This window comes from Salvelinus namaycush, chromosome 10 (assembly GCF_016432855.1).
Source record: "Salvelinus namaycush isolate Seneca chromosome 10, SaNama_1.0, whole genome shotgun sequence".
In the NCBI taxonomy this organism is placed as follows: Eukaryota; Metazoa; Chordata; class Actinopteri; order Salmoniformes; family Salmonidae; genus Salvelinus; species Salvelinus namaycush.
Genome location: NC_052316.1, coordinates 47,935,526 through 48,007,614, shown reverse-complemented (window position 1 = coordinate 48,007,614; position 72,089 = coordinate 47,935,526). Strand labels below are relative to the sequence as shown.

General features: G+C 42.9%; 2 protein-coding genes across 2 annotated transcripts; one reads left to right on the top strand and one right to left on the bottom strand.

Moving 5' to 3' along the window:
• The first annotated feature begins 31,741 nt into the window (after positions 1 to 31,741).
• Positions 31,742 to 53,337, top strand: dzip1l (DAZ interacting zinc finger protein 1-like). The gene is made up of 14 exons (XM_039001786.1): positions 31,742 to 31,967; positions 32,177 to 32,469; positions 34,429 to 34,513; positions 35,029 to 35,153; positions 38,509 to 38,670; positions 39,525 to 39,653; positions 39,925 to 39,987; positions 40,106 to 40,246; positions 40,378 to 40,408; positions 40,927 to 41,060; positions 45,381 to 45,603; positions 50,917 to 51,083; positions 51,429 to 51,623; positions 53,164 to 53,337. The coding sequence occupies exons 1-14, from the start codon at positions 31,742 to 31,744 to the stop codon at positions 53,335 to 53,337; spliced, it is 2,148 nt and encodes a 715-aa protein (XP_038857714.1).
• A 3,018-nt stretch (positions 53,338 to 56,355) lies between these two features.
• LOC120054374 (claudin-18-like) lies at positions 56,356 to 62,700 on the bottom strand. Its single transcript, XM_039001785.1, has 5 exons — positions 62,481 to 62,700; positions 57,884 to 58,048; positions 57,610 to 57,754; positions 56,725 to 56,844; positions 56,356 to 56,491 (listed from the first exon to the last, which is right to left on the bottom strand). The coding sequence occupies exons 1-5, from the start codon at positions 62,698 to 62,700 to the stop codon at positions 56,356 to 56,358; spliced, it is 786 nt and encodes a 261-aa protein (XP_038857713.1).
• Between the last annotated feature and the right edge of the window lie 9,389 nt (positions 62,701 to 72,089).

The window sequence follows — 72,089 nt, the reverse complement described above, 5'->3', positions numbered from 1 at the left end:
AGCGCTTTGCAGCTCAGTGATAGAGGAAACTGCCAGTGCATATGATGAATGTAACTCTGGAATCACAGTTACCGAGGGAGGGCCCTGAACTGGGGGGGGGGGTTCTCTATCTAGGAGAAGGGTAGTGAAGACATTATCGTTGCTAGGCTACAGGATTCTAACCAGCTGCCGTACTCTCCCACCACAGCAGAGTGGGACGTAAAAACAGTTCATCCGAAAGCTGGACATGGATTTCAGCCAGCTAACTGAGGTGCAGCTGAGAGCTGTAAAGGAATTGGTGGAAAGGTATGTGGAAGTGTTTAACACTGGTGATTTACTTAACAGCGGGCGCCTGTTCATCTGTAAGCAGTTTCACAAGCATTTGCAGGACATGTTAGAAAAGGGGAAGCAGTAACAGTGGCCAAGAAACTGGTAGAGGAATCTTTGTTGAAGCTAGGCATTCCTCGCTCTATCCATAGTGACCAGCGGTGAAAATTTTCAATCAACTCTTTTTAGAGAGATGCAATCTTTTACAAATGAACAAAACACGAACCACTCTGTACAACCCACAATCAGATGGGTTTTAGTGGAAAGAATGAACAGAACTCTGATAAATAAGCTGCCACTTTTTGTGAATGACAATTTCACAAAGAAATTGGGATGAGATACTCCCATATGTGGATGATGTCATAGAGGAGTAGTTTTGAATCTTCCACGGGGTTCCCTCTATACAGGGTGCTGTTCGGTACCGAAATGACTTTACCGGTTGATGTGGTTATGGGAACAGGCAGGAACAAAATGAAGGGAAACATTATGTTTCTCAGTGGCTGCGTTTCAAACTTATATAAGACACTCCTTCATCCTCTTACCTTCGCAATGGGGGAATCCCCGCAGCCATATTTGTCGTCGGTCCTAATGATTAGCCCAGCAAGGGAAGTTTGCAATGTAAGCCCCTCAGCCCTCGTTTTTAATGGAGTTTGTGAATGTACATTTATGTTCACTTCGGGGGCCTGAAACACCCCATAATTCAATTTGCAATGATTGTACATCTAAGAAAAGTCTCAACATCAATATGGAGTCAACATACAAGTGTAAGTAAAAACGAATGTAAATAAGTTAGAAATTGTGCTACTAATGCACAAACACATCTCATAAAAGTAATGATATTTTTGTTTGGTTATCTTTTGGAAAGAAATAAAACATTTTCCTCCTTCGGAAGTTCCAGCTAGGCAGGCTAACGCTAGTTGGCTAATTAATTTGCTAGCTATCATACAGTCGGCGTATATTAATAATTATATATTTAAAATAAGTAGATATGCAATCATAATTGACTGTAGCGCCTATAAAGCACCCACAAGCTACCGGTGGCTGAAAACACAATCATCGCTGATAAATTTCCAGGCAAGAGCGGTCCATTTAAAATGAATTCCTTCCTCCCTCGCCCTGCAAGTGTATACTCGTCAGACGTCATGATACGTCATCAGAAGTGTCCACTTAATGTGAGGGCTGAGAGGATAAGGTGTGTCTGTTAAGTGTTTGGAATGCAGCCAGTATGTGCGAAAGGTGCAAGGGTATTTTAAGCACTGTAAGGGAAGCTGTGAAGAGAAATCCCCTTAAAGCCACAGGCAAACAAAAGCAATACTTTAAATCTAAAGGGTGACACCACAGAGATATGAGGAAAATTAATGTGTGGCTTAGAGACTATCAGAGGAAAAAGGGGTTGTCACTCAAACTGATAAAATAAATTCAAGGGTCCTTTCAAAATTGCGAAAAGAAACTGTCAGAGGTGCTGTATGAAGTAGTACAGTGTAATGGACCGTCATGCCGTGGTTCACTACAACAGGCTCAAACCTTACTTTGGGGTTGTTTCAGAGCATGAGGTCACTGACACGGGACAAGAGACTGAGTTGAGTTGAGCACTGACTTATTTGTGCCTAGTCAGACATACTACCCCCCTCAAGGAAACACGCTACCCCTGAGGAAAAAAGCAACTAAAGTTGCCTAGGTTACCCTTCAGGAGAAGGGTGGGGGACATTGTGAGACTGTGGGTCCCAAGGGATGTTAATGCCTTAGAGGAACGGGAACTGGACACAGTCAGGACTGAAAGCTCAGCCGAAGACACAAAGACTCGTACCACGCAAACGGATGTGGGAAGAGCCCGTAAGTTTGCGCTGTTGGGAAGAACCCGTTTATAGTCTGCATTGTTGGGAAGGACCTGTCAGTCTGCATTGTTGGGAAGGACCTGTCAGTCTGCATTGTTGGGAAGAGCCTGTCAGTCTGCATTGTTGGGAAGGACCTGTCAGTCTGCATTGTTGGGAAGGACCCGTAAGTCTGCATTGTTGGGAAGGGCCTGTAAGTCTGCATTGTTGGGAAGGGCCTGTAAGTCTGCATTGTTGGGAAGAGCCTGTAAGTCTGCATTGTTGGGAAGAGCCTGTAAGTCTGCATTGTTGGGAAGAGCCTGTAAGTCTGCATTGTTGGGAAGAGCCTGTAAGTCTACATTGTTGGGAAGAGCCTGTAAGTCTACATTGTTGGGAAGAGCCTGTAAGTCTACATTGTTGGGAAGAGCTTGTAAGTCTGCATTGTTGGGAAGAGCCTGTAAGTCTGCATTGTTGGGAAGAGCCTGTAAGTCTGCATTGTTGGGAAGAGCCTGTAAGTCTGCATTGTTGGGAAGAGCCTGTAAGTCTGCATTGTTGGGAAGAGCCTGTAAGTCTGCATTGTTGGGAAGGGCCTGTAAGTCTGCATTGTTGGGAAGGGCCTGTAAGTCTGCATTGTTGGGAAGGGCCGTAAGTCTGCATTGTTGGGAAGGGCCTGTAAGTCTGCATTGTTGGGAAGGGCCTGTAAGTCTGCATTGTTGGGAAGGGCCTGTAAGTCTGCATTGTTGGGAAGAGCCTGTAAGTCTACATTGTTGGGAAGAGCCTGTAAGTCTACATTGTTGGGAAGAGCCTGTAAGTCTACATTGTTGGGAAGAGCTTGTAAGTCTGCATTGTTGGGAAGAGCCTGTAAGTCTGCATTGTTGGGAAGAGCCTGTAAGTCTGCATTGTTGGGAAGAGCCTGTAAGTCTGCATTGTTGGGAAGAGCCTGTAAGTCTGCATTGTTGGGAAGAGCCTGTAAGTCTGCATTGTTGGGAAGAGCCTGTAAGTCTGCATTGTTGGGAAGAGCCTGTAAGTCTGCATTGTTGGGAAGGGCCTGTAAGTCTGCATTGTTGGGAAGGGCCTGTAAGTCTGCATTGTTGGGAAGGGCCGTAAGTCTGCATTGTTGGGAAGGGCCTGTAAGTCTGCATTGTTGGGAAGGGCCTGTAAGTCTGCATTGTTGGGAAGGGCCTGTAAGTCTGCATTGTTGGGAAGAGCCTGTAAGTCTGCATTGTTGGGAAGAGCCTGTCAGTCTGCATTGTTGGGAAGAGCCTGTCAGTCTGCATTGTTGGGAAGGGCCCGTAAGTCTGCATTGTTGGGAAGGACCCGTAAGTCTGCATTGTTGGGAAGGACCCGTAAGTCTGCATTGTTGGGAAGGGCCCGTAAGTCTGCATTGTTGGGAAGGGCCCGTATGTCTGCATTGTTGGGAAGGGCCCGTATGTCTGCATTGTTGGGAAGGGCCCGTATGTCTGCATTGTTGGGAAGGGCCCGTATGTCTGCATTGTTGGGAAGGGCCTGTATGTCTGCATTGTTGGGAAGGGCCTGTATGTCTGCATTGTTGGGAAGGGCCTGTATGTCTGCATTGTTGGGAAGGGCCTGTATGTCTGCATTGTTGGGAAGGGCCTGTATGTCTGCATTGTTGGGAAGGGCCTGTATGTCTGCATTGTTGGGAAGGGCCTGTATGTCTGCATTGTTGGGAAGAGCCTGTAAGTCTGCATTGTTGGGAAGAGCCTGTAAGTCTGCATTGTTGGGAAGAGCCCGTCAGTCTGCGTTGTTGGGAAGAGCCCGTCAGTCTGCGTTGTTGGGAAGAGCCCGTCAGTCTGCGTTGTTGGGAAGGGCCCGTAAGTCTGCATTGTTGGGAAGGACCCGTAAGTCTGCATTGTTGGGAAGGACCCGTAAGTCTGCATTGTTGGGAAGGACCCGTAAGTCTGCATTGTTGGGAAGGACCCGTAAGTCTGCATTGTTGGGAAGGGCCTGTATGTCTGCATTGTTGGGAAGGGCCTGTATGTCTGCATTGTTGGGAAGGGCCTGTATGTCTGCATTGTTGGGAAGGGCCTGTATGTCTGCATTGTTGGGAAGGGCCTGTATGTCTGCATTGTTGGGAAGGGCCTGTATGTCTGCATTGTTGGGAAGGGCCTGTAAGTCTGCATTGTTGGGAAGGGCCTGTAAGTCTGCATTGTTGGGAAGGGCCTGTAAGTCTGCATTGTTGGGAAGGGCCTGTAAGTCTGCATTGTTGGGAAGAGCCTGTAAGTCTGCATTGTTGGGAAGAGCTTGTAAGTCTGCATTGTTGGGAAGGACCTGTAAGTCTGCATTGTTGGGAAGAGCCTGTCAGTCTGCATTGTTGGGAAGGACCCGTAAGTCTGCATTGTTGGGAAGGACCCGTAAGTCTGCATTGTTGGGAAGAGCCTGTAAGTCTGCATTGTTGGGAAGGACCTGTAAGTCTGCATTGTTGGGAAGGACCTGTAAGTCTGCATTGTTGGGAAGAGCCTGTCAGTCTGCATTGTTGGGAAGGACCCCTTAAGTCTGCATTGTTGGGAAGAGCCCGTTTATAGTCTGCATTGTTGGGAAGGACCCGTAAGTCTGCCTTTCATTGTTTGCCTACACCTCTTGTTTACGAAACGTGACAAATAAAATGTGAACTTTTTACTCCTCCGTGGGTGGCCTTGTGAGTCCCAATGATCCTAAGAGCTGATTCTAATGACCCTGTCGTCTCACGGAAAGGTCGAGGGGGTGGTTCTAGACTAGGGGCGGTTCTAGACTAGGGGCGGTTCTAGACTAGGGGCGGTTCTAGACTAGGGGCGGTTCTAGACTAAGGGCGATCCAAAACTAGTCCCTCCGTCTGATAACCAGAAGGAATGGGACACACCCCTAGCACATCCACCTCCTTACCCCCTGTAGATCTGCCCCTGGTGCAAATATCATCATCGTGCACCTCCCCTTGTTAAAAGGCTATTCATGTATTTTATGAGGAACACTGTCTAATACTGTAACTCTGTGTGGGACAGTATTGGGGTTGAGCGAGGGATACCTAAATGGTGGTGAGTTGCTTCATGTAGTGCAACTTGCAAGCAGCCCATTGGAGGAGGCAGTGAGGAAGAGAACAGCCCATTGGAGGAGGCAGTGAGGACGAGAACAGCCCATTGAACAGATAGTGAGAGACCGGCCCTCTCCTCAGCATTGGAGGAGGCAGTGAGGAAGAGAACAGCCCATTTGAGGAGGCAGTGAGGAAGAGAACAGCCCATTGGAGGAGGCAGTGAGGACGAGAACAGCCCATTGGAGGAGGCAGTGAGGACGAGAACAGCCCATTGGAGGAGGCAGTGAGGACCCATTGGAGGAGGCAGTGAGGACGAGAACAGTCCATTTGGAGGAGGCAGTGAGGACGAGAACAGCCCATTGGAGGAGGCAGTGAGGACCCATTGGAGGAGGCAGTGAGGACGAGAACAGTCCATTTGGAGGAGGCAGTGAGGACGAGAACAGCCCATTGGAGGAGGCAGTGAGGACGAGAACAGCCCATTTGGAGGAGGCAGTGAGGACGGGAACAGCCCATTGGAGGAGGCAGTGAGGACGGGAACAGCCCATTGGAGGAGGCAGTGAGGACGGGAACAGTCCATTGGAGGAGGCCGTGAGGAAGAGAACAGTCCATTGGAGGAGGCCGTGAGGAAGAGAACAGCCCATTGGAGGAGGCCGTGAGGAAGAGAACAGCCCATTGGAGGAGGCCGTGAGGAAGAGAACAGCCCATTGGAGGAGGCAGTGAGGAAGAGAACAGCCCATTGGAGGAGGCAGTGAGGACGAGAACAGCCCATTGGAGGAGGCAGTGAGGACGAGAACAGCCCATTGGAGGAGGCAGTGAGGACGAGAACATGCATATCACTGATAGGTTTATTCAGAAGGGAAAATGTTTCAAATATGTTCAAATTCATCTGCAAGTCCTCCCAATGCAAATATTGTTTAAAGTAAGATGTAATTAACTGAACTAAAATGGGGATTGTGAAACTATGAATTATGCTATTTCTGTTTACCCAGCAAGAATTTATTCAGAGGGAAAAAAACTATTTGGGGCCACCAGCTGTTCGTTATCCAAAAAATGTGGGTTCCCAAATGTTTGGGGCCCACGACACCATTTTGATATTTAAAAAAAATTGTGACCCCACCATGTAAAAAAAAAAAAAAAAAAAAAAAAAAAAGTGATATAATCAACAGACAATGTTAACTTTTTTAAATTGGGGCTATGACAGTCTATTACAAATCAGTATGACAGTACTTTTGACAGTATTTCAATCTGAAGGAAGTATGGTTTGAAGCAGGGACATAGACACACCAGGCCCACCCACTCAGATTTTTATACTCTTTACTTGTCAGTGTTCCAAACGGGACATTTATTTGTCTTTTTACCTAAACATGCAAACACTATCAGATACAATGAATTGCAAGCAGTGCAGTGGGTTAGTCAGATTTGAATAAATATAACAGAACAGATGACCTGGAATGACATTCACTCTCACGGGATGGGTTGCCAAAAATAACTAACTGAAAGCCCCACCCCCAATAAGCCACAAAAATGACTGCATTGAGGCATACAGTAGCAAGAAAAAGTATGTGAACCCATTGGAATTACCTGGATTTCTGCATAAATTAGTCATAAAATGTTATCTGATCTTCATCTTAGTCACAACAATAGACGAACACAGTCTGCTTAAACCTATAACACACAAATTATTGTATTTTTCTTGTCTATATTGAATACATCATTTAAACATTCACAGTGTAGGTTGGAAAAAGCATGTGAACCCCTAGGCTAATGACTTCTCCAAAAGCTAATTGGAGTCAGGAGTCAGCTAACCTGGAATCCAATCAGTGAGAAGATTGGAGATGTTGGTTAGAGCTGCCCTGCCTTATAAAAAACACTCACAACATTTGAGTTTGCTATTCACAAGAAGCGTTGCCTGATGTGAACCGTGCTTTGAACAAAAGAGATCTCAGAAGACCTAAGATCAAGAATTGTTGACTTGCATTAAGCTGGAAAGGGTTAAAGAAGTATCTCTAAAAGCCTTGATGTTCATCAGTCCACGGTAAGACAAATTGTCTATAAATGGAGAAAGTTCAGCACTGTTGCCACTTTCCCTGGGAGTGGTCGTCCTGCAAAGATGACATTCTGCACAGTGCAGAATGCTCAACAAGGTTAAGAAGAATCCGACTTCTGGAGTGGCCCAGTCAGAGTCCTGACCTCAACCCTATTTAAAATGCTGTGGCATGACCTCGAGAGCGGTTCACACCAGACATCCTAAAAATATTGTTGAACTGAAACAGTTTTGTAAAGATGAATGGTCCAAAATTCCTCCTGATCGTTGTGAAAGTCTGATCCGCAACTACAGAAAACATTTGGTTGAGTTCATTGCTGCCAAAGGAGGGTCAACCAATAATTAAATGCAAGAGTTCACATACTTTTTCCACCCTACACTGTGAATGTTTACACAGTGTGTTCAATAAAGACATGAAAACGTATAATTCTTTGTGTGTTATTAGTTTAAGCAGACTGTGTTTGTCTGTTGTTGTAACTTAGATGAAGATCAGATCTAATGTTATGACCAATTTATGCAGAAATCCAGGTCATTCCAAAGGGTTCACATACTTTTTCTTGCCGCTGTATGTAACTGTGTTTCTATGGCTAATATGCACCATGCCACTGTCTATTTCATTTGTTCATGTATCCAACACGATGGCTCATAATCCAATGTCTTATCACAGTCTAATTTCAGCAGGCCCCACCCACCAATGAATTTATGGCCATGTCATTGGTTTGAAGTGACTGAAATGCATCAGAACGGTATTAGTTCAGAAGATCATCAGGAAATACTTTTGTATCATCATCTATGTATAAAAGAACATCATCATTGATAATGTTCTTTATCCCCCCCAGTCTGATTTGGTGCCTGGTCTTGTCCACTCTGTTCTAATGAGGACTGGAGGCATCGTAGAGGAAAACAGAGTCTCGTCTTTCAGTGATTGGGTCATAATAATTTATTGTTTAACCTTTTGTCAATAGGGGGAGCAGTTAGCATTTATTTTTTCTGGGTGTCGCCAAATTAAACTGCCTCGTGCTCAATTCTTGCTCGTACAATATGCATATTATTAATTCTATTGGATAGAAAACACTCTCTAGTTTCATAAAACGTTGGAATTATGTCTGTGGGTGACCCAGAACTCTTTCTACAGCGAAATCCATGACAGATAGTGCGAAGGTCTGAGAGCGAAGCTCTGGTTTCAGATCAGTTTTTAAGGTCTGTGTGTATCCTATGGAACGACATGAACTGCACCCGCCTTCCCCTGGATGTCAGTAACCAATGAGAAGTGGAATGGGCTTTCTGCGTAGCTCTCAGAGGTTATAAAAGACCAAGGAGTGAGAGTAGCCCCCTTTTCGACGCTGGCCATTACGCAGGAAGGGACCTCCGGATGCCATTTTCAAAGGCTCGGTTATCAACGTGGAATGTATCCGTCTGTAATTTAATTCGATATAGGAGTTAGAAACATCATAACGTAGTTAATTTAAACCGTTTTATAGCAATTTATATCCGTTTAGTGCGATTTTGATGCATTTCTATGTGATGCTCTATGAAGCTTTGGGCACGTTTCGGGGTCCCGGTCGAACGTTAGCGGGCATTTCGACGGACAGAGGACATCTTTCGACCACAAGAAGATTAGACCCAAGAAAGGATACATTGCCCAAGAATCTGATGGAAAATCACCTCAAAGTAAGAAATATTTAATATGATAAATCGTTGTTCTGTCGAAATATTTTAAACGCATATTGCGCCATTTTGTTTTGTATCCCTTCGCTTGGCGAACCCTGTATTGCACAGTAAGGATAATTTTAGAAATGTAAATCAGCGATTGCATTAAGAACTAATTTGTCTTTCGATTCCTGTCAACCCTGTATTTTTTAGTCAAGTATATGATTAGCTTTCGATTAAACTAGATCACTCTGAAAGATGACGTCCGACATTTTGAGGCGTGATTTGCTACTATTTTCATTGTATAACCACGTTTTTTTATGGCTAAATATGCACATTTTCGAACAAACAATATATGTATGTTGTAATATGATGTTACAGGAGTGTCAACGGAAGAATTCTGAGAAGGTTAGTGAAAAAATTTATATATTTTGGCGATGATTACGTTATCGCTCTCTTTGGCTTGAATCGATGCTCTGGTAATGTTTGCACATGTGGTATGCTAACTTATCGATTTATTGTGTTTTCGCTGTAAAACGCTTAGAAAATCTGAAATATTGTCTGAAATCACAAGATCTGTGTCTTTCCATTGCTATGCTTTGTCTATTTTTATGAACTGTTTTATGATGAGTAAATTGGTCATACACGTTGCTCTCTGTAGTAATTCTAGTCGATTTGTGATGGTGGGTGCAATTGTAAACTGTGATTTCTACCTGAAATATGCACATTTTTCTAACAAAACCTATCCTATACCATAAATATGTTATCTGACTGTCATCTGATGAGGTTTTTTCTTGGTTAGTGGCTATCAATATCTTTATTTGGCCGAATTGATGATAGCTAGTGATGGAGTAAGAAACTGATGGAGTTAGAAAAGTGGTGTATTTTGCTAACGTGGTTAGCTAATAGATTTACATATTGTGTCTTCCCTGTAAAACATTTTAAAAAACAGAAATGATGGGTTTATTCACAAGATCTGTATCTTTCATCTGGTGTCTTGGACTTGTGATTTAATGATATTTAGATGCTACTATTTACTTGTGAAGCTATGCTAGCTATGCTAATCAGTGTGGGGGGGGTGGGGGGTGATCCCGGATCCGGGTTTCTGAGGCAGTAAAAGTTAAATGTTCGAAAGATAGAGACACATTTGTCAGAAAACTGCCTCTAACGGCTACCAGAGGTTACTGACATAACCCCAGTTCTGTGAACCAAGCACAATTTGTAAAGGTTATATTTCATAGATTCTCAGTTGTCAGAAAGCCCGCCTACTCGACCAATCAGATGAGGGAGTGTGATGACACAAACATATTCCGGTTGGTGGGAATCACCTAATTTTCAAAATGGTGAGAGTCATTGAACAAAGGCATCTTCTATAGGGGAGAGTTTTGTTAAGAGCTGCGACGCTCATATCGGCAACAAAAAAAAATTCAGAAAACAAAAGGTTAAATTGATACACACCTTTTTATCGGGTTAGTGTTCCCACACGGCCATGTTTCCATATTACAGCCGTTGTTTACAGAAGACAGAGTGGGTTACCTGTGCTAATTAGCTATCTGCGTCTCTGAAAACACCTGTCTCTAAATGGAAGACAGACACCACAAACAACGTTGTCACTGAAAAATAGTGTCGGCTGCAACTCTATTAAAACGGGTTAAAACAATGTTTTAGTATTTGTGAAATAATTTTGATGTGACATGAAAGTAGAGAGATATATGTTTCTAGAACTGTACCGCAATTGAGAATCGATTCACACAGATGGAATATTTGGTTGTTTTGGCTTCCAGAGCCAATTCGCCCTTTAAACAGAACATGTAAGGTCCTTGGACTAAGGAGTAGCCTTAACCTCCTTTAGTCCCATATTGGGCCAGCATAAAGGATTCTGTTCCAAGCACAGAGAAGTTATTCTATTTGATAGAGCAAAGTTGTTTGTTTCCCTACAAGTCTTTCACTCTAATAGTAATCATTTATGTTATTGACCCTGTAACAGATACACCGCCTTTTGGAAGGAAAACATCTCAGCTGGGAGAATAAAAGTCTCATTTCAATGGTGTTTCATTTCGAAGTTGTGAACATGAAGACGTATTAATGCCACCAGGGGAAAGACAGACAACAAAACCCAAAGAGAAATATGCTGCTGAAATTAACAAGGCGGCAGTAAATTCAAACACAGATCACTGTAATTTAAACCATTTTAATAATATTGAAGGACTAACAATGGAATGTTCCTCAATAAAATGAAAGAAGATTAGACTTTAAACTGGTGTCTCAACTCTGTGGTCACTAAAGATCCCATGGGGGGGTTATATTTGTCCTGTTTTCACTGCATATCAAACTGTATTCCTATCATGCAATACTGTGTATAAAATTACCATGTATGAAGTGTTGGGAAGGAATGGATGACATGTAATCCGTTACACGTAAGGGATTACACAAATACGGTAAATGTAATCCGTTACATTACCAGCTAAAATATTGTAATCAGATTACAGATACTTTTGAAAAATTGGATTACTTTTAAATACAGAAAGGATATTTGACAAAGAAAAATCTTTGACATTTCTCTGTTTTCTCAATGACCTTCAAATCAGCATTGAAAAAAGTGGCAAGTTTAAGTTTGTTCCACCTGAGCGAGTCTGACCACCAATCAGAGACCACTACGATGACACGCCAAATGATGACCACCAATCAGAGACCACTACGATGACACACCAAATGTGTTTGATGGATCGTGGGTAAAGAGCAGGAATAGGCTTTTGTAGGCTACAGTCCAAGCTATGTCTTCCAATGGTGCGACTGCTGTCAGCATCTAAAGATGATCCAATTTGAATAAACCCTTGGAGGTAAGGATGACAGCAGTGGTGTAGTCTATGACGATACGGATATTACTTATTATTGATATCTACATAGCGCATTGATGTGAATCACACTGCTGCTCTCTCATTTAGCTATTTCCGCCTTACGGATTGTGGTTGTTGTGGATGGCTGTTCACAGATCTAAATGTGCATTTGAACCCAATAATGGTTGAATTCAAGAAGTTTAAGATGCCTATCAATCATTGTTTTTGAAACCAGTGGACAGCCAGTGAAAAATGTGCTCTTGCAACAGCTGCATAGTGTGGATCCCAGCCTATTTAATAAAAGCGGGGCTTTCATTGCTCAATCTAATTCATGTTGATAAGTTTGTTTTAAATCCATAGGCCTAATGAACACATGTTCAAACTCACACACTTTTGATAGACTTAAAGAACTAATCTGTATTTGCTGCATCCATTTTTAGACTTTTAAATTATATCCATTGATTCTTGAAGAATATAACTTATAAATGCCTTATGAGTTTAGTTAAACTGTCACACTCCATGATAACCCAAAATATCAGCTTGTTTTTCTCCAATGTTTGTAAAACATTGTAAATGTAAACAAACACTGTATAGCCTCATAACATGGTTATAACTATAATGTTGATATCATGGATGGTCTGTCCTGTATAGCCTCATAACATGGTTATAACTATAATGTTGATATCATGGATGGTCTGTCCTGTATAGCCTCATAACATGGTTATAACTATAATGTTGATATCATGGATGGTCTGTCCTGTATAGCCTCATAACATGGTTATAACTATAATGTTGATATCATGGATGGTCTGTCCTGTATAGCCTCATAACATGGTTATAACTATAATGTTGATATCATGGATGGTGTGTCCTGTATAGCCTCATAACATGGTTAAAACAATAATGTTGATATCATGGATGGTCTGTCCTGTATAGCCTCATAACATGGTTATAACTATAATGTTGATATCATGGATGGTCTGTCCTGTATAGCCTCATAACATGGTTATAACTATAATGTTGATATCATGGATGGTCTGTCCTGTATAGCCTCATAACATGGTTATAACTATAATGTTGATATCATGGATGGTCTGTCCTGTATAGCCTCATAACATGGTTATAACTATAATGTTGATATCATGGATGGTCTGTCCTGTATAGCCTCATAACATGGTTATAACTATAATGTTGATATCATGGATGGTGTGTCCTGTATAGCCTCATAACATGGTTAAAACAATAATGTTGATATCATGGATGGTCTGTCCTGTATAGCCTCATAACATGGTTATAACTATAATGTTGATATCATGGATGGTCTGTCCTGTATAGCCTCATAACATGGTTATAACTATAATGTTGATATCATGGATGGTCTGTCCTGTATAGCCTCATAACATGGTTATAACTATAATGGTGATATCATGGATGGTCTGTCCTTGCGTCCATATCTCTGTCTATTAATCTGAGAGTGGTTTTCAACTCAAATCAAGGATCCAAATCAGTCCTCTATGACAAAATCAAAAGCTAATAAGTCCTTAGTTTTGGGGTTATGCTCAGGTAAAACAATTTGGCTAATCTATGCTTCCATATTATTATATATTTTTTTTTTTTCATTGTAATTTTTATTTGTTTTATTTTTAAACTTATTTTGTACATATTGTTGCTGCTACCGTCTCTTATGACCGAAAATAACTTCTGGACATCAGAACTGTGATTACTCACCATGCACTGGCAGAAGCTTTTTTTCCCTGTAACGAGTCCGACGAGCCCGACGTGAAGGACATACTGCTTTCCCGGGAACAGGCCCAAATCCCTGTCATTTTCATGAAGAGAAGATGGAGAAAAAGAGTGCGGAGGTCGGGCTGCCTTCTGAGAATTCGTAGACGGTCGAATAAACCCCCACTGCCTTCCATTCTACTAGCTAACGTGCAATTATTGGAAAATAAAATCCACGACCTACGAGGAAGATTAAACTACCAACCGGACATTAAAAACTGTAATATCTTATGCTTCAGGGAGTCGTGGCTGAACGACGACATTATCGACATACAACTGGCTGGTTATACACTGCACCGGCAGGATAGAACGGAGGCCTCTGGTAAGACAAGGGGTGGCGGACTATGTATATTTGTTAACAACAGGTGGTGCAAGATATCTAAGGAAGTTTTCGTAGCTGTCTACATACCACCACAGACCGATGCTGGCACTAAGACCGCACTCAATGAGCTGTATACCGCCATAAGCAAACAGGAAAACGCTCATCCAGAGGAGGTGCTCCTAGTGGCCGGGGACTTTAATGCAGGGAAACTTAAATCCATTTTAACAAATTTCTATCAGCATGTTAAATGTGCAACCAGAGGGGGAAAAACTCTGGAACACCTTTACTCCACACACAGAGAAGCACACAAAGCTCTCCCTCACCCTCCATTTGGCAAATCTGACCATAATTCTATCCTCCTCGACTCCAACACCATCATTAAGTTTGCTGACGACACAACAGTGGTAGGCCTGATCACCGACAACGATGAGACAGCCTATAGGGTAACGATCAGAGGACTGACAGTGTGGTGCCAGGACAACAATCTCTCCCTCAACGTGAGCAAGACAAAGGAGCTGATTGTGGACTGCAGGAAATGGCCGGACGAAAAGGCCCCCCATTAACATTGACAGGGTTGTAGTGGAGCGGGGTCGAGAGTTTCAAGTTCCTTGGTGTCCACAAACTATCATGGTCCAAACACACCAAAACAGTCATGAAGAGGGCATGACAAAACCTTTTCCCCCTCAGGAGACTGAAAAGATTTGGCATGGGTCCACAGATCCTCAAAAAGTTCTACAGCTGCACCATCGAGAGTGTCCTGACCTGTTGCATTACCGCTGGGTATGGCAACTACTTGGCATCTGACCGCAAGGCACTACAGAGGGTAGTGCGTACAGCCCAGTACATCACTGGGACCAAGCTTCCTGCCATCCAGGACCTTTATACTATGTGGTGTCAGAGGAAGCCCATAAAATTGTCAGAGACTCCAGTCACCCAAGTCATAGACTGTTTTCTCTGCTACCGCACGTCAAGTGGTACCGGAGCGCTAAGTCTAGGACCAAATGGCTTCCTAACAGCTTCTACCCCCCAAGCCATAAGACTGCTGAACAATTAATCAAATGGCCACCGGACTATTTACATTGACACCCTTCCCTCCCCTCCATTTGTTTGTACACTGCTGCTACTCGCTGTTTATTATCTATGCATAGTCACTTTACCCCTACCGAGATGTAGAAATTACCTCTAACCTGTACCCCGCACACGGACTCAGTACCCCCTGTATATAGCCTCCACACTGACTCAGTACCGGTACCTCCTGTATATAGCCTCCACACTGACTCAGTACCGGTACCCCCTGTATATAGCCTCCACATTGACTCTGTACCGGTACCCCCTGTATATAGCCTCCACACTGACTCAGTACCGGTACCTCCTGTATATAGCCTCCACACTGACTCAGTACCGGTACCCCCTGTATATAGCCTCCACACTGACTCAGTACCGGTACCCCCTGTATATAGCCTCCACATTGACTCTGTACCGGTACACCCTGTATATAGCCTCCACACTGACTCAGTACCGGTACCTCCTGTATATAGCCTCCACACTGACTCTGTACCGGTACCTCCTGTATATAGCCTCCACATTGACTCTGTACCGGTACCCCCTGTATATAGCCTCCACATTGACTCTGTACCGGTACACCCTGTATATAGCCTCCACATTGACTCGGTACCGGTACCCCCTGTATATAGCCTCCACACTGACTCAGTACCGGTACCTCCTGTATATAGCCTCCACATTGACTCTGTACCGGTACCCCCTGTATATAGCCTCCACATTGACTGTACCGTAACACCCTGTATATAGCCTCCACACTGACTCAGTACCGGTACCCCCTGTATATAGCCTCCACACTGACTCAGTACCGGTACCTCCTGTATATAGCCTCCACACTGACTCAGTACCGGTACCCCCTGTATATAGCCTCCACACTGACTCGGTACCGGTACCTCCTGTATATAGCCTCCACACTGACTCAGTACCGGTACCCCCTGTATATAGCCTCCACACTGACTCAGTACCGGTACCTCCTGTATATAGCCTCCACACTGACTCAGTACCGGTACCCCCCTGTATATAGCCTCCACACTGACTCAGTACCGGTACCTCCTGTATATAGCCTCCACATTGACTCGGTACCGGTACCCCCTGTATATAGCCTCCACACTGACTCAGTACCGGTACCTCCTGTATATAGCCTCCACATTGACTCTGTACCGGTACCTCCTGTATATAGCCTCCACACTGACTCAGTACCGGTACCCCCTGTATATAGCCTCCACACTGACTCAGTACCGGTACCCCCTGTATATAGCCTCCACACTGACTCAGTACCGGTACCTCCTGTATATAGCCTCCACACTGACTCAGTACCGGTACCCCCTGTATATAGCCTCCACACTGACTCAGTACCGGTACCTCCTGTATATAGCCTCCACACTGACTCAGTACCGGTACCCCCTGTATATAGCCTCCACACTGACTCAGTACCGGTACCTCCTGTATATAGCCTCCACACTGACTCAGTACCGGTACCCCCTGTATATAGCCTCCACACTGACTCAGTACCGGTACCTCCTGTATATAGCCTCCACACTGACTCAGTACCGGTACCCCCTGTATATAGCCTCCACACTGACTCAGTACCGGTACCTCCTGTATATAGCCTCCACACTGACTCAGTACCGGTACCCCCTGTATATAGCCTCCACACTGACTCAGTACCGGTACCCCCTGTATATAGCCTCCACACTGACTCAGTACCGGTACCCCCTGTATATAGCCTCCACACTGACTGAGTACCGGTACCCCTGTATATAGCCTCCACACTGACTCAGTACCGGTACCCCCTGTATATAGCCTCCACACTGACTCAGTACCGGTACCCCATGTATATAGCCTCCACATTGACTCTGTACCGGTACCTCCTGTATACAGCCTCCACATTGACTCGGTACCGGTACCCCCTGTATATAGCCTCCACATTGACTCTGTACCGGTACCCCTGTATATAGTCTCCACACTGACTCGGTACCGGTACCCCTGTATATAGCCTCCACATTGACTCTGTACCGGTACCCCTGTATATAGCCTCCACACTGACTCGGTACCGGTACCCCCTGTATATAGCCTCGTTATTGTTATGTTATTGTGTTACTTTTTATTATTTTTTACTTGAGTTTATTTGGTAAATATTTTCTTAACCAACAGTGCAGTTCAAGAAGTGTTAAAGGGCTTGTAAGTAAGCATTTCACTGTAAGGTCTACACTTGTTGTATTCGGCGCATGAGACAAATAAAGTTTGATTTGAAAATAGCTGTGCATCAATGCACCCCATCCAACCTGACAGCGCATTAGAGGATCTGCAGAGAATAATGGGAGAAACTCTACACTGACACATGCACATTTGTGGCCTGCTGGAGGTCATTTTGCAGGGCTCTGGTAGTGCTCCTCCTTGCACAAAGGCGGAGGTAGCGGTCCTGCTGCTGGGTTGTTGCCCTCCTACGGCCTCCTCCACGTCTCCTGATGTACTGACCTGTCTCCTGGTAGCGCCTCCATGCTCTGGACACTACGCTGACAGACACAGCAAACCTTCTTGCCACAGCTCGCATTGATGTGCCATCCTGGATGAGCTGCACTACCTGAGCCACTTGTGTGGGTTGTAGACTCCGTCTCATGCTACCACTAGAGTGAGAGCACCGCCAGCATTCAAAAGTGACCAAAACATCAGCCAGGAAGCATAGGAACTGAGAAGTGGTCTGTGGTCACCACCTGCAGAATCACTCCTTTATTGGGGGTGTCTTGCTAATTGCCATAATTTCCACCTTTTGTCTATTCCATTTGCACAACAGCGTGTGAAATGTATTGTCAATCAGTGTTGCTTCCTAAGTGGACAGTTTGATTTCACAGAAGTGTGATTGACTTGGAGTTACATTGTGTTGTTTAAGTGTTCCCTTTATTTTTTTGAGCAGTGTATATGTTTTAAATTGTATTTTCTCACAGTCCAGCCAGGTAGTGAGTGCATAGGCTACTCGAATGAGAACATATACTGTAAGTGTTTTTTGCAGCACATTGGATATGCTCTGTTGTGTGTCATTACTTCATGCCCTTGTACCTTACTAATTATTTGTGATTGTGTAACATAGAATTGTACCAGATGTGATTAAATGGAGTCCACAAAGATTCTTACTGTGTGGTCATTGATCGTATGTCAACATCACTAGAGTCTGCAGTGTTATTTTATTACATTCTCAACCTTTTATGTTGCTTTTTGTCAATAAGCATGTAAAGAAACAGAATATGAATCAATCACATGAAGGACAAAACACTCACTGTACAGAAAATTATTAGACTAGATGTACATCAGTTCACGTCCTGGGTAAACAATATGAACAGGATTAGACTACATCACGTCCTGGGTAAACAATATGAACAGGATTAGACTAAATCACGTCCTGGGTATACAATATGAACAGGATTAGACTACATCACGTACTGGGTAAACAATATGAACAGGATTAGACTACATCACGTCCTGGGTAAACAATATGAACAGGATTAGACTACATCAGTTACTGGGTAAACAATATGAACAGGATTAGACTACATCAATTACTGGGTAAACAATATGAACAGGATTAGACTACATCACGTCCTGGGTAAACAATATGAACAGGATTAGACTACATCACGTCCTGGGTAAACAATATGAACAGGATTAGACTACATCAGTTACTGGGTAAACAATATGAACAGGATTAGACTACATCAGTTACTGGGTAAACAATATGAACAGGATTAGACTACATCACGTCCTGGGTAAACAATATGAACAGGATTAGACTACATCAGTTACTGGGTAACAATATGAACAGGATTAGACTACATCACATACTGGGTAAACAATATGAACAGGATTAGACTACATCAGTTACTGTGTAAACAATATGAACAGGATTAGACTACATCACGTACTGGGTAAACAATATGAACAGGATCAGACTACATCACGTCCTGGGTAAACAATATGAACAGGATTAGACTACATCAGTTCACGTACTGGGTAAACAATATGAACAGGATTAGACTACATCACGTCCTGGGTAAACAATATGAACAGGATTAGACTACATCAGTTACTGGGTAAACAATATGATCAGGATTAGACTACATCACGTCCTGGGTAAACAATATGAACAGGATTAGACTACATCACGTCCTGGGTAAACAATATGAACAGGATTAGACTACATCAATTACTGGGTAAACAATATGAACAGGATTAGACTACATCACGTCCTGGGTAAACAATATGAACAGGATTAGACTACATCAGTTACTGGGTAAACAATATGAACAGGATTAGACTACATCACGTCCTGGGTAAACAATATGAACAGGATTAGACTACATCAGTTACTGGGTAAACAATATGAACAGGATTAGACTACATCACGTCCTGGGTAAACAATATGAACAGGATTAGACTACATCAGTTACTGGGTAAACAATATGAACAGGATTAGACTACATCACGTCCTGGGTAAACAATATGAACAGGATTAGACTACATCAGTTACTGGGTAAACAATATGAACAGGATTAGACTACATCAGTTACTGGGTAAACAATATGAACAGGATTAGACTACATCAGTTACTGGGCAAACAATATGAACAGGATTAGACTACATCACGTCCTGGGTAAACAATATGAACAGGATTAGACTACATCAGTTACTGGGTAAACAATATGAACAGGATTAGACTACATCACGTCCTGGGTAAACAATATAAACAGGATTAGACTACATCACGTCCTGGGTAAACAATATGAACAGGATTAGACTACATCAGTTACTGGGTAAACAATATGAACAGGATTAGACTACATCACGTCCTGGGTAAACAATATGAACAGGATTAGACTACATCACGTCCTGGGTAAACAATATGAACAGGATTAGACTACATCAGTTACTGTGTAAACAATATGAACAGGATTAGACTACATCAGTTACTGGGTAAACAATATGAACAGGATTAGACTACATCAGTTACTGGGTAAACAATATGAACAGGATTAGACTACATCAGTTCCCGTACTGGGTAAACAATATGAACAGGATTAGACTACATCAGTTACTGGGTAACAATATGAACAGGATTAGACTACATCAATTACTGGGTAAACAATATGAACAGGATTAGACTACATCAGTTACTGGGTAAACAATATGAACAGGATTAGACTACATCACGTCCTGGGTAAACAATATGAACAGGATTAGACTACATCACGTCCTGGGTAAACAATATGAACAGGATTAGACTACATCAATTACTGGGTAAACAATATGAACAGGATTAGACTACATCACGTCCTGGGTAAACAATATGAACAGGATTAGACTACATCACGTCCTGGGTAAACAATATGAACAGGATTAGACTACATCACGTCCTGGGTAAACAATATGAACAGGATTAGACTAAATCACGTACTGGGTAAACAATATGATCAGGATTAGACTACATCAATTACTGGGTAAACAATATGAACAGGATTAGACTACATCACGTCCTGGGTAAACAATATGAACAGGATTAGACTACATCACGTCCTGGGTAAACAATATGAACAGGATTAGACTACATCAGTTACTGGGTAAACAATATGAACAGGATTAGACTACATCACGTCCTGGGTAAACAATATGAACAGGATTAGACTACATCACGTCCTGGGTAAACAATATGAACAGGATTAGACTACATCACGTACTGGGTAAACAATATGAACAGGATTAGACTACATCAGTTCCCGTCCTGGGTAAACAATATGAACAGGATTAGACTACATCACGTCCTGTGTAAACAATATGAACAGGATTAGACTACATCAGTTACTGGGTAAACAATATGAACAGGATTAGACTACATCAGTTACTGGGTAAACAATATGAACAGGATTAGACTACATCAGTTCCCGTACTGGGTAAACAATATGAACAGGATTAGACTACATCAGTTACTGGGTAACAATATGAACAGGATTAGACTACATCAATTACTGGGTAAACAATATGAACAGGATTAGACTACATCAGTTACTGGGTAAACAATATGAACAGGATTAGACTACATCACGTCCTGGGTAAACAATATGAACAGGATTAGACTACATCACGTCCTGGGTAAACAATATGAACAGGATTAGACTACATCAATTACTGGGTAAACAATATGAACAGGATTAGACTACATCAGTTACTGGGTAAACAATATGAACAGGATTAGACTACATCACGTCCTGGGTAAACAATATGAACAGGATTAGACTACATCACGTCCTGGGTAAACAATATGAACAGGATTAGACTACATCACGTACTGGGTAAACAATATGATCAGGATTAGACTACATCAATTACTGGGTAAACAATATGAACAGGATTAGACTACATCACGTCCTGGGTAAACAATATGAACAGGATTAGACTACATCACGTCCTGGGTAAACAATATGAACAGGATTAGACTACATCAGTTACTGGGTAAACAATATGAACAGGATTAGACTACATCACGTCCTGGGTAAACAATATGAACAGGATTAGACTACATCACGTCCTGGGTAAACAATATGAACAGGATTAGACTACATCACGTACTGGGTAAACAATATGAACAGGATTAGACTACATCAGTTCCCGTCCTGGGTAAACAATATGAACAGGATTAGACTACATCACGTCCTGGGTAAACAATATGAACAGGATTAGACTACATCACGTACTGGGTAAACAATATGAACAGGATTAGACTACATCAGTTCCCGTACTGGGTAACAATATGAACAGGATTAGACAACATCACGTCCTGGGTAAACAATATGAACAGGATTAGACTACATCACGTACTGGGTAAACAATATGAACAGGATTAGACTACATCAGTTACTGGGTAAACAATATGAACAGGATTAGACTACATCAGTTCCCGTACTGGGTAAACAATATGAACAGGATTAGACTACATCACGTCCTGGGTAAACAATATGAACAGGATTAGACTACATCACGTCCTGGGTAAACAATATGAACAGGATTAGACTACATCAGTTCCCGTACTGGGTAAACAATATGAACAGGATTAGACTACATCACGTCCTGGGTAAACAATATGAACAGGATTAGACTACATCACGTACTGGGTAAACAATATGAACAGGATTAGACTACATCAGTTACTGGGTAAACAATATGAACAGGATTAGACTACATCACGTCCTGGGTAAACAATATGAACAGGATTAGACTACATCAGTTACTGGGTAAACAATATGAACAGGATTAGACTACATCACGTCCTGGGTAAACAATATGAACAGGATTAGACTACATCAGTTACTGGGTAAACAATATGAACAGGATTAGACTACATCACGTACTGGGTAAACAATATGAAGAGGATTAGACTACATCACGTCCTGGGTAAACAATATGAACAGGATTAGACTACATCACGTCCTGGGTAAACAATATGAACAGGATTAGACTACATCACGTCCTGGGTAAACAATATGAACAGGATTAGACTACATCACGTACTGGGTAAACAATAGGAACAGGATTAGACTACATCACGTCCTGGGTAAACAATATGATCAGGATTAGACTACATCACGTCCTGGGTAAACAATATGAACAGGATTAGACTACATCACGTCCTGGGTAAACAATATGAACAGGATTAGACTACATCAGTTACTGGGTAAACAATATGAACAGGATTAGACTACATCACGTCCTGGGTAAACAATATGATCAGGATTAGACTACATGTCACGTTCCTGACCTGTTTTCTGTTGTTTGGTATGTGTTTATTGGTCAGGGCGTGAGTTTTGGGTGGGCAGTCTATGTTTTCTGTTTCTATGTTGGTTTTGGGTTGCCTGGTATGGCTCTCAATTAGAGGCAGGTGTTTGACGTTTCCTCTGATTGAGAGTCATATTAAGGTAGGTTGTTCTCACTGTTTGTTTGTGGGTGATTGTCTTCCGTGTCTGTATGTATGTTCGTACCACACGGGACTGTAGCGTTTTGGTTTGTAGTCTATACCTGTTCGTACGTTCTTCGTGTTATTTGTAAGTTCTCTAGTTCAGGTCTGTCTTCGTTCGTTTTGTTATTTTGTAATTATTCCAAGTGTTGTTTTGTGTTCGTATTCGTCGGTTAATAAATTCATTATGTTTTCTAAACCCGCTGCATGTTGGTCTGATCTCTACTCCTCCTCTTCGGACGAAGAGGAGGAGAACAGCCGTTACACTACATCACGTCCTGGGTAAACAATATGAACAGGATTAGACTACAACACGTCCTGGGTAAACAATATGAACAGGATTAGACTACATCAGTTACTGGGTAACAATATGAACAGGATTAGACTACATCACGTCCTGGGTAACCAATATGAACAGGATTAGACTACATCAGTTACTGGGTAAACAATATGAACAGGATTAGACTACATCACGTCCTGGGTAAACAATATGATCAGGATTAGACTACATCACGTCCTGGGTAAACAATATGAACAGGATTAGACTACATGTACAATCGCCATCACACTGCACACTGCCCTATCCCATCTGGACAAGAGGGATACCTATGTAAGAATGCTGTTCATTGACTACAGCTCAGCCTTCAACACATAGTACCCTCCAAGCTCATCATTAAGCTCGGGGCCCTGGGTCTGAACCCCTCCGTGTACAATTGGATCCTGGACTTCCTGACAGGCCGCCCCCAGGTGGTGAAGGTAGGAAACAACACCTTCACTACGCGGATCCTCAACACAGGAGTCCACAAGGGTGTGTGCTCAGCCCCCTCCTGTACTCCCTGTTCACCCATGACTGCGTGGCCACGCACGCCTCCAACTCAATCATCACGTTTGCAGACAACACTACAGTGGTAGGCCTGATTACCAACAATGACGAGCAGCCTACAGGGAGGTGAAGGCCCTGGCGGATAGGTACCAGGAAAATAACCTTTCCCTCAACATCAACAAAACAAAGGAGCTGATCGTGGACTTCAGGAGACAGCAGAGGGAGCACACCCCTATCCATATCGACGGGACCGCAGTGGAGAAGGTGAAAAGCTTCAAGTTCCTCTGTGTACACATCACAGACAATCTGAAATTGTCCACCCACACAGACAGTGTGGTGAAGAAGGCGCAACAGTGGCTGAAGAAATTAGGCTTGGCCCCTAAGACCCTCACAAACTTTTACAAATGCACAATTGAGAGAATCCTGTCGGGCTGTATCACCACCTGGTACGGCAACTGCACCATTCACAACCGCAGGGCTCTCCAGAGGGTTGTGCGGTTTGCCCAACGGATCACCGGGGCACACTGCCTTCCCTCCAGGACACCTACACCACCCGGTGTTACAGGAAGGCTAAAAAGATCATCAAGGATATCAACCACCCGAGCCACTGCCTGTTCACCACGTTATCATCCAGAAGGCAAGGTCAGTCCAGGTGCATCAAAGCTGGGACCGAGAGACTGAAAAACAGCTTCTATCTCAAGGCCATCAGACTGCTAAATAACCATCACTAGCCGGCTACCACCCGGTTACTCAATCCTGCACCTTAGAGGCTGCTGCCCTATCTACATAGACATGGAATCACTGGTCACTTTAATAATGGAACACCGGCCTCTTTAATAATGGAACACCGGTCACTCTAATAATGGAACACCGGTCACTTTAATAATGGAACACCGGCCTCTTTAATAATGGAACACCGGCCTCTTTAATAATGGAACACCGGTCACTCTAATAATGGAACACTGGTCACTTTAATAATGGAACACCGGTCACTTTAATAATGGAACACTGGTCACTTTAATAATGGAACACAGGTCACTTTAATAATGGAACACCGGCCTCTTTAATAATGGAACACAAGTCACTCTAATAATGGAACACTGGTCACTTTAATAATGGAACACTGGTCACTCTAATAATGGAACACTGGTCACTTTAATAATGAACACTGGTCACTTTAATAATGGAACACTGGTCACTTTAATAATGTCACATACTGCTTTACTCATCTCATATGTATATACTGTATTCTATTATACTGTATTTTATTCAATGCCACTACGACATTACTTGTCCTAATATTTATATATTTCTTAACTCCATTCTTTTTTACTTTTAGATTTGTGTATATTAATTTGTTAATTGTTAGATACTTCTGCACTGTTATAGCTAGGGACACAAGCATTTCGTTAAACCCGCAATAACATTTGCAAAATACGTGTATGTGACCAATACAATTTGATTTGAAATTCCTTCTGCAAAACCTCACTGGTCCCGGTTTCCCAAAAGCATCTTATGGCTCAATTCATCAATAGAACCTTCGTAGAAGCATCTTAAATCTTTCACAAAACCAAAGACAGTACAGTATGAACATAGGATAAAACTGCTTCTCCAATAGAAATCCCCGGTCACGCTTGTAGGGAACGTCATGCCGACGTTGGCTTGCGAAGCCAAAGATTTATAACTAAACCAAGATAGACCACCGCCTGCCGTTTCCAATGGGAACATAGAGTCATTGTGGACAGAGCCAAACACGCGATAGAGAGATCCTATTGGCGCGTTCTATCATCATCTGCATATTTCCGTTAGGGAACGCCTAACAGCGTGCGCATGTGCAAGAACTCATGTGCAATAACTCAATTCACCTTTGCAGTCCTACACAACGTGATTTTTTTTGTTGGCAAGGGTAAAGTCTACACAACTTAGTTCACTCTGTTCATAGCAGAGTGTAGTTTTGGGAACAGAAAATTGTATTGAGAGCAAATGTTTCATCGATGAGAAAGTTTGTAACAATATCGACCAAAATCCATCTCGCTCCATCTTCTCCCACTGCCCGCAAGTGCGCTTCCTCTCACTACCATATATTTGGTAGTGAGTGGAAAAAGCCAAGCGGATGCTTCACATTTATATGTCCAGTGAAATATCTGTCTCATTGTTCTATATGTGGCTAAACTCATGCGTAGAAACACATCGTTGGGTCTAGCGCCGATCTGCGCATGAGCAGGACATCAAATCAAAGGCACTCCTTCGATATGAAGTTGTTTTTTAAGAAAATGAAAAGGTGTCAGTGTGTCACTTTTACGAGGTTGGGGTAATAATATGTTTACCTACTTAAGACATTGGATCGAATCTAGGTTGTGCCTTTAGATTTCGAACAAAAATAACAACTAAGGAATCATTTTTAGTTCCTCTCATTGATTTCTCAAACCCCGGCCTTGTCTGTTTGGTCTGCTTTACAAGCGTTCCCGACAGTTCCGCGATGTTGCGCCTCTGGGTTTTAAAAACTGTGTCAAAACTAACGTTGCGCTTGAAAACACTCGTAATTGCAGACCGCTCGTAAAAACAATCGTTAGATGCTTATTTGCCCTCCCGCATAACTTAATACACAGAATCACATGGTTTATCCGCCTCTCTGTGACCGCAGATAACTTCACAACAAAGTGGACTACAAATACAAAGTTGCCAATGTCTTTGCAATTGATAAAAACAAGAAAGATATATTTTTTAAATGCTTCAAATTAAAACCCGAGATGAATGCATTATATGTAAACCAGCATACAGCAGGCTTTAGACCTATTTCAATAATATTGAAATACATTTCATGGTCAATCAATTGAGTTTTATTTTGCTACTTGTTATGCTACTGTCTGTAATTTGTCTCAATATATTTCATGGAGTAGCCTAATGTGATCAATGATCTGTGAGTTTGTGCATTATTATAGGTTGAACATTATAAAAAACTGACTCAGTATTTTCAGCCATATATGATAATATCTTTCTAGGAGCTGATCCGTTGTCAGTATTGTAGAATAATTAACATTTTAAGTAAAGATTTGAATGGGCCTGTGTTGCCGTTCTTTTGACCCTACTCTGTGAAGTGGGCTCCCGAGTGGCACAGCGGTCTAAAGGCACTGCATCTCAGTGCAAGAGGCGTCACTACAGACCCTGGTTTGCATCCTGGCTGTATCACAACCGGAAGTGATTGGGAGTCCCATAGGGAAGCGCACAATTGGCCCAGCGTCGTCTGGGTTTGGCCAATTGTAAGAAATAAGAATAAGAATTTGTTCTTAACTGACTTGCCTAGTTAAATAAAGGTCAATAAAATAAGGTTCAGGGCAGGATACTGGGCGGAGGCCCGGCTAGTGGTGACAATTTAACAGTCTGGTGGCCTGGAGATAGATGTCTCTCAGTCTCTCGATCCTGGATTTGATGCACCTGTACTGTCTCCGCCTTCTAGATGGTAGTGGGGTGAACAGGCCGTGGCTCGGGTGGCTGAGGTCCTTGAAGATCTTCTAGATGGTAGCGGGGTGAACAGGCCATGGCTCGGGTGGCTGAGGTCCTTGATCTTCTAGATGGTAGCGGGGTGAACAGGCCGTGGCTCGGGTGGCTGAGGTCCTTGATCTTCTAGATGGTAGCGGGGTGAACGGGCCGTGGCTCGGGTGGTTGAGGTCCTTGATGATCTTCTAGATGGTAGCGGGGTGAACAGGCTGTGGCTCGGGTGGCTGAGGTCCTTGATGATCTTCTAGATGGTGGCAGGGTGAACAGGCCGTGGCTCGGGTGGCTGAGGTCCTTGAAGATCTTCTTGACCTTCCTATGACACTGGCTGCTTTAGATGTCCTGGAGGGCAGGCATTGTGCTCCCGATGATGAGTCTGGCTGATCTGCACCACCCTCTGGCGAGCCCTGCGGTTTCAGGCCGTACCATGCGGTAATACAGCCCGCAGGATGCTCTCAACAGTGTATCTGTATAAGTTTGTGAGTGTATTAGGGGCCTAAGACTAATCTCTTCAACAAGGCTCTGTTACGCATTTATTACCACGCTGTCGGTGTGAAGGGGACCATTACAGGTCCTCAGTGATATCCACCCTTTTGACCCTCTCCACGGTGGCCCTGTCGATGTGGAGAGGGGCGTGTTCTCTCTGCAGCAGTATCATACACAGGTGAAATGATAACCTGACACTCTATTTGTTTGAAGAGGAAACCTTTTGGATCAAATTAAATAAAAAAATAAAAAATCTTATCAGTATTGACACATGTTCTCTCTGCATATTGTTTTGGGAAACGTACACTATATATACAAAAGTATGTGGACACCCCTTCAAATTAGTGGATTCGGCTACTTCAGCCACACCCGTTGCTGACAGGTGTATAGAATCGAGCACACAGACATGCAATCTCCAATCTCTGCTGTTATTGTGAAGAGGAAACATCTAGGAGCCGAGTGCTGAAGCGCATACCGCCTAGAAATTGTCTGTCCTCGGTTGCAACATTCACTACTGCCTCTTGAAGCAACTTCAGCACAATAACTGTTCACAATAACTGTTCGTCAGGAGCTTCATGAAATGGGTTTCCATGGCCGAGCAGCCGCACACAAGCCTAATATCACCATGGGCAATGCCAAGCTTCGGCTAGAGTAGTGTAAAGCTCGCGCCAATGGAAACGCTACTCTGGAGTGATGAATTATGCTTCACCCTCTGGCAGACCAATGGATTAATCTGTGGTTGGCGGATGCCAGGAGAACTCTAACTGCCCGAATGTATAGTGCCAACTGTAAAGTTCGGTGGAGGGGAATAATGGGCTGGGGCTGTTTTCATGGTTTGGGCTAGGCCCCTTAGTTCCAGTGAAGGGAAATCTTAACGTGACAGCATATAATGACATTCTAGACGATTCTGTGCTTCCAACTTTGTGGCAACAGTTCAGGGAAGGCCCTTTCCTGTTTCAGCATGACAATGCCCCCGTGCACAAAGCGAGGTCCATACAGAAATGGTTTGTCGAGATCGGTGTGGAAGAACTTGACTGGCCTGCACAGTGCCCTGACCTCAACCCCATCGAACACCTTTGGGATGAATTGGAACGCCGACTGCGAGCCAGTCTTAATCGCCCAACGTCGGTGTCCAACCTCACTAATTCTCTTGTGGCTGAATGGAAGCAAGTCCCCGCAGCAATGATCCAACTATTTATTTTTAATTGTATTTATTCAACCTCTATTTAACTAGGCAAGTCAGTTAAGAACAAATTCTTATTTACAATGACGGCCTACCAAAAGGCAAAAGGCCTCCTGCGAGGTTGGGGGCTGGGATTAAAAATAAAATAAATAAAATATAAATATTGGACAAAACACACATCATGACAAGTGGTGGAAAGCCTTCCCAGTAGAGTGGAGGCTGTTATAGCAGCAAAGGGACCAACTCCATATTAATGCTGCCCATGACTTTGGAGTGAGATGTTTGACGAGCAGGTATCCACATACTTTTGGTCATGTAGTGTGTATATTACATCTTCCGCCGTTGTCAGAAAGATGTGTGTTAAAAAGCCTAATGCCACATTCATATGCTAGTCGGAACTAGCAAACTCGGAAATGTCAGACTTGCTAAAAGGTTGTAGTTATACACGTGTTGCGTTCAACCAGTTAGCAAGTCAAACATTTCTGAGTTTCCTAGTTCCGACTAGTACTTGAACGCGGCATAATGGTGCATTCAAGACAACTGGAAACTCGAAAGGGTCGGAAATTCGGAGCTCTGGAAAGAGGCCTGAGTTCACGAGTTGGAATTCCGAGCTGGATGACTGTTCTAAATATATTTTCCCAGTTGGAGCTCGTTTAATCCCTCGTTCCCAGTTGTCTTGAACGCACTGAAATCAGGCCCATAATCCCAAATCGTTCGAGGGACGAGCGTCACGTAGGAGTGACGCCACCTGTCGCAAGACAATGGCCCAAAGGGCGTTTCGTTTCCTAGGTAACAGTCGGAGCGTGCCTCGTTGCTGCACCTTCCCCTGTAGAAGGCAGCTGGGGGGTCAGCCCTCCAGCCATCAAACAGTTTTTGGTGCAAACTAGCGAACACCACATGCATTATTCGTGCAAATAAAATTTTTGTAAAGTTGTGCCTCTAGTAACCTTTTAGTGAACTATTGCAAATTTGAGAAAAGTGGCAATAGATTCACTTCGCAGGAGCAACGCAGGAGCAAGCAAGAGAGCAAAACAGTGCTACGCCAAGGACAGGTAAGCAAACTAGCTAACTTGCTAACTTTGAGACTTTCAATATGCTATGATGCATTTTCCGGTAACTCTTTGCTTTCAGATCTAGGAAGCGAGTTACGTCTCGTGCCATTTAGTCCCGTGAGTTTAGCTAGCCACAATCCTAGTTGTGTGTATGTGATCCATGCTGGAAATTGAACTCACGACCCCAAATCTAATCTTGATTATTGTTCAGTCGTGTGGTCCAGTGCTGCAAGGAAAGACCTAGTTAAGCTGCAGCTGGCCCAGAACAGAGCAGCGGGACGTTTTGCTCTTAATTGTAATCAGAGGGCTGATATAAATACTATGAATACCAGTCTCTCTTGGCTAAGAGTCGAGGAGAGACTGACTGCATAACAAATTATTTTTTATAAGAAACATTAATGTGTTGAAAATCCCGAATTGTTTGCATAGTCAATTTACACAACACACACTTATCCCACCAGACATGCCCCCAGGGGTCTTTTCACAGTCCCCTTTTCACAGTCCCCAAATCCAGAACAAATTCAAGAAAGCGTACAGTATTATATAGCGTCCTTATTGCATGGAACTTCCATCTCATATTGCTCAAATAAACAGCAAACCTGGTTTCAAAAAACAGATAAAGCAACACCTCTCCCCTATTTGACCTAGGTAGCCTACATATCAATGCATACACACAAAACTATGTGTGGCTTTTTAAAACATCTATGTAGGTCTGTCCTTGAGCTGTTATTGTCTATTGATGTTCTGTATTATGCTTCATGTTTTGGAAGAGTAGCTGCTGATTTTGCAACAGCTAATGGGGATCCAAATAAAAATACACCCCCAAAAATACCCTTGGCGTTGCTAGCTAGCGCCTCCCTCATATCAACTGCCACACACGACCAGTGAAATCCCTCTGGAAAGGAAGGCGGTGAGCTGTTGTTCTCTCACCCGTTGAGAGGATAGCAACAAGGATGTAGCAACGATCCTGTTTGTGTTTTGAGGTAGCTAGTTACGTCTGTTTTGTTTGTGTTTTGAGGTAGCTAGTTACGTCTGTTTTGTTTGTGTTTTGAGGTAGCTAGTTACGTCTGTTTTGTAAGGCCAGGCTACATTGGAACAATGGATTCTTATGAGCTGATCTGTTTACTTCATCAACTCCCAAGGAGACAAGTCTATTAAGCTGCACTTAACACCAGTGCTGTGCCATGTGCAGTCATTCTTCTCCAGGTGTTTATTGAAACAAGATTGAAAGTTAATAGTTATAGTACACCAGTTAATGTTTGAGTCCAAGGTGAAGAAGCCGGATGTGGAGGTCCTGGGCTGGTGCGGTTACACATGGTCTGCGGTTGTGAGGCCGTGTTGGACGTACTGCCAAATTTTCGTAAATGACCTTGGAGGCGGCTTATGGTAGTCAAATGAACATTACATTCTCTGGCAACAGCTCTGGTGGATATTCCTGCAGTCAGCATTCCAATTGCACGCTCCCTCAAAACTTGAGACATCTGTGGCATTGTGTTGTGTGACAAAACTGCACATTTTAGAGTGACTATTATTGTCCTCAGCACAAGGTGCACCTGTGTAATGATCATGCTGTTTAATCAGCTTCTTGATATGTAACACCTGTCAGATGGATGGATTATCTTGGCAAAGGAGAAATGCTCACTAACAGGGGATGTTAACAAATTTTTGCACAACATTTGAGAAATCTGCTTTTTATGCGTATGGAAAATTGCTGGGATCTTTTTATTTCAGCTCATGAAACATGGGACCGACACTTTACATGTTGCGTTTAATTTTTGTTCAGTGTAAATAGGGTTCTCTTTCTTTCACAGCAGCATCTCCTCTAAGGCCCACTACCCCACCTCCTTCCCTTGCCAGAGCCTACACCACCATGCCTGGCCAGTTCAGAACCCCCAGTGACCCTCCTGTGTCCAGCCTCCTCTCTTTCCCCTCCTCCTGGAGCCCTGGCCACCTGCACCCCCTACGTTTCCGAGTCCGAACTGAATCCATGGACTGGCGGCGCCTCTCTGCCCTGGATGTGGATCACGTGGCCAGGGAGATGGACGTGGTCGTACTGCAGGAGTACATATCTGCTGTCACCTTCTGTGATGTCACAGGTAACAGAGCAGGGTTGGTCCTGGGGTCAATTCCATTTCACTTCAGTCAATTGAAAAGCAATGACATCAATTGGAACTGTCCTGACTTTAGTCCATTTTTGTCTGTGAACCTCCCATTTAATTTTTTATTTTTTTTTAACTTCATTGCTTATTGGTTTAATGCACCAAACTGTTTAGATTTAAAATTGACACCAACTCCATCCCTGAAGGTGAGAGGTGTCCCCACTGCCGTAGCCCTGCTGACCCGGCCCTTGTCAAGCTCCTACGTATGTCCCAGCTCAGCACAGAGTACCTGCTGCACTGTCAGGACTACCTGAGCTCCCAGGTGTCTGAGCTGGAGGACCGTCTACAGGGGGCCCTCTCTAAGGCAGACAGAGAGGGAGAGGAGAGGGCCAGGCTGGACTCTGAGCTACAGGCCACTAAACAGGAGAGCAAACTCAGGAAGAAGATGCTAGCCACACAGCAGCTTCTACTGCAGGCTAGCTTCAACAACTACCACAAGGTAAACGTTATCTTTGGACCACACCCGGTTGTCCTTTTTACATTCGGATGGACCATCAAATGATATTATTTTATTTCTACGCATCCCCAGAAGTGTCAACTCACTTCTGCGCTTTAATGCTGTCTGGAATTAATTTTTTCAAATTGGCTTGTGAACCTTGGGTTTAGTATCAAGTGAGCGTATTTGTAAATGTCAGTTTGATGAGCTCACAATGTCGTTAAACCCATTTGTCCTCCTGACCAATAATTTAATTACTATTACAGTTGAATACAGAAGTTTACACACACTTAGTTGGAGTCATTAAAACTAGTTTTTCAACTACTCCACAAATGTCTTGTTAACAAACTATAGTATTGGCAAGTCGGTCAGGACATCTACTTTGTGGATGACACAAGTCATTTTCCCAACAATTGTTTACAGACGGATTATTTCACTTATAATTCACTGTATCACAATTCCAGTGTGTCAGAAGTTTACATACACTAAGTTGACTGTGCCTTTAAACAGCTTGGAAAATTCCAGAAAATGATGTCATGGCTTTAGAAGCTTCTGATCGGCTAATTGACATCATTTGAGTCAATTGGAGGTGTACCTGTTGATGTATTTCAAGGCTTACCATCAAACTCAGTGCCTCTTTGCTTGACATCATGGGAAAATCAAAAGAAATCAGCCAAGACCTCAGAAAAATAATGGTAGACCTCCACAAGTCTGGTTCATCCTTGGGAGCAATTTCCAAACGCCTGAAGGTACCACGTTCATCTGTACAAACAATAGTACGCAAGTATGAACACCATGGGACCACGCAGCCGTCATACCGCTCAGGAAGGAGATGCATTCTGTCTCCTAGAGATGATCGTACTTTGGTGCTTCAAGTGCAAATCAATCCCAGAACAACAGCAAAGGACCTTGTGGAGATGCTGGAGGAAACCGGTACAAAAGTATCTATATCCACAGTAAAACGAGTCCTATATCGACATAACCTGAAAGGCTGCTCAGCAAGGAAGAAGCCACTGCTCCCAAAACCGCCATAAAAAAGCCAGACTACGGTTTGCAACTGCACATGGGGACAAAGATCGTACTTTTTGGAGAAATGTCCTCTGGTCTGATGAAACAAAAATGGAACTGTTTGGCCATAATGACAATCATTATGTTGGAGGAAAAAGGGGGAGGCTTGCAAGCCGACGAACACCATCCCAACCGTAAAGCACGGGTGTGGCAGCATCATGTTGTAGGGGTGCTTTGCTGCAGGAGGGACTCGTGCACTTCACAAAATAGATGGCATCATGAGGCAGGAAAATTATGTGGTTATATTGAAGCAACATCTCAAGACATCAGTCAGGAAGTTAAAGCTTGGTCGCAAATGGGTCTTCCAAATAGACAATGACCCCAAGCATACTTCCAAAGTTGTGGCAAAATGGCTTAAGGACATCAAAGTCAAGGTATTGGAGTGGCCATCACAAAGCCCTGACCTCAATCCTATAGAAAGTTTTTGGGCAGAACTGAAAAAGTGTGTGCGAGCAAGGAAGCCTACAAACCTGAATCAGTTATACCAGCTCTGTCAAGAGGAATGGGCCAAAATTCACCCAACTTATTGTGGGAAGCTTGTAGAAGGCTACCCGAAACATTTGACCCAAGATAAACAATTTAAAGGCAATGCTACCAAATACTAATTGAGTGTATGTAAACTTCTGACCCACTGGGAATGTGATGAAAGAAATAAAAGCTGAAATAAATCATTCTCTCTACTATTATTCTGACATTTCACGTTCTTAAAATAAAGTGGTGATCCTAACTGACCTAAAACAGGGAATTTTTACTAGGATTAAATGTCAGGAATTGTGAAAAACTGAGTTTAAATGTATATGGCTAAGGTGTATGTAAACGTCTGACTTCAATGTGAACACCCTGACTCTCTCTGTACTGTACCCTCCACCCTGACCAAACTATGATATTTTTCAGTGCCAATGCTGTGAGAAGTCCTTCATCAACTATTCCTACTTACAAGCCCACCTACAGCGCAGGCATCCAGAGCTGACAGACACAGGTTGGTTTGATAAATACACGCCCTCAGACTTTTTTCTGTACCCGAGTTACTCTTTATTATAAGTAGTCAGTCAACACAAAGGCTATCGTTCAACTCACAATGCATTAAAAAACATGTTTTTCTGGTTAGGAGGTTTGAACAGTACTATGTTATGTGATTTTAGAGTACATTTTTCAATAAGGATATGTTCCATTTAGGAGCCACTTCACTCTTTTATCCAAAGTGACTTACAGAACTGTGACCATTTGAAAATGGCGCATATGCCCCATGCAGGAATTTAACCTTCGACCTCATGTTGCCTACCTACATCGTGCTCTAATAGTCACTGAGTGGTTGCATTCCCTACTGTCTGTTGTCCTCTCCTCAGAGAGGCAGATCACTGCCGTCTCTTGTCCTCTCCTCAGAGAGGCAGATAACTGCTGTCTGTTGTCCTCTCCTCAGAGAGGCAGATCACTGCTGTCTCTTGTCCTCTCCTCAGAGAGACAGATCACTGCTGTCTGTTGTCCTCTCCTCAGAGCGGCAGAAGAAGAGGCAGGTGGAACAGATGGAGGATGGGATAGAGGAGCTGAGAGAGAGGCTGAAACTGTCCCAGACTAGACTGGACATCGAGAGGGAAGCAGAGGCCCTAAGGAAACAGCAGGTAACACCATACACAAGCGTATTGCCTACCTTGTGAGTGGGAGGGGACTGGGAAAGGGTGAAGTCAAGGAGGGGAAAGAAATTAATGGAAGCAGATGTCAGGAGGTTGAAGCCACTCAGTACGATGAGCCATCGTCAGGAAATGAGCTTTTCGAGGTGTCAAGCTCATTGAGGAACTCTCCAAGGGCACCTGGTGGAAGATAGATTACAACAATGTTAAGCTTGAATGGACAAGGGATAGTGACCGCATGGAATTGAAATGAGGAGATGGACAGGTGAGTGAGGAGATGGACAGGTGAGAGAGGGAGAAAAGAAAATCTCCACATAGGAAACATTAGTAGTCCTGTGCCGTCACCACGACGACCAGATGCTCTCGGACTATGAGAGAAAACGTAGTCAGATGAAGAGAGAGCAGCTGGAGTAGCAGTGTCCTCTGGGGTGATCCATCGCTCCGTAAGACACCAAGTAGGCTGCTGGGAAGACAGGAAGCAGTTCAGTTCACACACCAAGTAGGCTGTGGGAAGACAGGAAGCAGTTCACACACCAAGTAGGCTACTGGGAAGATAGGAAGCAGTTCACACACCAAGTAGACTGCTGGGAAGACAGGAAGCAGTTCACATACCAAGTAGACAGCTGGGAAGACAGGAAGCAGTTCACACACCAAGTAGACTGCTGGGAAGACAGGAAGCAGTTCACACACCAAGTAGACTACAGGGAAGACAGGAAGCAGTTCAGTTCACAAACCAACTAGGCTACAGGGAAGACAGGAAGCACTTCACACACCAAGTAGGCTGCTGGGAAGACAGGAAGCAGTTCACACACCAAGTAGGCTCCTGGGAAGACAGGAAGCAGTTCACACACCAACTAGGCTACAGGGAAGACAGGAAGCACTTCACACACCAAGTAGGCTGCTGGGAAGACAGGAAGCACTTCACACACCAAGTAGGCTGCTGGGAAGACAGGAAGCAGTTCACACACCAAGTAGGCTGCTGGGAAGACAGGAAGCAGTTCACACACCAAGTAGGCTGCTGGGAAGACAGGAAGCACTTCACACACCAAGTAGGCTGCTGGGAAGACAGGAAGCAGTTCACACACCAAGTAGGCTCCTGGGAAGACAGGAAGCACTTAATATAGATGGCCCTAGCTAGCAAAAAGACAGTAGTAGACAGCAGATAAAGACAATAATTATGCGTATCACTCCTGGAGATATCAGGAATCCTCTTAACTATAGGATGAAGCACACTGAGATGGAGCCTGAGAAGCTGGTTATATTCTCAGAAAAGAGGTGAAACCACTCCCCCTCCAATACAGGCAGATTCGTGACACTACTTCCCCTCCAATACAGGCAGATTCATGACAGTGCTCCCCCACCAATACAGGCAGATTCAGGACAGTGCTCCCCCTCCAATATAGGCAGATTAATGACAGTACTCCCCCTCCAATACAGGCAGATTCAGGACAGTACTCCCCCTCCAATACAGGCAGATTCAGGACAGTACTCCCCCTCCAATACAGGTAGATTCAGGACAGTACTCCCCCTCCAATACAGGCAGATTCATGACAGTACTCCCCCTCCAATACAGGCAGATTCAGGACAGTACTCCCCCTCCAATACAGGCAGATTCAGGACAGTACTCCCCCTCCAATACAGGCAGATTCAGGACAGTACTCCCCCTCCAATACAGGCAGATTCAGGACAGTACTCCCCCTCCAATACAGGCAGATTCAGGACAGTACTCCCCCTCCAATACAGGCAGATTCATGACAGTACTCCCCCTCCAATACAGGCAGATTCAGGACAGTACTCCCCCTCCAATACAGGTAGATTCAGGACAGTACTCCCCCTCCAATACAGGTAGATTCAGGACAGTACTCCCCCTCCAATACAGGCAGATTCATGACAGTACTCCCCTTCCAATACAGGCAGATTCAGGACAGTACACTCTCCAATACAGGCAGATTCAGGACAGTACTCCCCCTCCAATACAGGCAGATTCATGACAGTACTCCCCCTCCAATACAGGCAGATTCAGGACAGTACTCCCCCTCCAATACAGGTAGATTCATGACAGTACTCCCCCTCCAATACAGGTAGATTCAGGACAGTACTCCCCCTCCAATACAGGCAGATTCAGGACAGTACTCCCCCTCCAATACAGGCAGATTCATGACAGTACTCCCCCTCCAATACAGGTAGATTCAGGACAGTACTCCCCCTCCAATACAGGTAGATTCATGACAGTACTCCCCCTCCAATACAGGCAGATTCAGGACAGTACTCCCCCTCCAATACAGGCAGATTCATGACAGTACTCCCCCTCCAATACAGGCAGATTCAGGACAGTACTCCCCCTCCAATACAGGTAGATTCATGACAGTACTCCCCCTCCAATACAGGTAGATTCATGACAGTACTCCCCCTCCAATACAGGCAGATTCATGACAGTACTCCCCCTCCAATACAGGCAGATTCAGGACAGTACACTCTCCAATACAGGCAGATTCATGACAGTACTCCCCCTCCAATACAGGCAGATTCAGGACAGTACTCCCCCTCCAATACAGGCAGATTCAGGACAGTACTCCCCCTCCAATACAGGTAGATTCATGACAGTACTCCCCCTCCAATACAGGCAGATTCATGACAGTACTCCCCCTCCAATACAGGCAGATTCATGACAGTACTCCCCCTCCAATACAGGCAGATTCATGACAGTACTCCCCCTCCAATACAGGTAGATTCATGACAGTACTCCCCCTCCAATACAGGAAGATTCATGACAGTACTCCCCCTCCAATACAGGCAGATTCAGGACAGTACTCCCCCTCCAATACAGGCACTGATTACCACTGACAGTCACTCAATTAGCCCATGTCAGCTAAAATGTTTTAGACTATACGAACTTACCTATCTAAACTTGTAGGAATCATGGTCGAATTATCGACTGGTTGCCCCCATTAATTTTGTTAGTCACTCTCACATAGATATAATTTTTAAAAATGCGAACATGTCTCTCTGCTCCATAACAAAATGTGTAGAATTGCAGGAAATTAACTTTAAAACATTCCCCCCCTCTGCTGTCAAAAGGGGGGCCGGCTAAAATGTTTTTCTCACGAGGTGGGTGGGTGGTGTCCTCAAATAAATGTAACTTAAGGCCCCCAAAAGGCTAGGGCCGGCACTGACTGCATATGTGGGTATAGACGTGGGTACATGCAGACCCACGAGCCAGTGTGACCACTCATGATGATTTCAGATTTGTTGTTGTGTTTCCCCACGCCCATCAAAGTTGCCCATCCCAGATCTATATCAATACTGCTGTGTCTCTCATGAGTGCTTCAATGGGTTTAACCACCAGGAGCTGGAAGATCAGCGAAGGCAAGAGACCTCGGAGCGAGAGAAGATGGAGAGCTGGAAGGAGGAGGAGAGGAAGAAGTTTAAAGAGGAAATGAGGGACCTGAAGCAGCTGTTCCTGCAGGAGTTCAGAGATATGGCCAGCAGGAGCTCCTCCATCGAGGCTGTGAGTCCTATTCCCATTTTAAAGGACATGCATGAACCAGGGGGCTTAGTGGCGTGGTGCTATGAGTGATGTTGAGTCAATAGAAGGTGTGGCGTTTTCCAGCCACTAGATGGCGCCACAGTGTAAAGAATGAGCAGGCTACAAAAGCTCAAGCACACCCTGCTGCTAGCCTACACACAATCCAGTATCAGTCATTTTTCTGAGGCCTTTGAAGCTATAATCCTTAATGGTGAAACAGTCACATCCGTTTGGGATATTACAACAACAAGTGAGTTACAAGCCAACATTGTTTCTCTCCGCTCTGACATCATCGCACGCCACAGTAGAACATCACAACGTGTACTGCTATTTAATAAAAGATGTTCACACCGTTGCTGGACGCTCCTCTCATCCGTTTCATCATAAAAACAAAAACATTAACAGAACTGCTGAAGCGAAAGCTGTTTCCCCAAATGCAGATGCCAGTTTTATACCAGTTATGCCAGTTTTATACCAGTTTTATACCAGTTATGCCAGTTTTATACCAGTTATGCCAGTTTTATACCAGTTATGCCAGTTTTATACCAGTTTTATACCAGTTATGCCAGTTTTATACCAGTTATGCCAGTTTTATACCAGTTTTATACCAGTTATGCCAGTTTTATACCAGTTATGCCAGTTTTATACCAGTTATGCCAGTTTTATACCAGTTATGCCAGTTTTATACCTCAAGGTTTAATACCTTGATGTATTTTTTCTAAAACAAATACTTAATGCCAACATGAAAATAATAATAATAATAATAATATGTTCAGTTTTTCTTTACTTACTGTGTTGTCTCATGACTTAACAAGATGGGAAAACTCACTTGACAGAAACTGCAGGAGCTCCAGACCAGAGAAGAAGTGACTGTTTCTAACCTGGGCTCCTATCAAGAGGACGATGAGCTGCAGCAGAGAGAGGAGGCAGCGAAGAGGATGATGAAGAAGAAGATGTCTGAGCAGGTAAGACAGAAGAACACACCACTCTGTTTGTCTCAGTACTCTGCTGGCCTATATCTATCTATCTATCTATCTATCTATCTATCTATCTATCTATCTATCTATCTATCTATCTATCTATCTATCTATCTAATCTATCACCAGCTGAGATGTCAGTATGTGGTCTATTAAGACATGTTGCTATGAAGTCAGGAGAATCGACACAAAGCTTAAACTAAAATCCACGTTGGGTGTTAGCACGGGCCTTTTTTCTATCTCTGTCCGTCTCCTTCAGAAGCGTGAGTGGAACAAACGGTTTAAAGAGGTCCAGAACAGGCACATGTTGGAGAGAGATGAGGTAAGATGCATGTCTGTGCTTTGGTGCCCCCTTCTTTGGATTTGTGTGTGTGTGTCGGGGGTTGGGTTGAATAGCGGACACTAAAAGTATTCTCCTCCTAACGCGTTGTCCTCCTCAGCTGCAGAGTGAGAATGATAGGCTGCAGCTGGCCCTGTCTGTAGAACACAGGTCAGACCGACACAGGCTAGAACAACAGGTCACCTCCCTGTCTGCCAGGGTCCAACAGAAAGACCGGCTCATCAGGTCTCAGGAGGATAAGGTATGATCATCAGCTACCAACGCTATGCTGTTGTTGTTGATTGCTGTCCGTCTATAATTACGGCAGTATGTTAAGTTGTTGTCTTGGTCGAGAGCGCTTTTATCAGGTCTGTATTACCATCTGTATTACAGATCAACAGGATGTCTAGAAGACCAGTGGCAGGTAATACAAAACACAGGCCTATTTATTTATTCTAGACTTTTATTGTATTCAAGATACTATGTTCTAGAGAGGCAGCTCTTGGGGAACTGTGGGGGGGGATCTTGGAGGGTTCGGGTCCCCTGTTTTTTGGCCTTGTGGGAGATCTTATGGCAGTGTGATGAGCAGGGCGTTGACCCTGGATGCTTCTGTGTGTCGCTTCTGAATGGGAGTCTGTTGGATGACTGGTGTGATGTAGTTGTTGAGCGGCTTCACTGCAAGTATATTGTATGTTTTGGATATTCAATCAAGTAAAAAATATGTTCTATGTTAATGTGATGGTTTTCTGTCAGATACTGCCATCAAACAAGCGGTCCAACACTCCACAGAGGAGGAGGAGGAGGAGGAAGAGGAGGAGGAGAAGGAAGAAGAGGAGGAAGAAGAGGAAGAAAGTATGCATTAATCATACTATGAATCATGTATCTTTTGTTAGTCTTCTTTTTATAGAACAATTACAGTCAACATCCTGTGATATCTCCTAGGTCTGGAGGACTCTGGTGAGACCAGGAGGAGACTGTTGGAGTCCCTCCGGAGGAACCCCGCCTTGGTGAAGGAGTTCAGAGCCATACTAGAGGAAACGCTGGAGGAGAGGCTGGAGAAAATGGGCCTTAGAAAGGTACGTACACTGAATTCAATCAATCACTCAGGTCAATCAAATCAGCAGTTGTCACAAAGTTAAAGTTAAATAAATATGCATTCGGAAAGTATTCAGACCCTTTGACTTTTTCCACATTTTGTTACCTTACAGCTTTATTCTAAAATTGATTAAATCGTTTTTTCCCCCCCTCATCAATCTACACACAATACCCCATAATGACAAAGCAAAAACTTTTTATTTTTATTTTTTAACTGAAATTACATTTACGTAAGGATTCAGACCCTTTACTCGGGACTTTGTTGAAGCACCTTTGGCAGTGATTACAGTCTCGAATCTTCTTGGGTATGACGCTACAAGCTTGGCACACCTGTATTTGGGGAGTTTCTCCCATTCTTCTCTGCAGATCCTCTCAAGTTCTGTCAGGTAGGATGGGGAGCGTCGCTGCACAGCTATTTTCAGGTCTCTCCAGAGATGTTCAATAGGGTTCAAGTCCGGGCTCTGGCTGGGCCACTCAAGGACATTCAGAGACTTGTCCCGAAGCCACTCCTGAGTTTATCTTGGCTGTGTGCTATTTTCAGGTTGTCCTGTTGGAAGGTGAACCTTCTCCCCAGTTTGAGGTCTTGAGCTTTCTGGAGCAGGTTTTCATCAAGGATCTCTCTGTACTTTGCTCTGTTCATCTTTCCCTCGATCCTGACTAGTTTCCCAGTCCCTGCCGTTGAAAAACATCCCCACAGCATGATGCTGCCACCACCATATGCTTCACCATAGATGGTGTCAGGTTATCTCCAGACGTGACGCTTGGCATTCAGGCCAAAGAGTTAAATCTTGGTTTCATCAGACCAGAGAATTTTGTTTCTCATGGTCTGAGTGCTTTAGGTGCCTTTTGACAAACTCCAAGCGGGCTGTCATGTGCCTTTTACTGAGGAGTGGCTTCCATCTGGCCACTCTACCATAAAGGCTTGATTGGTGGAGTGCTGCAGAGATGGTTGTTCTTCTGGAAGGTTCTCCCATCTCCACAGAGGAACTTTGGAGCTCTGTCAGAGTGACCATCGGGTTCTTGGTCACCTCCCTGACCAAGGCCCTTCACCCCTGATTGCTCAGTTTGGCCGGGCGGCCAGCTCTAGGAAGAGTCTTTTTCCATTTAAGTATGATGAAGGCCACTGTGGTTTTGGGGACAGTCAATGCTGCAGATGTTTTTTGGTACCCTTCCCCAGATCTGTGCCTCGACACAATCCTGTCTCGGAGCTCTACGGACAATTCCTTCGACCTCATGGTTTGGTTTTTGCCCTGACATGCACTGTTAACTGTGGGACCTTATATAGACAGGTGTTCCTTTCCAAATCATGTCCAATCAATTGAATTTACCACAGGTGGACTCCAATCAAGTTGTAGAAACATCTCAAGGATGATCAATGGAAACAGGATGCACCTGAGATCAATTTCGAGTTTCTTCACAAAGGGTCTGAATACTTATGTAAATAAGGTATTTCTGTTTTGTATTTTGACCCCCAAAAAAATCTAAAAACCTGTTTTCACTTTGTCATTATGGGCTATTGTGTGTAGATTGAGGATTTTTTTTATTTGTTCAATTTTAGAATAAGGCAGTAAATAAAATGTTGAAGAAGTCAAGGGGTCTGAATACTACTGAATAGGGTGTATAGGGTGTATATAGGGTGTATATAGGGTATATAGGGTGTATAGGGTGTATATAGGGTGTATATAGGGTATATATAGGGTGTATATAGGGTGTATATAGGGTGTATATAGGGTGTATAGGGTGTATAGGGTGTATATAGGGTGTATAGGGTGTGTATAGGGTGTATAGGGTGTATAGGGTGTATAGGGTGTATATAGGGTATATATAGGGTGTATATAGGGTGTATAGGGTGTATATAGGGTGTATAGGGTATATAGGGTGTATATAGGGTGTATAGGGTGTATATAGGGTATATAGGGTATATATAGGGTATATAGGGTGTATATAGGGTGTATATAGGGTGTATATAGGGTGTATAGGGTATATATAGGGTATATAGGGTGTATATAGGGTGTATATAGGGTGTATAGGGTGTATATAGGGTGTGTATAGGGTGTATATAGGGTATATAGGGTATATATAGGGTGTATAGGGTGTATAGTGTATATAGTATAGGGTGTATAGTGTATATAGGGTGTATAGTGTATATAGGGTGTATATAGGGGGTATAGGGGGTATAGGGGGTGTATAGGGTATATAGGGTATATAGGGTATATATAGGGTGTATATAGGGTGTATAGGGTATATATAGGGTGTATATAGGGTATATATAGGGTGTATAGGGTGTATAGGGTATATAGGGTGTATATAGGGTGTATAGGGTGTATATAGGGTGTATATAGGGTGTATAGGGTGTATAGGGTGTATAGGGTGTATAGGGTGTATAGGGTATATAGGGTGTATAGGGTATATAGGGTGTATAGGGTGTATAGGGTGTATATAGGGTGTGTATAGGGGGTATATAGGGTGTATAGGGTGTATAGGGTATATATAGGGTGTGTATAGGGTGTATAGGGTATATATAGGGTGTATATAGGGTATATAGGGTGTATAGGGTATATATAGGGTGTATAGGGTATATATAGGGTGTATAGGGTGTATAGGGTATATAGGGTGTATATAGGGTGTATATAGGGTGTATAGGGTGTATATAGGGTATATAGGGTGTTCTCTCAGTGCTCTGGAATGTAGTGAAATATAAATGTCTAAATGGCATTGGGTATATAGGGTATATAGGGTGTATATAGGGTGTATATAGGGTATATAGGGTATATAGGGTGTATATAGGGTGTATATAGGGTGTATATAGGGTGTTCTCTCAGTGCTCTGGAATGTAGTGAAATATAAATGTCTAAATGGCATTTTCTTTAGCCTATTGTCATCATGAATTACATACAATCAATCATTAGACTGTTCTCTACAATATTATAACCTAAGTATGCTTTTACTGAACAGTGTTGATTGAATAAGTTTGCTGTGACCGTTGCTAGTTTAGATCGTCGAGCTCTTGGTTGTATTTCTGTAACCGATGTGAAATGGCTAGCTAGTTAGCGGGGGTACGCGCTAATAGCGTTTCAACCGGTAACGTCACTCGGTCTGAGACCTTGAAGTAGTTGTTTATGGAGCGATGCTTCGTGGGTGTCAGTTGTTGTGTGCAGAGGGTCCCTGGTTCGAGCCCAGGTAAGGGCGAGGAGAGGGACGGAAGCTATACTGTTAAGCTATGCACATTTGTGGCCTGCTGGAGGTCATTTTGCAGGGCTCTGGCAGTGCTCCTCCTGCTCAAAGGCGGAGGTAGCGGTCCTGCTGCTGGGTTGTTGCCCTCCTACGGCCTCCTCCACGTCTCCTGATGTACTGGCCTGTCTCCTGGTAGCGCCTCCATGCTCTGGACACTACGCTGACAGACACAGCAAACCTTCTTGCCACAGCTCGCATTGATGTGCTATCCTGGATGAGCTGCACTACCTGAGCCACTTGTGTGGGTTGTAGACTCCGTCTCATGCTACCACTAGAGTGAGAGCAACGCCAGCATTCAAAAGTGACCAAAACATCAGCCAGGAAGCATAGGAACTGAGAAGTGGTCTGTGGTCACCACCTGCAGAATCACTCCTTTATTGGGGGTGTCTTGCTAATTGCCTATAATTTCCACCTTTTGTCTATTCCATTTGCACAACAGCATGTGACATTTTTTGTGAATCAGTGTTGCTTCCTAAGTGGACAGGCCAGACAGGCCAGATTTCCTGGCCAGATTTCACAGAAGTGTGATTGACTTGGAGTTACATTGTGTTGTTTAAGTGTTCCCTTTATTTTTTTGAGCAGTGTATATAGGCTCAAATTTGTTTTGTGTTCCGCCGATTTCGTTTAGAAAAAGCTCATGTTATCACACCCCGAATTGCAGCTACTAGCTAGCTTGTGAGCTGACGTTCAAAGTTAAGGCCATTCTGCCCACAGAGCAGTGACAGCGTTCTGTTGAGCAGCGACCACTGTTGACCCGTAAGGACGTTCTATTCACTGTAATCAGGCTAAATTCTCAAGAGGTAGATTGTCTGTAACCGTGGAACCATATATGGTAGAGACATACGGGTTGAACTAATGTTTTTCTGATTTAATTCTCTATTGAATGAACATATTTCATGAATATTTAATTAAATAACAATTTTATGGGTGAACACCCTACATGCAAGGAAATCCATATATTCAAGACAGTATTCTCTCTAACTGAAGTCAAAATCTGTCATTTTATTATAACAAATGCCTAATGGGAGAAGTGATCTATATCTAAAATCCCTTATGTTACATTCCAGGGAACCAAGGGTATATCCAAGAAGTCCTTTAAGAGCCTGAGCGCGTTGGTATCTGGTCAGCGACATCAGATGTCCAAACAGAAAGCAGACCTCCTGGAGCTCAGAGAGAGCCTGGCCAGAGAGCTGACGCGCAGGGTGCACGCCCTGCAGAGGAGCCAGGGGACCACCGTACCTACTTTACCCAGACAGGTTACCATACCCAGTACCACCCCTCAGTCCCGCAGTAAGGACCAACACACACCTCCGTATTGTACCTAACCCTCAGGTCCAAGAAGCATGTAACACAGCCTCATCTCCACGGAGATGTGCCACTCAGTCTCTACATTTTCACACACACTCCTGCTCTTAGTACAAGTGTTGGCCTCAATTATATTTCAATTTACTCAATTCAGGAAGTAACTGAAACCCCCCAGATCTGCTTAGCACATTAACATGTTTGTCTTTAGAGAAGAGGAGTCCTAGCCGGGAGAAGAGTCCAAAAAGCAGACAGACACCAGTGAAGGTGAAAGCCTCCTTGAGGAGAGAGAAGGCTCCACAACCTCAACAGACACCAAGCACTCATAGAAAAAAGAACAGGTATGCCCACAGTATCTACTGAACGTACCCCACTGAACATACCCCACCGCCATGCCCACAGTATCTACTGAACGTACCCCACCGCCGTGCCCACAGTATCTACTGAACGTACCCCACCGCCGTGCCCACAGTATCTACTGAACGTACCCCACCGCCATGTTTACAGTATCTACTGAACGTACCCCACTGCCATGTTTACAGTATCTACTGAACGTACCCCACCGCCGTGCCCACAGTATCTACTGAACGTACCCCACTGCCATGTTTACAGTATCTACTGAACGTACCCCACCGCCGTGCCCACAGTATCTACTGAACGTACCCCACCGCCTTGCCCACAGTATCTACTGAACGTACCCCACCGCCGTGCCCACAGTATCTACTGAACGTACCCCACCGCCGTGCCCACAGTATCTACTGAACGTACCCCACCGCCGTGCCCACAGTATCTACTGAACGTACCCCACCGCCATGTTTACAGTATCTACTGAACGTACCCCACCGCCATGTTTACAGTATCTACTGAACGTACCCCACCGCCATGTTTACAGTATCTACTGAACGTACCCCACCGCCATGTTTACAGTATCTACTGAACGTACCCCACCGCCATGTTTACAGTATCTACTGAACGTACCCCACCGCCATGTTTACAGTATCTACTGAACGTACCCCACCGCCATGTTTACAGTATCTACTGAACGTACCCCACCGCCATGTTTACAGTATCTACTGAACGTACCCCACCGCCATGTTTACAGTATCTACTGAACGTACCCCACTGCCATGTTTACAGTATCTACTGAACGTACCCCACTGTCATGTTTACAGTATCTACTGAACGTACCCCACCGCCATGTTTACAGTATCTACTGAACGTACCCCACCGCCATGTTTACAGTATCTACTGAACGTACCCCACTGCCATGTTTACAGTATCTACTGAACGTACCCCACCGCCATGTTTACAGTATCTACTGAACGTACCCCACCGCCATGTTTACAGTATCTACTGAACGTACCCCACCGCCATGTTTACAGTATCTACTGAACGTACCCCACTGCCATGTTTACAGTATCTACTGAACGTACCCCACTGTCATGTTTACAGTATCTACTGAACGTACCCCACTGCCATGTTTACAGTATCTACTGAACGTACCCCACTGTCATGTTTACAGTATCTACTGAACGTACCCCACCGCCATGTTTACAGTATCTACTGAACGTACCCCACCGCCGTGCCCACAGTATCTACTGAACGTACCCCACTGCCATGCCCACAGTATCTACTGAACGTACCCCACCGCCGTGCCCACAGTATCTACTGAACGTACCCCACCGCCATGTTTACAGTATCTACTGAACGTACCCCACTGTCATGTTTACAGTATCTACTGAACGTACCCCACTGCCGTGCCCACAGTATCTACTGAACGTACCCCACCGCCATGCCCACAGTATCTACTGAACGTACCCCACCGCCGTGCCCACAGTATCTACTGAACGTACCCCACCGCCGTGCCCACAGTATCTACTGAACGTACCCCACCGCCGTGCCCACAGTATCTACTGAACGTACCCCACCGCCGTGCCCACAGTATCTACTGAACATACCCCACTGTCATGTTTACAGTATCTACTGAACGTACCCCACCGCCGTGCCCACAGTATCTACTGAACGTACCCCACCGCCGTGCCCACAGTATCTACTGAACGTACCCCACCGCCGTGCCCACAGTATCTACTGAACGTACCCCACTGCCATGTTTACAGTATCTACTGAACGTACCCCACTGCCATGTTTACAGTATCTACTGAACGTACCCCACTGCCATGTTTACAGTATCTACTGAACGTACCCCACCGCCGTGCCCACAGTATCTACTGAACGTACCCCACTGCCATGTTTACAGTATCTACTGAACGTACCCCACCGCCGTGCCCACAGTATCTACTGAACGTACCCCACCGCCTTGCCCACAGTATCTACTGAACGTACCCCACCGCCGTGCCCACAGTATCTACTGAACGTACCCCACCGCCGTGCCCACAGTATCTACTGAACGTACCCCACCGCCGTGCCCACAGTATCTACTGAACGTACCCCACCGCCATGTTTACAGTATCTACTGAACGTACCCCACCGCCATGTTTACAGTATCTACTGAACGTACCCCACCGCCATGTTTACAGTATCTACTGAACGTACCCCACCGCCATGTTTACAGTATCTACTGAACGTACCCCACTGCCATGTTTACAGTATCTACTGAACGTACCCCACTGTCATGTTTACAGTATCTACTGAACGTACCCCACCGCCATGTTTACAGTATCTACTGAACGTACCCCACCGCCATGTTTACAGTATCTACTGAACGTACCCCACTGCCATGTTTACAGTATCTACTGAACGTACCCCACCGCCATGTTTACAGTATCTACTGAACGTACCCCACCGCCATGTTTACAGTATCTACTGAACGTACCCCACCGCCATGTTTACAGTATCTACTGAACGTACCCCACTGCCATGTTTACAGTATCTACTGAACGTACCCCACTGTCATGTTTACAGTATCTACTGAACGTACCCCACTGCCATGTTTACAGTATCTACTGAACGTACCCCACTGTCATGTTTACAGTATCTACTGAACGTACCCCACTGCCATGTTTACAGTATCTACTGAACGTACCCCACCGCCGTGCCCACAGTATCTACTGAACGTACCCCACTGCCATGCCCACAGTATCTACTGAACGTACCCCACCGCCGTGCCCACAGTATCTACTGAACGTACCCCACCGCCATGTTTACAGTATCTACTGAACGTACCCCACTGTCATGTTTACAGTATCTACTGAACGTACCCCACTGCCGTGCCCACAGTATCTACTGAACGTACCCCACCGCCATGCCCACAGTATCTACTGAACGTACCCCACCGCCGTGCCCACAGTATCTACTGAACGTACCCCACCGCCGTGCCCACAGTATCTACTGAACGTACCCCACCGCCGTGCCCACAGTATCTACTGAACGTACCCCACCGCCGTGCCCACAGTATCTACTGAACATACCCCACTGCCATGTTTACAGTATCTACTGAACGTACCCCACCGCCGTGCCCACAGTATCTACTGAACATACCCCACTGCCATGTTTACAGTATCTACTGAACGTACCCCACTGCCGTGCCCACAGTATCTACTGAACATACCCCACCGCCGTGCCCACAGTATCTACTGAACGTACCCCACCGCCGTGCCCACAGTATCTACTGAACGTACCCCACCGCCATGTTTACAGTATCTACTGAACGTACCCCACCGCCATGCCCACAGTATCTACTGAACGTACCCCACTGCCATGTTTACAGTATCTACTGAACGTACCCCACCGCCGTGCCCACAGTATCTACTGAACGTACCCCACTGCCATGTTTACAGTATATACTGAACGTACCCCACTGCCATGTTTACAGTATATACTGAACGTACCCCACTGCCATGTTTACAGTATATACTGAACGTACCCCACTGCCATGTTTACAGTATCTACTGAACGTACCCCACTGCCATGTTTACAGTATCTACTGAACATACCCCACTGTCATGTTTACAGTATCTACTGAACGTACCCCACTGCCATGTTTACAGTATATACTGAACGTACCCCACTGCCATGTTTACAGTATCTACTGAACGTACCCCACTGCCATGTTTACAGTATCTACTGAACGTACCCCACTGCCATGTTTACAGTATCTACTGAACGTACCCCACTGCCATGTTTACAGTATATACTGAACGTACCCCACCGCCGTGCCCACAGTATCTACTGAACGTACCCCACTGCCATGTTTACAGTATCTACTGAACGTACCCCACTGCCATGTTTACAGTATCTACTGAACGTACCCCACTGTCATGTTTACAGTATCTACTGAACGTACCCCACTGCCATGTTTACAGTATCTACTGAACGTACCCCACTGTCATGTTTACAGTATCTACTGAACGTACCCCACTGCCGTGCCCACAGTATCTACTGAACGTACCCCACTGCCATGTTTACAGTATCTACTGAACGTACCCCACTGCCATGTTTACAGTATCTACTGAACGTACCCCACTGTCATGTTTACAGTATCTACTGAACGTACCCCACTGCCATGTTTACAGTATCTACTGAACGTACCCCACTGTCATGTTTACAGTATATACTGAACGTACCCCACTGCCATGTTTACAGTATCTACTGAACGTACCCCACTGCCATGTTTACAGTATCTACTGAACGTACCCCACTGCCATGTTTACAGTATCTACTGAACGTACCCCACTGCCGTGCCCACAGTATCTACTGAACGTACCCCACTGCCATGTTTACAGTATCTACTGAACGTACCCCACTGCCATGTTTACAGTATCTACTGAACGTACCCCACTGCCATGTTTACAGTATCTACTGAACGTACCCCACTGCCATGTTTACAGTATCTACTGAACGTACCCCACTGCCATGTTTACAGTATCTACTGAACGTACCCCACTGCCATGTTTACAGTATCTACTGAACATACCCCACTGCCATGTTTACAGTATCTACTGAACGTACCCCACTGCCATGTTTACAGTATCTACTGAACATACCCCACTCTTCTCCTGTCCTGTACTGTTTTGTCTTGTAACGTACTGTATTGTCCTTACTTTAACCTCCCTGAGGAGCGTGACCCTCCTCTATAAGTGTGTGTTATTAATGACAAATATGTATTTCTCTTTCAGCACCTCTCCCTAGCTTGGGATTTGTTTTGTAAGAATGTGTTTTGAATTGGTTTCGTTTTTATAATTGTGTCTGTTTTAATGTTTTATGTAAAAAAAAATATATATATACATTTCCTACTCCTCTTTAAATGCGCGTTAATGTCAGAAACATGTCTTTCTCTTTCAGCACCCCTCCCTTCAGTTCTGAGGATGAGGCATCAGGAGAAGACATTCCCTCTGTCACCAGCCCTGGCAGTAGGTCTGGTGTCTCTGTCACCAGTCCTGGCAGTAGGTCTGGTGTCTCTGTCACCAGCCCTGGCAGTAGGTCTGGTGTCTCTGTCACCAGCCCTGGCAGTAGGTCTGGCCCCTCTGTGAGGGTGGTGCAGTCTGGATCCAGCCCAAGGCAGATGTACCCAATGTCTGGTTCTACCCAGGGAGAGGACTGGTCTGGGACAGACACAGAGCTCTCAGAAGGGCCTACAAGTCTAACAACCCACCGTGGAGGTCCGACCGGTTTGTTTATTTGGATCTGTTTTAGCCCACAATAAGGGCCAATCTACCATGAATCCAAAACGTATCATCTCATTATGTAAACCTTACAGTTCTACAAATTGTATTGTCATTGCATTGCTATACAGTAAGTTTTCATCTTGCCCAGGGCTCTAATTTTATGTTTTTGAATAATGAGTATTGAAGAAGTATCAGGATTATTTCAGCTGGGTCCCTTGTTTTGTGTTGTCTGGGTCTGTAGTTAAAACGCTGACCAGAAGCTTGGAGAGACAGTTGAGTTTTCCAATGACCAAGCCAGTAGGAGGAACCAGAGTGGTGGTGCCACCAGCAACAGCCAAGGTCTTACCCAAACCCAAACCCAGGACAGCGTTAAAAACCCTACAGGTAACAAATACAGCGCTTTCAGAAAGTATTCGCACTCGCTGACTTTTTACACATTTTTGTTGTGTTAGTCTGGATTGTAAATGGACACATTTTTTTTTTTTGTCACTGGCCTAGACACAAAACCCCATAATGCCAAAGTAGAACTATGTTTTTTTTTTTATGTTTACAAATTAAAAATGAAAAGCTGAATTGTCTTGAGTCAGTAAAAATTCAACCCCTTTGTTATGGCAAGCCTAAATACTGTAGTTCAGGAGTAAAAATGTGCTTAACAAGTCACATAATAAGTTGCATGGACTCGCTCTGTGTGCAATAATAGTGTTTAACATGATTTTTGAATAACTACCTCATCTCTGTACCCCACACATACAATTATCTGTACAGTCCCTCAGTCAAGCAGTGAATTTCAAACAGCAGGGAGGTTTTCCAATGCCTTGCAAAGGACACATATTGGTAGATGGGTAAACAAAAAAAACAGACATTGAATATCCCTTTGAGCATGGTGAAGTTATTAATTTCACTTTGGATGGTGTATCAATACACCCAGTCACTACAAAGATACAGGCGACCTTCCTAACTCAGTTGCCGGAGAGGAAGGAAACCGCTCAAGGATTTCACCACGAGGCCAATGGTGACTTTAAAACAATTACAGAGAAAAGAAGGAAGCCTGTACAGAATACGTGCCTTTAGTGCCTTGTTGCATCGTGTTTGCAACAAGGCACTAAAGTAATACTGAACCAATTGCGGAGCCTCCGGAGGGATGCAGAGGCCAAATTTAGCTCTGTACCGCATCGCCGTGCACCTCCCAAATTTTGTAACAATGTGGAGGGCTACGTATAGCTCCGCAATGACATAATTGGTTGACGGTAGGAGGGGGCGGTACATCCTGTATAAACACAAACTCACTTCCTTGAGAACTTCCTTCACAACAGCTTTGCGCTGCTCTGCAAAGTACAAGAATTATGAATGCCCTGACTTCTGCGGAGGCCGTATCACCGGAAAGGCTGCACGGCAAATGCAGACATCGGATTGGCCATGCAGCGCCTTTTACCTAGAACGCCTGACAGCTCTAGATTGCTGCCAAAGGTGCTTCTACAAAGTATTGACTTGTGTGTGAATACTTATGTGAATTTGATATTTCTGTATTTCATTTTTAATATATTTGCTAACATTTCTAAAAACATGTTTTCACTTTGTCATTATGGGGTATTGTGTGTAGATGGGTGAAAAAATAAAAAATATATATCAATTTAATCCATTTTGAATTTAGGCTGTAACACAACAACATGTAGAATAAGTCAATGGGTATGAATACTTTCTGAAGGCTCTGTATACTCTAACACTTTACTTAAGGTTGTAGATATAATTCTTTATAATTTGTTTTAAGCATGTATGAGCCTTTTATAATGTCTCTCTATGTATCAATACACTTTTATTGTATATTTTCTCTCTCAATACTTATATAGCATGGGCCTGTTTCGTTTTCTTTGTGTGATACCTACACGAGTGATTCAACATTCCTACATGTTCCATTTTGTCCTAGTTATCGGATGAGGAGAGCGACCTAGAACTGTCTTCCATCGAGGAGCTCCTGTCCCTGCCGGTAGGGGGCCAGTCTCAGTCCCTAGGTGGGCGAGGGAGCACCGAGGTGGGCCTGGGAGGAACCTCAGGAACCAGCGTGTGGAGCTCCTCAACCAGCAGAGCAGGAGGGCTTTAATGCACTTTTCCTGTTTTTTTATTTTATTTAGTGCTATGTATCCTTTATTTATCCAGATGAGTGCCTTTTTGAGATGGAAATCTATTTTTCAATGGGCCTATGTGATATATGAATGACTCTTTTCCAGTTTTAAAACAATTGACAGAAGATCCATTCCATCTTGATGAGGAGCTGGCGTGTAATACCAGTTATAAAACAATAACAGAAGATCCATTCCAACGTGATGAGGCGCTGGCGTGTAATACCAGTTATAAAACAATAACAGAAGATCCATTCCAACGTGATGAGGCGCTGGCGTGTAATACCAGTTATAAAACAATAACAGAAGATCCATTCCAACGTGATGAGGAGCTGGCGTGTAATACCAGTTATAAAACAATAACAGAAGATCCATTCCAACGTGATGAGGCGCTGGCGTGTAATACCAGTTATAAAACAATAACAGAAGATCCATTCCAACGTGATGAGGAGCTGGCGTGTAATACCAGTTATAAAACAATAACAGAAGATCCATTCCAACGTGATGAGGAGCTGGCGTGTAATACCAGTTATAAAACAATAACAGAAGATCCATTCCATCGTGATGAGGAGCTGGCGTGTAATACCAGTTATAAAACAATAACAGAAGATCCATTCCAACGTGATGAGGAGCTGGCGTGTAATACCAGTTATAAAACAATAACAGAATAAATAGCCTTTCAGTTTTATTCAATTTTCCAGGATCAAACTATACTCAGCAAAAATAGAAACCCAACATGTAAAGTGTTGGTCCCATGTGTCATGAGCTGAAATAAAATATTCCAGAAATGTTCCATACGCACAAAAAGCATATTTCTCTAAAAAAGTGTATTTCTATCAAATTTTTGGCACGAATTTGTTTATCCCTGTTAGCGAGCATTTCTCCTTTGCCAAGATAATCTATCCACCTGACAGGTGTGGCATATCAAGAAGCTGATTAAACAGCATGATCATTACACAGGTGCACCTTGTGCTGGGGACAATAAAAGGCCACTCCTAAAATGTGCAGTTTTGTCACACAACACAATGCCACAGATGTCTCAAGTTTTCAGGGAGCATGCAATTGGCATGCTGACTGCAGGAATGTCCACCAAAGATGTTACCAGAGAATTGAATGTTCATTTCTCTACCATAAGCCGCCTCCAACGTCGTTTTAGATTATTTGGCAGTACGTCCAACTGGTCTCACAACCGCAGACCACGTGTAACCACGCCAGCCCAGGACCTCCACATCAGGCTTCTTCACCTACAGGATTGTCTGAGACCAGCCACCCGGACAGATTTCTATCAGTAATAAAGACCTTTTGTGGGGTGCCCAGTCATTTGAAATCCATAGATTAGGGCGTAATGATTTTTTTTTTCAATTGACTGATTTCCTTATATGAACTGTAACTCAGTAACAGTTGGAAAAGGGTGCATGTTGCGTTTATAGTTTTTGTTCCGTGTATATATAGGGACTTTCTTGGTAGGACTCGAACTATGTTGGTACTTTGAATGTGGTAATGACTTGTTTTTTTTAATAATCAGGAGATATAGTGCCTTCAGAAAGTTATGGCGAGCCTAAATAAGTTCAGGAGTCACATAATACGTTGCATGAACAATGTGTGCAATAATAGTGAAAACACAATGCAGGTTTTGGAATATTTTTTTATTCGATACAGGCTTCCTTCTTTCCTCTGTAATTGTTTTAAAGTCACCATTGGCCTCGTGGTGAAATCCTTGAGCGGTTTCCTTCCTCTCCGGCAACTGAGTTAGGAAAGTCGCATGTATCTTTGTAGTGACTGGGTGTATTGATACACCATCCAAAATGGAATTAATAACTTCACCATGCTCAAAGAGATATTCAATGTCTGCTTCTTTTTTTAAATTACCAATAGGTACCCTTCTTTGCGAGGCATTAGAAAACCTCCCTAGTCTTTGTGGTTGAATCTGTGTTTTAAATTCACTGCTCGACTGAGGGACCGTACAATTATCTGTATGTGTGGGGTACAGAGATAAGGTAGTCATTCAAAAATCATGATAAACACTATTATTGCACACAGAGTGAGTCCATGCAGCTAATTATGTGACTTGTTAAGCACATTCTTACTCCTGAACCTATTTAGGCTTTCCATAACAAAGGGGTTCAATAGTTATTGACAGTTTGAGCTTTTCATTTTTAATGAATCTGTAAAAACGTCTAAAAACTTAATTCCACTTTGACAATATGGGATATTGTGTGTGTGTGTGTAGGCCAGTGACACATATCAATTTAATCCATTTTAAATGCAATATATATCAATTTAATCCATTTTAAATGCAGGCTGTAAAAAAACTAAATGTGGAAAAAGCAAAAGTGGGGAATACTTTCTGCCGCTGTAGGGAGTTTATACTGTTTGTTTTATTTAAATGATTTTGATATAGCTACTGTTAATATATATTTTTTATTTTCTCATTTTAAAGAAAATTACCAATATTCATATTTATAACATATTGCCCACTATTTGCACTATGAATAAATAATTAAATATTTCTCAAATCAATGTGTGAAGAAATGGATTGTTCATTAACCTTGTTTATATATTTTATGCTGCGTTTGAAAATAAAAAAACAAACATGAAGTTCTGGAAATTTGATTGACTTTTAATACAGATGCATTAGATAATTACAATATTGTCCCCTTAAATGCAGAATAACAAAAACATAGAATATAAGAGAGCTCCAAGTACAAAAATAACTAATCAAACCTGAAGAAGGTTTTCCTTCAACGTAACCCTCTATGAAGGATATCCTCTATAGCAACCCTCTATAGCAACCTCTATAGCAACCCTCTATAGCAACCTCTATAGCAACCCTCTATAGCAACCTCTATAGCAACCCTCTATAGCAACCTCTATAGCAACCCTCTATGAAATCTTTTAAGTCCCTCAGAGCTACATGAGATTGGCATCGATACATTAAAACAGTTTTGCTTAGTTTTCAGAGAACCTCTAAAACCTAACGGTACATAATATTATATTCTTCACACATATTGCTGGTTGGATTGTCTTCCATCCATACTCTGGGCTCTGAAAGAATCGTCATAGGCCGTTCTGGGTCTGGTGTTAGCTTTGTAAACTGTTGTGTGTTGGGAAGCAGGCTTGTAGGCCATCCCATAACTGAGGTAGAAAGAAAACAAAATGATTATGGATTAAGAATAACACGGGAATATTCAGGAATTACTTGAAAGTTTGGTCACACTATAACTTTAATTTATAAGCCGTGTATGAGGCATGTGTTTCATGATTTGAAAGTTCTTGTATGTTTTTTTTTCTTGAGAATGATGTCATTTTATTGAGGGAATGAGCATGTTTCTCTGACTCATGATATGGTGGAGAAAAATGAAACTTACTTTTGTCTCTTCTCCTCTGGTGGAACCATCCCCCGACAGGCCATACACATCATAACCCCTCCCACGACCAGCACGGCTCCGCCTATCCACCCCACAAAGAGGGCAGAGCCAAAGGTGTACCTGAGAAACCAAAGAGATACATTGACACGTTAAAACAATTACAAATTGGCATCATCACTTTATAATAGATACCAGCTTATGTACCAAGGCTTGCCACCCAAATGCCACACTCTTCCCTACATAGTGTACTACTTTTGACCAGGACCCACATATTCATTTTATACCACTTGTTCATGTCCACTAATAGAAACAAATGCCATATCTTATCCCATAAGGCTCTGGTCAATAGTAGTGCACTATATATGGAATAGGGTGCCATTTGGGACTCAACAAAAGTGAATCCTCATATTGCAAGTAAAAGGGCCAGTGCAGTTAAAAAAAACTTGATTTTCCTATTTGTTTTGATGGTATTTCCACACTATGAGGTCAAAAATAACCCCCAAAATTCTGTAAGAGCTGTTTGAAATATAATGCCTGGAATTTTTGGCCCAGATTATGACATCACAATCTGATCTGATTATTTTGACCAATGACCAGTCATCTTTTATTTGCATATGTATCCTCCTACTTTAAAGAGGTAACCTGGGTAGGCTCTAGAGTCTATAGACGATCCTATCCACCAATCAGGGCTGTGTACGTAAATATATTGACATTTGCATTGACACGCCCACACGTTTAGACCGAGCGTTTTCAATTACACAAATTATACAAATATATACTTGGAGTTACTCTATTTCAATTAAAATAAAAAACACACACTGATTTATTAGACTACAGTGACGATTAAAATAATGAATAAAAGACTGTATGAGGGCTTTAATGTACCTGGGAGTGAGAGATCCTCCCATTCCTCCTAATCCTCCCCCCAGTACTCCTTCTCCTCCATATCCACCACCTGCATAGGTGGTGAACCGGAAGCTGCTAACGATTAGGTTGGCAAAGACCGACACTCCAGCAATGCCACAAACACCTAGGAGGATGGAAATTACATTGTCATTTTCAGATCACAGAAATGTGTCTTTTTGGCTTTAAACCCAAATTTGAATCAGAATTATTTTGCTTGCCAGTTATGAACATCAATACCAAAACATCACCTCACCTCCGAGCAGAAACATGACCCCAGAGGTCAACGTCATGGTAGCCTTGACGCTGTCCTCCATGTTCCCCATCTTCAGACACTTGAGGGCAAAGATGGCGACCAGACAACCGATGGCTCCCAGGACCATCCCCACTATCATCAGGGCCCGCACAGCTTGGAGCATAGCTGCAGGTCAAACCAGAACACACAGTCAGATAGACCAGTCTACAGGTCAAACCAAAACACACAGTCTGATAAACTAATCTACAGGTCAAACCAAAACACACAGTCAGATAGACTAGTCTACAGGTCAAACCAAAACACACAGTCAGATAGACTAGTCTACAGGTCAAACCAACACACACAGTCAGATAGACTAGTCTACAGGTCAAACCAAAACACACAGTCAGATAGACTAGTCTACAGGTCAAACCAAAACACACAGTCAGATAGACTAGTCTACAGGTCAAACCAAAACACACAGTCAGATAGACTAGTCTACAGTTCAAACCAAAACACACAGTCAGATAAACTAGTCTACAGGTCAAACCAAAACACACAGTCAGATCAACTAGTCTACAGGTCAAACCAAAACACACAGTCAGATAGACTAGTCTACAGGTCAAACCAAAACACACAGTCAGATAAACTAGTTTACAGGTCAAACCAAAACACACAGTCAGATAGACTAGTCTACAGGTCAAACCAAAACACACAGATAAACTAGCCTACAGGTCAAACCAAAACACACAGTCAGATAGACTAGTCTACAGGTCAAACCAAAACACACAGTCAGATAGACTAGTCTACAGGTCAAAACAAAACACACAGTCAGATAAATTAGTCTACAGGTCAAACCAAAACACACAGTCAGATAAATGAGTCTACAGGTCAAACCAAAACATATAGTCAGATAAACTAGTCTACAGGTCAAACCAAAACACACAGTCAGATAAATGAGTCTACAGGTCAAACCAAAACACACAGTCAGATAAACTAGTCTACAGGTCAAACCAAAACATATAGTCAGATAAACTAGTCTACAGGTCAAACCATTGATTAGGCCCTATAGTATTGATTAGGCCCTATAGTTCTCCTGTTTGTTGTATTGATTAGGCCCTATAGTACTCCTGTTGGTTGTATTGATTAGGCCCTATGGTACTCCTGTTTTGTTGTATTGATTAGGCCCTATAGTACTCCTGTTTGTTGTATTGATTAGGCCCTATAGTACTCCTGTTTGTTGTATTGATTAGGCCCTATAGTACTCCTGCTTTGTTGTATTGATTAGGCCCTATAGTACTCCTGTTTTGTTGTATTGATTAGGCCCTATGGTACTCCTGTTTTGTTGTATTGATTAGGCCCTATAGTACTCCTGTTTTGTTGTATTGATTAGGCCCTATAGAACTCCTGTTTGTTGTATTGATTAGGCCCTATAGTACTCCTGTTTGTTGTATTGATTAGGCCCTATAGTACTCCTGTTTGTTGTATTGATTAGGCCCTATAGAACTCCTGTTTGTTGTATTGATTAGGCCCTATAGAACTCCTGTTTGTTGTATTGATTAGGCCCTATAGTACTCCTGTTTGTTGTATTGATTAGGCCCTATAGTACTGCTGTTTGTTGTATTGATTAGGCCCCATAGTACTGCTGTTTTGAGGGGCCACTTAACTACATTTTGTGCCCAGAAGATAATCTCACTCCCTGCTCTTGAATGTAGTTGTATAAAATTATTTAACCCATAAAAGTCTAAGCCTTTTTTTGTGTGTGTGTGTGTGTGTGGGGGGGGGGGGGGTCTACTAAGCTAACATTTTGAATTATTTTAAGAAGGTCATTTAGCTATTTGGTTTTGAATTTTTGGACCCCTTTAGGTCTCAATTTAAAAAATATATATATAATTTTCTGATTAAATATAGAGTTTGGCCTTTACTGCTATAGCCCATAAAAACGTATTAAATAACACATTCATAAATTGCAAAACAGACATTCAAAAAATAAATCATAAGTAATATGGTTTGGAAGTGTCTGTCCTATATCTAGGAGATATAAAAAAGCTCAGGAAAAATGTTAGGTTTTTTGGACACATATTTAACCCCCCAAAAAATGTGCGGACTGGCACAAAACTACTTCCATGCTTCCATACATTTTTTTAAACCAGTAACGGGTTACCTTCAGACAAGTCCCACGACACTTGTGGGGGTTGTAGAACACCATCGTGTTCGTGAGAGTCTCCTCTTTCCATAGTGGGGTCATATTAGTTGTTAGGCCAAACCGTTCGGACGCTACTGTCACGCCCTGACCTTAGAGATCCTTTTTATGTCTCTATTTTGGTTTGGTCAGGGCGTGAGTTGGGGTGGGCATTCTGTTTTGTGTTTCTATGATTTTCTATTTCTATGTTTTGGCCGGGTATGGTTCTCAATCAGGGACAGCTGTCTATCGTTGTCTCTGATTGGGAACCATACTTAGGTAGCTTTTTTCCCCACCGTTCTTTGTGGGAAGTTGACTTTGTTTAGGGCACATAGCCTTTGAGCTTCAAGGTTTGGTTTTGTAGTGTTTATTCTTTTGTTTGGCGTCATTTTGAGTTAATAAAGAAAATGTACGCTCACCAAGCTGCACCTTGGTTCTCATCCTTCAACAGCCGTGACAGCCACAGACATTTTCATGAGAAGACCCATTTTCCGGGATATCTCGTGACAAACAGGGCTGTAGCTCTGCCACATTCCACTGCAGATGCCTGCGGCTATGGAACCCTGACCTGTTCACCGGACGTGCTACCTGTCCCAGACCTGCTGTTTTCAACTCTCTAGAGACCGCAGGAGCGGTAGAGATACTCTTAATGATCGGCTATGAAAAGCCAACTGACATTTACTCCTGAGGTGCTGACTTGCTGCACCCTCGACAACTACTATGATTATTATTATTTGACCATGCTGGTCATTTATGAACATTTGAACATCTTGGCCATGTTCTGTTATAATCTCCACCACAGCCAGAAGAGGAATGGCCACCCCTCATAGCCTGGTTCCTCTCTAGGTTTCTTCCTAGGTTTTGGCCTTTCTAGGGAGTTTTTCCTAGCCACCCGTGCTTCTACACCTGCATTGCTTGCTGTTTGGGGTTTTAGGCTGGGTTTCTGTACAGCACTTTGAGATATCAGCTGATGTACGAAGGGCTATATAAATACATTTGATTTGATTTGATCGACGAATGTGGTGGATTAAAACGCAGTAAAACAAATATCTCTGGTGCGTCTATCAACTCTAGGTTGTTTTTAAAAAAAAAGATTGAACTGATCTAGTAAAGTTGTTTAAATCAACACAACTAGATTTTGTGAGACAAAAACAAACTTGACCTTTTATTGATCATGGCCTTGAATACTATTCTTTAAAATGACCCACCTTACTAAACTATATTTTGTTTCCCCAGGAAGATAATCTCACTTCCTGCTTTTAACACGCACTCTTAAAGATCAAACACTGCTGCAGAAACTAGATTAGAAATGCTCAAAATGGTTTGTTTCAAAGTCAAGTGAAAGGAAACAAATGTTTGTTTTATTCCACTAATTAATGTGTACTTATACAGTATAAACAAATGTAATATATTTTTTAGACAGAGCCACACCTTTGAGATGTACTCGACATACAAAGCTCAATGGAGATGTTACAACTGAGAAATGATGGTTCTGTAAAGCCTACATGGCTGTGGCAGTAGATATCAAAAACTGACCCAATGCACCCAGCATAAAGCCGATAAAATAATCTTTGTGGCGGCCATTTTAGGTTCCCTTTTTGTTCGATGTCAAACCCCTCCTTGGCTTCGTGATGTAAATGAAGTCATGAAATGGCTGTCTATCCTCTGGTTTTTATCACTATGTACTCTTGAACAGGGAACGAACCTTATCAGGTGTATGCAAAACATTTTCGTGAGTTGCTGTCACAGTTTCGGGCAACGGTTGTATTTTCAGTAAGAGTTTCCGCGTTTTTCTAACTAACGAAGGGTGTGCCTCGCCTGACCTTATTTTTATATGTGGTTCTCAGGGAACAAAAATCCAAACTATTTAGATATTTCCCAATCACCACACTACAATATTGACCTTTTTCTCAATTATGATTCTGAGTCTATCCCCAAAGTGGTGTGACTTTTACTAATCCATCAATATTACCATCTATTCATACATCGTGTAAATTAACCTAGCATAAACTAATGTCCTACGTTTCCTGACTTTCTTGGCTTCATGTGTAATAAAATGGGAATTTGTCCAACTTACTTTAGTCAGTTGCATTCAATGAAGTATTGAACTGGATCCATAGTAACTGAGTAAACTAAACTATCAGAGTAAATCAACAAGTTACTATTATTACATGTTGAGTCAAAGAGCTTGGGTCATGTCAACTTGTTGCTCTGGTCACTACTGTGTAGAGTAGAGGCTGCTGCATCTGAATGAGGACAATGGCGTTTGTTGTACCTGGTAGCCCCAGGAAGTAAGGTTGGCAATGGTGAACGTTTAAAAATAAGGAAAACTCCAGCACGTCAGTGATCTTGATGCAAACCATTTAATGGATCTAAGTCACCAATGTTTTGGTCTCAGTCAACCTTTATCAGGCATATTTGGTATAGTGTACGTACCTGGTAGCCCCAGGATGGTGAAGTAGGGTCGGCACTCTGTGAATCCGGAGCTCTGCCGGACGCAGGATCTCCAGAGTCCTGAGTAGGAGAAGATGGCGGTCACAGGATTGTCGTACAGGTCCTCCGTCGCCCACTGGTCCATCCCAGTGGCGGCTATAATCCCACCCACCCCCAGCAGGCTCAGCACAAAGCCCATCACCTGGCACAGGGTCGCCGCCATGATGCAGATGCCTCTCTCTCTCTCTTCTCTCTCGGTGGGAAACCAACTCCTGCCTCTCTCTCTCTCTGGTAAAGCTAACGTTCAACGCTATCACAACCTTCTTCTTTCTCTCTCGGTTGGCAAAAATAACAACAACAAAACAAATCGGAACCTTAGCTACTGCAGAGTCTCTCAGCTTCTGCTTGTTTCTAATGCCCCAATGCCAACACTGAGACTGGGCTCTTGACTCGCTGTGTTTGAAGTGAATCTGATACTGGCAGGCTTGACCTCCTGAAAGACTGTTACATCTGTCCTTCTGTGTTTGCCCACTGCTGCCAAGTCATCGCTTGTGTCCCAAATGCCACCCTATTCCCTATATGGTGCACTACATTTGACCATGATCTCTGGTCAAAAGTAGTGCACTATATAGCAAATAGGGTGGCATTTGGGACGTACCCCTTACTGTTGGGTGGGGCGTAGGAGGTTACGGTAGGTGAAACGGTCACACAGGAAGCTAAGAGGTTGACCAATACTTTGATAACAAGACTATGTATTCCATTTCTGAACTGATACTCCACATTTAGCCCAGGGGGGGGGGGGGGGGGGGGTTCCTCTCATTACTTCAGGAGTTTCTCACAAGAGTTTCTCAAACTGATCTGAGAACCTAGAAGTCAATTGAACACTCAACCTACAGTATTTAACATTTTGTATATTTGATGTCTATACTTTGTATACTAGCAGCATGAAGTCAGATATTTCTCTATTACAAGCAGTTTTTTTTTTTTTTGATTCATGCCTTAAACGTAAGGATACTCAGTAATTAACTAACGCATCCTTGATGTGGACAGAAAAGCCTTTTCTACTTTGGGTTCTGTGTTTTGTGCCTGTTTCTGTCCCTTTTTAATAATGATACCCGATGACTCTATTGACACACTGTAGTTCTGTATCACCACCACCAGCCAGCCAGCCAGCCAGCCAGTCAGTCAGTCAGCCAGTCAAGCTAAGGTAAATAGAAAATACTGATATGATTGTATCATTGTGGAGAACTGAAACCAATTTGACAAAGGCTGATATCTTGAAAAGAAATGTCAGGCACCTGCGTTCGCGAGAGAGACACAAAATATCGGTAATTTCAGGTCATTGAATATAACATCCAAAAGATGAAATGGATTTATCCAACAGAATATGTAGGTTCCTGACAGAACGATATCTGTTAAAGTAGCACAAATTTAATTTGGAAATGTATTATTTTTTATTTTTTTACTTTGCTAGAAGTACGTTATATATTTAATATGATAGAAAGTGACCGAAAGAATGATGGCTATACCGGCTCATTCTAACAAACAGAAAGGCCAATGTCTCTATGTAGTTAATGAAAAATGTGAGAGTCAACAGAGATATCCTGTGAGACCGTATTGTAGTGGAATGGCCTTCTCAGGTCGTTTAGAACTCTAATCAGTTAGATAAAGAGATTAGATGGGGGTCCGCCCAGAAAAAGGGAGCAGATACGGTGCCTGTAGTAGACCCCCCCTCAACTGTCTGATTAGACAGAAACAGAACATAAGCATTTGTCTCATTCCTGGGTACAGGGCTCAATAAATACTAAGCTATAATATTTAATGAAAGTTGTTTTATAGTTTTAAGAATAATGGAACTTAGGTGTCACGGATCCCGCCGGAACTTTGATGACGTACACCTAGCTCCTATTTCCCACTGATTGTATTTGTATGTATGTGCCCTTTGGCTTCCATTGGGCGGTCGACTATTGTTACAATGTCCGTTGGTGCGTGTGAGTACTTGTGCTGTGGGTTTTGGGCTTTCGTGCCATTGTGGATTGCACAGATGATTACGGGTCTCGTCCCGTGTGTTAATTATTGTGCGCGTGTGTTATTTATTTCGAGGTGCTCCTCGCTCTTTTGTTTGGGTTTCTACCCTGTGTTTTTGTTATGTGTTTGTTTGGTCTTCGTCCCCGTGCCTTTACACGGCATGCCATAATTTGGGCTTAATAAAAAAAATCCTATTACGCATTGCTGCGTCTGTCTCCCGATCCTTCACACCAACGTGACATTAGGCCGTATTCAAGTATTATACTAGTAGTAGTATTTTGTACATATTCACACAGCGACCTGACTACTTAGTGTTATCACTGTCAGTACAGTGGTACTGTAGTTCTTGGAGCAGAGTAGACTGTGGCCTTATCCAAAATGCACTCTATTCCCTACAGATGTAGGATATTCTCTTAAAACTTGTAGTGTATTTGAGTTTTAAAAAGACCTATGATTATAATCCATATGATAATTCACTTTTCCCAGTTGCTGCAGGATTTTTTTTCTTGTTGTAGCACACACAAATTATGATCCTACATCTGTAGATAGTGTACTACTTTTGACCCGGGCCAACAAGATCTCACGTTTTTACCAATTTCGCTTCAGATTCTGACGTTTATTCACGTTTCTCCAAACATCATATTTCCAAGTGTGACACCCTGGGTTGCTCCTGCTGCTCCTCATCATTCCGTTTTTACAAACGTAACATTTCGAAGTTAAGGTTTTGGATAGGGTTACAACCTTAAGTTGAGTGAAGGGTTAAGGTTTGGGATAGGATTAAGTTTAAAAAAAATATTGTCTACCACTGATATTGAAGACACAACCTTTATTTCTGGAGTCATGTGATTATAATCATCCACCACCTCTGTCTACAATACCCTAGCAAACCCATGCCTAGTTGATGGTAATTGCGCTCACTGCTGCCCCTAGTGGCCGGTTATGAAAGCATTTCCAGACATCCTGAAGACATGGACAGACGTCCAAATTCGAAGTCAATCTTGAGCGATCTGGCTGCTTTATCAGCCCACTGTCATTTTACAAGTGCTGAACATGTTGTAGAAAAGTTTTCAGGGCTGTAACTTTTAGGGGGCATCTTTCTTTACACCGAGTTCCATTTCATTTGTGAATTTGGACTTCCATTAGTGAGGCCACAGAGAAAAGGAAGGAACACAAAACACACCTATCTCTGTTGAAAATGATGAAAGGCTGCCCTGGGAAATGATGGTAAAATAGGTGCATTTATTTACTACCAACTACCTTCCTTTCACCGTCAGATGCCTGCTTTGACCTCCTCGACTGAGTCCTAAATGGCACCCTATTCCCTTTTTAACATGGGCCCCGGTATAATATGGGCCCTGGTCAAAAGTAGTGCACTTTATATGGAATAAGGTCCCATTGGGGAAAGCAGAACTCCTCCTCAAATGGGCTCTTGTTCTGCCAGCAATCACTTTACTACCAGCCTTTCACCACTAGAGGGCAGCGCTGTAGCGGGCTGTCTCCAACCAGGCTGTCTCCAACCAGGCTGTCTCCACCATCACAGCAGGGGAGACGTTTGCAGGGAGCGTGATAAGAACGCCTTCATTCACGCAAAGAGGCCTTGAGCGGAAATGTGCCATTTGTATTTCTCAACGGGCCTCAGGAACTTTTAGAGAATGTGAACAGGTCAGAAGGAGGACAATTAGGATTTCAGCACACATTTGACTATTCTGTCAAATAGAGGCCATAAAGAGAGAGAGAGAGAGAGAGAAGGAGAGAGAGAAGGAGAGGGAGAAGGAGAGAGAGAGAAGGAGAGAGAGAAGGAGAGAGAGAGGGAGAGAGAGAAGGAGAGAGAGAAGGAGAGAGAGAAGGAGAGAGAGAAGGAGAGAGAAGGAGAGAGAGAGAAGGAGAGAGAGAGAAGGAGAGAGAGAGAAGGAGAGAGAGAGAAGGAGAGAGAGAGAAGGAGAGAGAGAAGGAGAGAGAGAGGGAGAGAGAGAAGGAGAGAGAGAGAAGGAGAGAGAGAAGGAGAGAGAGAGAAGGAGAGAGAGAAGGAGAGAGAGAGAAGGAGAGAGAGAAGGAGAGAGAGAGAAGGAGAGAGAGAGAATGAGAGAGAGAAGGAGAGAGAGAGAAGGAGAGAGAGAAGGAGAGAGAGTGGAGAGGAACGGAGAGGAGAGGAAGGGAGTCTCACACCTCACCGTTCTGTTCCATTTTGAAGAATGACTGAAAACTTCTAAAATCCCTGAGCAATTAACCAATCGGAGTCTAGCAGGACGGTGTGACAGAGTGCACACATCATTGGCCGACAGGCGTGCATCCGTTATGCATTCAGTGGGGCGAGATCTAAATTAGAGAGTCAATTAACCAGGCTAATAGCCCTCTCCAATTTAATCTGAGAGACAATGAGGATTGAAGAAGATGCTTTATTAAAGACAATGCAATATCATCTATTCTGTCACGATTCCGAGGGCCGCCGCTCGCCTCCTTGTTGCCACTTCAATTAGCCCACTGCTTTCTATGATTAAGTGCCTATAATTATTTTTCAATTACGGCTTTGATCTGGTATGTACTGTATACAGCTACTTGGCGCCGCTGAAAGAATGAGGATGAGACAGTAAATTAGTTCCCGTCTGTTTGGCGTTGAGGGGGGGGTGCATGAGAGATTAAGTTTGCTGGACCTCCGGGACAGACAGACGGTAGCTACTCTACCTCGGCTGAAACTTGATAAAACAAAACTGGAAAAAGAACTGGGCTTCTGTTAGTTCTTTACCTGCTTGGTAGGGGAGTTAGAATCTGTCAGGTTTCTGTTCACCGCCTTGTATCAGCACGATACACATTGCCTTGCTCCGAGTAGGCCTAGATCTTGGTTTAGTGTGCAGACAGTCTACTTAGCAACAAAGACTTACAATAGCTTACATGTCAGTATTTTTTGTGGACCTGGCTATTGTTGACAGATACTCCTCTACAAAGAGTGTAACTGACTATCGCGCTGTAAGATGTATACTCTGCCGTTCAAAAGTTTGCGGTCACTTAGAAATGTCCTTGTTTTTTAAAGAAAAGCAATTTTTTTTGTCCATTAAAATAACATCAAATTGATCAGAAATACAGCGTAGACATTGTTAATGTTGTAAATGATTATTGTAGCTGGAAACGGCAGATTTTTTTATGGAATATCTACATAGGCGTACAGAGGCCCATTATCAGCAGCCATTAGTGTCTTGTTTGAAAAACAGACATCACTCCTGTGTTCCAATGTCACGTTGTGTTAGCTAATCCAAGTTAAACATTTTAAAAGGCTAATTGACCATTGAAAACAATTTTGCAATTATGTTAGCGCAGCTGCAAACTGTTGTCCTGATTAAAGAAGCAATAAAACTGGCCTTCTTTAGACTAGTTGAGTATCTGGAGCATCAGCATTTGTGGGTTCGATTACAGGCTCAAAATGACCAGAAACAAAGCACTTTCTTCTGAAACTCGTCAGTCTATTCTTGTTCTGAGAAATGAAAGCTATTCCATGCGAGAAATTGCCAAGAAACGGAAGATCTCGTACAGCGCTGTGTACTACTCCCTTCACAGAACAGGGCAAACTGTCTCTAATCAGAATAGAAAGAGGAGTGGGAGGCCCCGGTGCACAACTGAGCAAGAGGACAAGTACATTAGAGTGTCTAGTTTGAGAAACAGACGCCTCACAAGTTCTCAACTGGCAGCTTCATTAAATAGTTCCCGCTAAACACCAGTCTCAACGTCAACAGTGAAGATGCGAATCCAGGATGCTGGCCTTCTCTGTTTTTCAAACTAGACACTCTAATGGTTGCTGATAATGGGCCTCTGTACGCCTATGTAGATATTCCATTAAAAAATCTGCCGTTTCCAGCTACAATAGTCATTTACAACATTAACAATGTCTACACAGTATTTCTACATCTACATCAATTTGATGTTATTTTAATGGACACATTTTTTTTTGCTTTTCTTTAAAAAACAAGTACATTTCTAAGTGACCCAAACTTTTGAACGGTAGAGTATTTCTGGTACCTAACAAAAAACAGAGGAGGAGCTCAACAACAACAACAACAACAACATGTCAGCAGCAAAACGGAGCAGAGTTCCTGATCTGTTTGTGCTCGACAAGATACTTAGCAGTACTTAATTCCACTATTTACCTGAGCTGAGGTTGATCAGAAGAGTAAGGGGGATGTGGAGGTGTCAGGCTAAACCACAGTCAACCAGCCTGGGTTAATTATGTCTATACAGCTGCAGGATTAGAGACAGGTGGGGAGGAGGAGGAGGAGACGAGTGGAGGAAGAGGATGTGGCGGTGGAAGTGGAGAGGTAGAGATGAGAAGAGGTGGAGAGGTGGAGAGGAGATGGGAGGAGGTAGAGAGGTGGAGGTGGAGAGGTGGAGAGGAGGAGTGGAGAGGTGGGGTGGAGGTAGAGAGGAGGTGGAAAGGGGAAGTCGAGAGGAGAGGAGGAGGTGGAGAGGAGAGGGGGAGGTGGAAAGGGGAAGTCGAGAGGAGAGGAGGAGAGGAAGAGGTGGAGAGGAGGTAGAGAGGAGGAAGGATGAGGAGAGGAGATGGGGTGGAGGTTGAGAAGAGGAGGTGGAGAGGAGGAGAGGAGGAGGTGGGGAGGAGGTAGAGAGGAGGAGAGGAGGTGGGGGTGGAGATTAAGAAGAGGAAAGGAGGAGGAGAGGAGTTAGAGAGGGGGAGAGGAGGTGAAGAGGGGAGGTGGAGAGGCGGAGAGGACAGGTGACAGCCCTGCTTTGTGTTGGAAGCTTTAAGTACTAGGCTGCACCATGCCCTTTGGGCCCTATCTGACACACACAGAGACTCACAGACTCTACCTTTCCTGCACTCCTGTCCTCACAACCAGGACACACAGTCTACCTGTCCTGCACTGCTGTCCTCACGACCCAGGATGCAGTATGCCACTTCAGGGCTTATCTGACAGACTTCATCTACCTGCAGTCTTGTGCTCACAAACCATGGAAGGAGGAAGTGTAGAGTACTTTCCTGTTTTACCTTTCTGTGCAAGGGACTGTGAGTGAGTGACAGCCTAGGGCAGATTATTGCCCTGAGTGGAGTCCTGCTGTGCTAGATAGCAGAGAACAAATGTAACCTCCGTGGTTGACAGGAGTATATGGTAGGTCAGCATTCTACATCCAAGCACTCCTTTACAGAACCCTGCTTTGGGAGAACCTTGTTGTAAAGCTTTTCGTATTCTAGCCAAGGATATGAGCGTTTTACATAAGCTTTCAGAAATGTCAAAATGTAACAAAAATATGTATTTTAAAAACTTGCTAGCTCACTTTTTATATATATATTTTTATTTTTGTATTTTTTATTGTTTATTAACCCCTACACCACCGGTCTTCAGAGGACAATTTATCTTTTAGGTTTTTTTTACAGCTTTTCTGCTACATATACATACATTTTACACATACATTTTACATATACATTTCACATATACATTTTACATATACATTTCATATATACATTTTACATATACATTTTATATATACATTTTACATATACATTTTACACATGCATTTTACATATACATTTTACACATGCATTTTACATAAACATTTTACATATACATTTTACATATACATTTCACATATACATTTTACACATACATTTTACATATACATTTTATATATACATTTTACATATACACTTTACATATACATTTTACACATACATTTTTCATATACATTTCACATATACATTTTACACATACAATTTACATATACATTTTACATATAGATTTCACATATACATTTTACATATACATTTTATATATACATTTTACATATACATTTTTCATATATATTACATATACATTTTACATAAACATTTTACATATACATTTTATATATACATTTTACATATACATTTTACACATACGTTTTACATATACATTTTATATATATATTTACATATACACTTTACATATACATTTTACACATACATTTTTCATATACATTTCACATATACATTTTACACATACAATTTACATATACATTTTACATATACATTTCACATATACATTTTACATATACACTTTACATATACATTTTACACATACATTTTTCATATACATTTCACATATACATTTTACACATACAATTTACATATACATTTTACATATACATTTTATATATACATTTTACATATACAATTTACACATGCATTTTACATATACAATTTACATATACATTTTACATATAGATTTCACATATACATTTTACATATACATTTTATATATACATTTTACATATACATTTTTCATATATATTACATATACATTTTACATAAATATTTTACATATACATTTTATATAAACATTTTACATATACATTTTATATATACATTTTACACATACGTTTTACATATACATTTTATATATATATTTACATATACACTTTACATATACATTTTACACATACATTTTCATATACATTTCACATATACATTTTACACATACAATTTACATATACATTTTACATATACATTTCACATATACATTTTGAATATACATTTTATATATACATTTTCCATATACATTTTTCATATACATTTTACATAAACATTTTACATAAACATTTTACATAAACATGTTATATATACATTTTACATATACATTTTACACATACGTTTTACATATACATTTTATATATACATTTTACATATACACTTTACATATACATTTTACACATACATTTTACATATACATTTCACATATACATTTTACACATACAATTTACATAAACATTTTACATATACATTTCACATATACATTTTACATATACATTTTATATATACATTTTACATATAGATTTTTCATATATATGATATATACATTTTACATATACATTTTACATATACATTTTTCATATATATGATATATACAAATTACATATACATTTTACATATACTTTTTACGAGCTCGCTTTTTGCTTTAGGAGCAGGGGAACGAGATGTTTTTATATACTAGGTGCAAGTCAAAGGGTTTTGGATTTCTAAATTAATTATGTTTACCCATTGATTCTTGAAGGACAAAACTTATTAATGCCTCGTGAGCTTAGTTCAACCATCAGAACCCAAAATATAAACTTGTTTTACTCCAATGTCTGTAAACAAAGTAAACAAACATGGTTAAAAACAAGGATGGTCAGTCCCTGGTCTGTATAGGTTAGAGTTATAATGGATGATCAGTCCCTGGTCTGTTTAGGTTAGAGTTATAATGGATGGTCAGTCCCTGGTCTGTATAGGTTAGAGTTATAATGGATGATCAGTCCCTGGTCTGTATAGGTTAGAGTTATAATGGATGGTCAGTCCCTGGTCTGTATAGGTTAGAGTTATAATGGATGGTCAGTCCCTGGTCTGTATAGGTTAGAGTTATAATGGATGGTCAGTCCCTGGTCTGTATAGGTTAGAGTTATAATGGATGATCAGTCCCTGGTCTGTATAGGTTACAGTTATAATGGATGATCAGTCCCTGGTCTGTATAGGTTAGAGTTATAATGGATGATCAGTCCCTGGTCTGTATAGGTTAGAGTTATAATGGATGATCAGTCCCTGGTCTGTATAGGTTAGAGTTATAATGGATG

Excerpts from the sequence above, each read along its gene's own strand:
- dzip1l (XM_039001786.1), top strand. The coding sequence starts at position 31,742 with ATGCCTGGCCAGTTCAGAACCCCCAGTGACCCTCCTGTGTCCAGCCTC. Across the intron at positions 40,247-40,377 it reads TCAGGTCTCAGGAGGATAAG|ATCAACAGGATGTCTAGAAG; the intron begins GTATGATCATCA and ends TCTGTATTACAG. Across the intron at positions 51,084-51,428 it reads CTCTGTCACCAGCCCTGGCA|TATCAGGATTATTTCAGCTG; the intron begins GTAGGTCTGGCC and ends GTATTGAAGAAG.
- LOC120054374 (XM_039001785.1), bottom strand. The coding sequence starts at position 62,700 with ATGGCGGCGACCCTGTGCCAGGTGATGGGCTTTGTGCTGAGCCTGCTG. Across the intron at positions 57,755-57,883 it reads GGTCATGTTTCTGCTCGGAG|GTGTTTGTGGCATTGCTGGA; the intron begins GTGAGGTGATGT and ends CCATCCTCCTAG. Across the intron at positions 56,845-57,609 it reads GGAGGATCTCTCACTCCCAG|GTACACCTTTGGCTCTGCCC; the intron begins GTACATTAAAGC and ends TTGGTTTCTCAG.